The sequence below is a fragment of the Centroberyx affinis genome, unplaced genomic scaffold (genome assembly GCF_046629955.1).
Source record: "Centroberyx affinis isolate AG114_WGS23_722 - 3 ecotype Tasmania unplaced genomic scaffold, CSIRO-AGI_Caff_v1 ptg005249l_1, whole genome shotgun sequence".
NCBI classification, from domain to species: Eukaryota; Metazoa; Chordata; class Actinopteri; order Beryciformes; family Berycidae; genus Centroberyx; species Centroberyx affinis.
In genome coordinates this window covers 1-58,277 of record NW_027282613.1, presented here as the reverse complement: position 1 = coordinate 58,277, position 58,277 = coordinate 1, and the positions used below count along the sequence as shown (strand labels likewise).

Genomic DNA, 58,277 nt, shown 5'->3' with positions numbered 1-58,277 from the left:
GTCACTTTCAATTTCCACTCGCGGGGGAGAAAAATGAAAACAACTCATTTGCACAAATCTGAATAATTCGGTCACTCAAAAAAAAAAAAAAAAAGAGATGAAAACGTGGGGATGATGAGCGAGGGAAGAGAGGATAAAGAAAGAGGGAGGAAGACACTGTTGCACCCCCGCGCCCATAATGACGGCCGGCCTCTTAGTCGCCTCGCATAAAGGCTAATGATGAATCTGACGGAGGATATGAATCCAGATGTAGGAATAAAGCGCGCCTTTTTCTCTCCGCGGGGGCCCTCGCGCGGGAGGCTCCGTTGCCTCTAGTGAGCTTTTAAACTTATCATAAATGTATTAAGATTGCACCGGGCCATGAAACAGCTGTAGACAATTAATCTTCTGCAAATCTTATCCGAGGAATTGGTTTCTGCAAAGTAACATCTGCTGCGAGGGGCGATTATTCATGGGCAACGCACACCCGCCGCACTTTTATGCATAGGGCACGATCATTGCCAATGAAGTAAAAATTTATAGTTTTCCCTGTTCAGTAAAAATAACATTCAGCAGCATTAAAACATCATCCATCAACATTGTCCTGGGGCCCGGGGCCATCCCAGGCAGAGAAATTAAAAAGTATTCATTTTGCCTAGAAGTTGTAAAGTGTGCTGCTCCGCTGAACTGATTTTTTTTTTTTTTTTCTCTGCATAGCTGCTGAGAATGAAATTGGAGAAGCGGAGTTGCCGGTTGTGGCGTTTTGCTTTTGCTTTGGTTGGCGGAAGAGGAGAGATGAACCTCCCCCCCCCCCCCCCCCCCCCCCCCAGAGACCGTGATCAGAAAGCGCCATGATGGATGACATTCAACATGGACTTGCCAAATATGAACTTGGAATAAAATCAAGCAATGTAATTTTCTTTGAAAGTTGCTTGTGTGATTGGATGTCATCACATATTTTAGCACGGGGCGAACTTGTGCACTTGAGTGATATTAAAAAAAACAACACATAATGCTTCACTGTAGCTATATTGATCCATGATTATGTAGTTTGCAAAAGCAATTACATATACATATATATAGAGCAGCTATAGTTGCACTAAACAGCAATAAAGCAATATGAAATGGATATTACCATGACAAAGTGTAATGGTAAACCTAACATAATGCAGTATAATAATGCTATAAACTGTGCAACAATTGTCAATATTTACCAATCACAATCAGAGATTTCCATACTGCACTGCAGGAATGACATAACTCGTATTGTAATATGAATGGCCCAACTGGAGATTGATAGAGATCCTCTTCTTCATTCCCCAACTGTCGCAATCTCACAGATGGCAATATCATTTACAATATAGGCTGTCAGCTGGAGCCAGGCCAGATGCAATCTTAATAGGAATTTGATCATCTGTAACTTTGGCTGCCTGTCAGTTATTTTGTTTTTTAAACAAAAGCAAAGTAAACAATATTCCTGCAATCAATCCTTATAGATATTGCCCTTTTTCTTTTCATAAAGTCAAAGGGAAATATCAGTGGAGGATACAATAAAGTATGGAAAATACAGAATGCCCAGGGGGAATAGATTGAGTAACTTTTGTACACATATGTAAAATACAAAAAAAAATCTTTGTGCACTAAGAAAGACACAAATAGAGAGGCAGACAGATAGATATAGAGCAGAATGCAGTTAATGATTAGTATTGGGTTTCTGTATCAGTGGGGTATGCTTCTATTCCGACACGGGACGTCCCTCCCTGCCCTGTAGAGGGGTGCGGAGCGCCCCGTCAGAACGGGCCACCTGACCCGGCCCGCGCATTACGCTCTCCGCGCGGGAGAATGATGTTTAAACCTGAACATGTATTGTTCAACCTGACATGCTCAATTTATCATTAGTTGTGAGGGGAGAACGGATGAGTACACTTTCAATTTAGTTCCGCTGCTTTCTTCATTCATCACGCCTTTCTCATCATCCATCATTTCCCCCCCCACAGCAGCTTAGATTCATACCAAAAAAAAAAAAAAAAAAAAAAAACACACTTTCATAAGTTTGACGCAATTAATCTTCATGCTAAGATAATTCCATATTAATGAAGCGAGACATTTCTTTTGATTATTTCATTTGATGAACTCGGAGAAGATGACGACGATCTCTCTCTCTCTCCCCGTCGCCCCCGCTGAGCATGAAGGCGAGGAAGACTTTCTGAATGTGTTTTTTTTTTTTCTTTCTTTTTGTGTTGTCCCTCTGTATAGGCTTATGTACATTTTTTTTATTTATTTATTTTTTTTTCCCGGAGAGCGAGCGCGCGCGCGGCGACGGCAATGCCTTTCTGTCTTCATACAACAAGCCCCAGAGAAATTGGAAAAAGTTGCGGCGATAGATAGGAGGTGACCTGGAAACAAAAGCAATCAAGGGGGGAGGAAGATGCCGGGGGTTGGGGGGTAGGGGGGGGGGGGGGCATCAAGGTGGAATTCTGCTGCTCTGTCAATAAAAGGAGAAATACCTTCTGAGGCACAGGGGGGGGCCGAGGGGGTCAAAGAGGAGTCTGCAATTTCACACCTTCATGTACCTCGCCGAAGGACATTTTTCATGTAACTCAGTAAAAAAAAAAAAAAAAAACCCAATGAATCGCTTGGTGATTTCTAAGAAAAAGAAGATATCCATTGATGATGATGATGATGATAAAAAAAAATGATGACACTCCAAATAAATGTCAGAAGGAAAAAGGGGGTTTGAGGGGGGGTTTGTCTCCCCTGTCCAATCACTGCATGAGTACATAATTATTTCCTAAACTAAATAAACTGGAATTTAACCACAAATCAATCAGCTCTCCACTTGAAGAACTTCAGACTCAATTGTAGCTCAATCAAAGCAGGGGGGGGAAAAAATCAATTCCGACCAATTATAGCCCGTTTCATTAGTGTATGCAAATCGGTGCAATGCTCTGAAAAGGCTTGGTCTTTTATTTCCCCCTCCTGGCCAGACTGACTCTCTCTCTCTCTCTCTCTCACACACACACACACACACACACACAACATAGGCTACACACACACACCATGGAGGATAGATGCAATTTTCAAACGGAAAGAAAACTTTGCTCAACTTTCCCATATCTTATAGGTTTCGTACGGCTTGTTGTCATGTTGCGTGTTTGTGTGTGTGACAGGCTCGGTGGAACCTGTGGTCAGGCTGATTTTGGCCCTCCCCCCCCCGGCTTTACCGTGACCGGGGGGGGGCCCAGCTTCACGCTCAACCCTGTGACTGCTGCCACGGTCCGGCATGGCCCGGCCCACATCAAGCAGAGACACAGCGGACAGAAAGGAAGGAAAAAGCATGCTTGTCTCTATCTATTATTTATCTACCCAACGCTGATCCTGTTATCCCTTCTGTTTATCCTTTGTGCGGATACACTATCCAATTAGACCATTTTCTTTTGGTGTTACAGTGATGTTAAATCATCACAGAATAGGTATAGTGGATGTAATTTACCAAGCGACAAACTAAAACATTGACATGGAAAGTGCAAAAGTCTTAGGCACAAGTTTCTAAATATGCAAAAAGTTTACTGACACACTAAGGCAGAAAACACACATCTAAGACAAAATTTATATAAAAAATCTAAGACTTTTGCACAGTACTGTATATCACAATTCCAAATATTTAAGATGCAAATGAGACACTACAGGCCCCATTAAAAGCATTTAACACACACACACGCCTCATTTGTTAGATAAGATTTTTTCCAGCCTCCTTCAACATTACATCCACACAGAAATACTGACAAATGAAGTCTAGTGTGTATTAGATGGCATGTGAGTAGCCTTTGCTAACTTGGCCTTATTTTGACTGGTCCGTCTGATGAGACTGAGTCAGACTGATGAGTTTCTGAAAGGTATAGGGGTTAAGATCATCTCACCCAGGACACTCAATCCTAAACTCTTGTAATGATTTTGATGCTGGGCTACATCTAGTTTTTTGGTAATTCCTCTGAACATATACAATATGCCGGTATTGATTATCCTCTCTGTATCTCAGCATCACACACATGACAGCAGGAGGCCTCTCTCCAGTGCAGAATAGATGGGAGAACAGTGCATTTAAAGACATTACGCTCTAACTAATGGCAACTCTTAGACAGAGCCTCAGTCATTTACCCTCCTGACTGGTCAAACTGCTATAGTTCCCAGCAAAACGTGATTTAAAATGATGTCCTGCGCGGACTACATTCTCTGGGCCGAATGATTCAATTTGGAAATGTATTCATATTTACTTAGTGTACCTGCATCGCATTTGTATAGATCACCCCCAGAGTAAAACTCAAATCGAGCAAATCGAATCAACATATTGAAGACGTAGTCGCACGGAGTCTACAGTCATCCGGACCTAGCAGGGGTCACTCCAATGCCTTTTATGATGTCCCCTTTGAAATCTATCTGAATCACATCAAATTGGATATAAAGATGTGCAGACACATACATCACAGTAAATGGTGTGGCGGAGCATCGCGCGCCAAGAATCCCACCTCAACAATCGGGTTATAAAATCGGCTTTGGATCCTATTAATAATTCACAATCTTGTTAGGGGGAGAACAAACATTTCTGTTCAAGCAATTTAAGTCGCGGGATTGTTATTATAGCCGGAGAGGGGGGTGGGGTGGGGGGGGGGGTGGGTGCCGGCGAGATGGCCTCGGTGTGAGAGAGACGGAGAGCCTGTGAAATTTAAGCCCCCCGCTCCGGCTCCGCTGTGTGCGGAAGAATAACTCAATGCTATTTCACAGTCTCTGCTTTCTTTATTAAAGCACCGTCACAGTAAACATGTCTTTGCCGACGCTCGTCTGCGCAAGCGTTATAGCCGGGGGGGGGGGGGGGGACCGTGCGATTCCTTTTTCTCTCTCCACATCTCTCTCTCTCTCTCTCTCTCTCTTTTCCTCTCCCACTTCTATTACAGGACAAGCATAATGGGTTATTACTAAGGACAGACTCTGCCCTCAAAGTGCCCCGGCAGTCAGGTGGATATTTCCAAAGCATTTCTATCGGCGGTGCTGTTAATGAAATGAAACGTGGCATAGAGCGAGGCGTTCATTTAGACCCATGTGCAAATGTGATAGGGAATATCTGTCTTGAACAAAGTTGCATTAGGCTACAAGTGGCATATCCAATAAATAACCCCAGTATTAATATGCTATAAGCTGCTCTCTACCTGATGGTATTGCTGTACTATTTATAACATAGTACAGTAAAAATAACACTGAAATAAGGTGATGTGATTATAGCTATGTGGAGATGGCAATTATGAAACCAGTTATAAAATGTTTTCCATAATTACAGACCCACACAGGTAAAAGAGCAGCTTAACACATGTGACCTTCTGTTAAAAAAAAAATACATTTAAACACTTATACATTTAAAATCCTTATGTGTGGTAATACCAATAATTTGTATTGAGCTGATAATAATTAAGGCAATATACATGTATTCCATAGCAACCAGCAATGGGTGGCTCATTTTCTATATCAACATAGTTTGGGCTTGTGGATATATCACTAAAGTCAAATACATTTTCATTATGATTCAAGCTATTTCATATGCAGATCATTTTACATTACATTGGCCCCCAGCTGTATGTAAACTTCTGATAACAGATATGTATGTTGATGTCCTGAGTCTTGAGTAATGGAATAGGCGGATAAAGGGATTCAAATGATTGTTGTGTTAGCAAACACTGCCTCCCAGTGGTAGAGATACGCTCCTACAGCAACACAGGGCGACAGGAATGTAGCTGGAATGCAGCTAAAAACAAAATCCTTAACATTAAGACTTTTTTTGGTAACACTTTATAATAACCATCATTAATAAATGGTAAATTGATAGTTAATTAAACTTTAGTTAATAGTTATTTTACTGTTAACAAACAATGAAATAATCATTAATAATGTTTACAATATACAATATATAATTAATAAACAAATGATTTTATATTACACAAACTAATGATAAAATAACATAAATTATAGCATTACTAATAATTAGTAAACATTATTAATGATCATTTCATTGTTTGTTAACAGTAAAATAACTATGAACTAAAGTTTAATTAACTATCAATTTACCATTTATTAATGATGGTTATTATAAAGTGTTACCCTTTTTTTTTTTGGAGAGGGAGCATCTCATTCAAGCTTTGAGGCTGAGCGCTGGTTTTAGACTTAAAATGTCCGATCCAGCATATAAGGTGAAAACAGGTAAAAGGTACAAAGTGAAGCTTCTTGGTCAAAGGAAACCCTTACATGGACCAAGTTAAAAAGGCAAGTATAAAATGTATCATCAATACATATTACCTTGAGATATGTATGAGCTGAGCAGTCTCCTCCACCCTGGTGAGGTGAATCAGCATCATGTGACCTACCTCTTTCCAACTTGGAGTTTATCCAATTCACATGAGATGACAAACATGATAGAAAGGTGTCAGCGTCACAGAGATTGTCCAGAGTTTATCAGAGGGATTGTCCGACATTATTCCTCCTCTGCGCCTTGCGGGGAGCTGCTGCCGTCTTGTCCCACGATCATGCTGCTGTACATCTTCTGCTGCTCCTCTTTAAACGAGTCCTTCACCTTCCCTCTCTTCAGCGCGCCGTCCCTGCCAAGACACAGACACATTCAGAACGCTGACGAGTTGTGCTGTGAATTTAAATATATATATATGTATATATGTATGAATGAACTGTGAGTGATATGAGCATTTAGTAGATTGTCCCTCCTTACCAGGCCAGGTCCAGTAGGCCTCCCTGGTGGGCGATAGCAGATTTCACTCTGTTGGCAAAATGGGCCGCATCCTCCCCATTCTGCTCGAAACAGACATAAAGACAGTGAATATGTTACAGATTCACCTGGAATTAAAGATCTCCATCTTAACAATTCATTTAGTCTATTATCAAGTCCTAAAATCGTAATTTTCTTAAAACAAGTGAAAAAATCTGTCACTGGGGTGAGATCATTTCACTTTTTTCCATTGCAGTTTCACTTGTTTCAGGAATTTTCTAGAAATGAGTGTCAGTATGTTGAAACAAGTCAGAATAAGGCAGATCACTGCACTGCTATCAAGAACATGACACTTGATTCTACAAAATTCTTGAAACAGGTTGATTTGCATTGGAAACAAGTGGAATGATCTAACACCAGAGGCAGATTGTTTCACTTATTTTAAGAAAATTGGATTTTTAGGACTCAATATTAGACTGAACGACTTGTTAAGATTGAGATTTTTTGCAGTGTGTAAGTCAGAGTCTGTGTAACAGAATACTTTCAACATGGTAATTTGAATCTGGTTGTAATATGAAGTCTCTAAAGTTACTGTGACAGAAATGGATGGTTAATAAACCTCTGACAGGATCTGGATGGCAGCATAATATTTTATGTTATATTAACGGAATATCTTACATACAGGTCTAAGTGTAGAGTGGATGATTTCTATAGGATACAGACACTTTTTTGTTTTAACATCATGCTCAGTGATGTAGAAGTAAATAAAAAGGTTAAATCATAGTAAATGAAAACTATGACTTCCAGTCTACAGCGATGCTAACAAGTCACCTAATGTAAGACCAAGTCAAGTCTTAAGTCTTTGGTCACAAATCTGAGTCAAGTCTCAGATGGTCGGCTTAAACCACAAAATGGTTACTTCTAAGAAATAGACAGCCAGCTGATTACATTACCTCTTCTTTAGCTATTAGTATATCGGGCAAGGGTTAAATAAAATGACAATGTGACCTATATGATAGCATAGATAGGAACCACAAGTCTACCTAATTACTTAATACATTATACTGCAATAGGAAAAAACACAATGCAAGCTCAGCTGTTAAAGTTTTAAAGTCTTTGTAAGAACCGAGCATCAAGTCACTATGAGTCCAGTCTGAAGTCACTTTACATGCAACTTAAATGCAACTTGAGGGTTGCCAGTTGGTGATCAGCATAAGGCAAATAACCACCAATATGAACACAAATCAGTTATACTTATGTTTTTGTTGTTTTTTTTACCTTAAAAAACTATCTTCATATAATTTACATCTGTTTCATACTACTATGATGTAGGCTATACTATGAATAAGCTTCATAAAGATTTATGTCTAGTCTATTCCTACAGATAGAAAGGTTGGCAAACTAGCTGGAGCTCCCACAATCCCCCCCTCTTCCATACCTTGGAGATTCTCACCATATTTGACATGAATAAATTCCACATATGTATATTTGTTTTTAGATTTTATAATAATTTACTTCCAATTTCTTTTAATAACTTATATATATTAACCCTCACATCCACTCGTATGGTAATAGATCTACTGATCTTCTTCACAGTCATTTTCATAGAACCAGTAGTCAGTAACCAGTAGTGAATGCTTTTAAAACTATCTAATACTGCTTTTCTTGAAAGAGGACAGTATAAGGTGTTATAGAATGCACTCCCTCTCTCTATATCCCTTTCATTCCTTATAGTGTTATACAGTAGTATAGACCTATTTATATTAGTACATGCACTAGTACACTGTGCATTAGTACAATGCACAGTACTATTGATAATTTTTGTATAATTTTATGTAATGTCAGATGATATATTATTGATTGTTTATTTGTTTTCATGTTATGTATTGTGTGCTGTATATACAGTATGTGTGTATATATGTGATGTGTTTGTATATACAGGTGTATGGCATATGTATGTGAATTTTTATGATGTATTTATATAGGGTGTTTTTTACTATAAGCCCTTAAGGTTTTTTTTATACCATCTGTGCATACCACGTGTTCATATTTTCTCTTTTCCAAATTGCACAAATAAACAAATAAAAAAATCAACTGTATGAAGTGAAATATCTTGTATGGTATTGTCGTGTTGTGTGTAGAATGCAAAAAGGAAAAGCATCATAACTATATTTTGCAGACCTGTCTGGTCATGGGGGGGAGGTACCACACGTTGACGACAATGGCCCAGCTGCTCATCATCCTCAGCAGGTAGCTGACCATGTTGTATTTGGTACTGTTCCAGAAAGCGTCTCCAAAACGAGGGTCATACTGGGACAGACAAGATGACACTCCAGTTATTACAGGCAATTTCTTGAAGGTGAAGAGATAAAGACGGGAGAGACAATATCCATACAGAGCATCACCAAGACCTTTACTTATGAAATAACATTTTAGAGCATGTAGTCAGCTGCATTCTCGAAATATTGAGCAATACACATCAGGCGACATTTTCTCACATAATCGATCACTGCGGAATCAATACATGAATTCATTCTCTGGGCAGTACCTTGATGGCCACTGGGTATATGGTCCCTCCGATTTCAAAGCTTCCTTTATTAAACATCATGACGGACGTATTGTTGATGCAGGTTCCTGTTAGAAGAAGAGTCACAGACAAACAGAAATGATCCTAACTATCATAACACCGCCATCATCCTCAAATATTCTTCTTCATGGCATAGTAGGAACCAACCTTCAGGAAAAATCAGGATGGGAAGTTTGTTCTTCGCTGCAACGTGATCCCTCAGCCTGTGGAAGAGAAGGGAATAGTTTTTCCATTAGTCATACTGTAGGGATGAGAACTTTTTTAATATAATAACAATAATATAGTAATTTTGTACTTGCTGTAAGGAGGGCAGAAGGTGCATGTGTGTGTGTCTGCATTAATCTGACATAGGTTATAAATATATGGCATATTATCCTTGAAATAAAGAGAATATAATCTACCTAATGTCGGTACAGCAAGCATACATTTGGTGCTAAAAACATCTGTGTCTGTCATATAGACTAGCATCACTGACAGAGAGGCTGTGTTATGTGTATTATATGTACTGCTTGGCCACTAATTGAACCGCCTCTTGAGAAAATGAAATGTTCCAGACCCTTGTACTTAAATCTTCAGGTAATTTGTTTCAGTGCAAGCAATGCTAAACTCTGGATTCTACAGCGAGGCCTATTTCAATCCTCTTAGCCATCCCCCATTGGCCCTTAGGGAATCCCCAATGAAACTAGATGTATTTTCCACGTCATAAAGCATCAGGCCAACACACGGATGCTCTATAGGTTCACTACAGTGCACAGTGCATTCAAGGGGACAGCTGAGAGTGAATGATCAAATGCGATTCAGCCATTTTTTTTTAAAGCAATACTCCACTTAGTTTTAACATGGGGATTATTCAGCACTTGGCCACCATGAAAATCAGAATATAAACTAATCACCAGGATCAGATGCAGCTGGACAAGTTTGTAGTGTTAGGATTTTTACTTCCCATTCATTTGAGTGAGACCAGAAAATAGACTGAAAACTGACCTTTAACACGCTGGTGTCTCAACTCAATTTCTTCCTGTTTCTTTGTACTCTACTCCCTCACATTGGGAGAGTATTTTCAGGTAATATTTTACTCAAAGTGCATGGTGATGCATTACAGATTATAAACCCAATAGAAGCACAGATAAACTTTGCTTGCAATGTAATCATGAGACAAACATCTGAAAATTACATTCAGTTTAGTATGTCAATATACTTCATGAAGTATTCAACTTCCTACGCTTTTTGCACATTGGGTTTATTATATGATCATAATTATCCTGCACTCACAACATGCTTATATACCATTTAATTTAACCATTTAGATGTTTTAGTTCGCATAACATACCATACCATGAGACAGGTGGTATATGACAGCTTCAACATGAAAACAGTAAAAGAAAGTGAGTAAAATCGTATTCACCGAATGCCCCAAAACACCTCCATAATCCACTTAAACCCTCTTTGAAGTGGTTGCTAGTTACAGGTACCGCAAAATTTCTAACTCTTGTGTCTCTTTTTTTTCTTCTGCAGGTGATAGTAAACACAGAAAGAATAGAAAATGGTGTAGGTCAGAATGAGTAAGAATTGCAAAGAATGAAACAAAATAAAAACTATTGTAAAAGGAGAAGGTCACAGAAAAAACACATGAATTTCACATGTGGAAAAAATCCCATGCGAAACACATGACATCACATGGGCAATATGTGGAACACATGTGGTTTGCACATGGGGAATGTGTGGTTTTGGAACATGTGTTTTTTCTGTAACAGGATCCTCGCTGACTTGATAGGATGAAAATACAGTGCGAATAAACTCAAATGAAAAATCTAAAATAAAAAAATCTAAAAAGCATTTTCAAATGAATAGATATTGATTCATAGAATAATAGATATTGGATATTGTTTAGAGTCCCAACACAGATTACAGTGCTGCTCAGAAGCAAGAAAATGATTTAACATAATTTAACATAATCCCAGCAATTTTGACCCTAGTTTTACCCTAATTTTCCACCATACCGATCAATTCTGACCAAAATCTTGTAAATCGCTTCAATTTAGAGCTAATTACTGTCCTACGGGGCCAACGGACACTCCAAAAATCAACCCCAAAGCAGCCAAAGCATGTCTTTTCAACACATTGACACTCACTGAATAAGTTTATCTATCACCTGATAATTTTCAATATTTATTTTGCACTACTTCACAGTGTGGTGCCTGGAGAAAGGCAGCTGCAGCCGGTACAGAGTAAACAAGGAAGTGCTAAAGCAGCAGCCAAGGTAGCATCAAAACTGTATGAGAAAGACAGGACTTTACCAACATGTTTCATTACATTACAACACAATCAATGTGTTGAAAAGACATGCTTTGGGTGCTTTTGGGGCTGATTTTAGAGCGTCCATTGGCCCTGTAGGACTGTACTGGGGAGCTGCACACCCAGGCAGGCAAGACATACAGTAAGTAGCTTCTATAGTGAAGCAGTGGGCGAGATTTTGGTCAGAATCAATCGGTATGATGGAAAATGATGGGATAACAGGGTCCAGGCTGAAAATGGCTGGAGTTATTATTAAGGTGTAAAAGGGGCAAAAACTGCCTGTAGGCTGCCAGCTGTAGTAGTCAAAAGTCAAAAGCTATTAAAATATGAATGCACAATGTTAGAATTTAGTGTGTGAGTCAAATCATAAATAAAATGAATAGAGAAATTCCATGAAAAGGCAATTCCAGAAAAGAACAATTTCTTGCAGAATTGTCCCTACTGTTCCTGCTCTAACCGACACCCGAGAGTGCTGCTGTGCAAACCTGTGTCTACACCCTGTGCTGTTATTATTGGTCTCCTTTCCTGCGCGCTAGATGACTGGCTCACCTACTGGTAACAGCTTGGCGGTCTCTCATCTCTGATCTCTCGAACCACACATGGGGGCAAGACCTCAACATCGACCTCTGAATGATCCCCATCAGGCCTCTGTGAACTTGACCCACCTGAGGACGGCATGGGGCAAAGAGCATAGACATTCCCTTGCCTCTTTAGAAACAATAGCTGCTGGGTGAAATATCAAATATCAGTGACACGCCGACCTGCCGTGACGATGATACCCACCATCGCGTAGCATCCATCGTTGGCCAGAATGACAACGTCAATCGGTGTGGTGTGGTTCGCAACGCATATTCCTCCTTTTTGTGGTCGGTTCTCTCTAGAATAATAAGAGGACCAACTGTGTTAATGCCTGGTGATAACTAAAGGCCTGATAAAGAGTGAGAAGTAATGTGAAATAGCACTTGAGCACATCCAGCTGGAACTGACTTGTTGTGGTATTGGATGGTCGCTGAGAGTCCTCTGGCACAGATCCTGTAGCACATCAGATGGACCAGCTCGCTCAGCCAGTTCTTCACACTGTTAATGCAGACACACAAATAAAAGCTAGAATCGTGGAAAATCAGACAAAATGATACCGAAGATGCGAAACCTTCTTAAATGTTTCCTTGTTATTGTACCTGCTGTCAGGCAGAAATCCAACCAGGGTCGTTCCAATCACAAGCCATGTCAGGCCAATGATTGCCAGGGTGATCCTGCAAGAGAAGAAGAGAGACCGCAGTGGAAAAGCCTCGTCTGCAACTCATGTGAATACACAACAAACCGGCACGCGCTCTCTGCCTCTTGCAAAACCACAAAGATATTGAGCAGCGGGTAGACTCTTGCCACATTCACCGTTCCCCCCGAGGAGGTCAAAGGTCGAGCTGGCTCACACTGACCTGAGAGGGAAGAGGACACAGTAGCGCACGAAGACGCCCAGGCCCCAGATGACGGTGAGCCGGAGGCTGATGTAGCGGAAGTTCTGGTTGGTGCGGGTGAGGAGGTTCCAGGAGGCCAGCTCCTCGGAGGAGAAGCACTGGGTCACCCGGTCGTCCACGATGCACTCCACGCCCTTCTTGTAGAAGTAGAAGACGTCGCTCAGGCAGAACTCTCCCCCGGCCAGCGAGCCGCGCCGGGAGCGCCGCAGCTCCCCCATCTCCTCCTCCATGGAGCTCCCCTCTCTCTCGATGATCCCTGTGCAGGTTTCACAACAAAGACAGTGTAGCAGCAAACTACTGAGGTATCCTGCTCTATTACCAGTGATTTAGTGGGAAATACTAAGGCTGGGTATTGGCAAGGACCTCACGATACGATACGTATCACGATACATGGGTCACGATACGATTGTATCACGATACATTGCGATACATATTGCGATACATTGCAATACTCTACATAATTTACTGAAAATTAAAAAATAGAGCTGTAAATACAACTTGCTGTGTACCACCTGGGTAGTCTAATATGTACATCGCATTATATTGATAACTCAGCGGACAAATTGAGTCAAAACTATTTAATTCAAAGGGATTTGAGGGAAATTTAAGGACATTTTAAATCCGTTTAATACATGAATAATTTTTTTAATATATCGATACGGGGGGCTGGAAAATTGATACACTATCATGGAAAAAAATATTGCAATACTCAGCTGTATCGATTTTTTTGCACAGCCCCTAGTAAATACAAAGACCCTATCTTCATGTATCTGATACTACGATGTATACTGTGAATTTCATAAAGATTTGTGAGTGTAAAAAGGTGGTAAACTCTACTGGATAAATACAGAAGTGTGTTTACCCTCCACTACACCCCTGTCTTTTACCTCTTGGACCCTTCCACATGTTTACAGTCTTTATCCACACCTCCAAGAGAGATCCATAGCAGTGTGTACACAAGCATTTACCTTGCCTCATTATATATAACTGGAGTCTGGCTATACCACGTTCTTGGCAAAGGACGCAGGACAGCACATATTCTGCAATCTTTGCTGAATAAATTGCTAAATCATGTTGCGTAACATCCTCCATGTGACTCATTTACTAATACAACAAACTGTCTTGGTGTGTTTTAAAGAGGAATAAATTCATAGGGATAAAACAGCACCAGGATAAATAGCTGCTCTGTAAATATGACTAACTGTTGAAAAGTTATTTATCAATAACTCCAAAAGTTGCTCAACTTTCCGCATCTGTTTATTAGCCATACACAGTTATATATGTTTTCTCTGCCACGAGAAGCCTAAAACCCTTCTAAAGCTCAAGCTGAAAACCAGATTAAAACAATCTGCAGCAGTCGCACAACACGCATCACGCCTAAGCAGAAACGAGTCATATTCCATAGCCGCTACCACGAGGATCACGAGGGCGGTGACCTCTCGCAAAACGTTGAACTCTGCAGCACATTTTTACACAGAGCAGCAGCTGCTGCCAGTGGGGCTGAGGACACAGAGACAGTGTTTCACAGTATATTGGATGTGGGCTGAGCACAAGCTGGTTATTTGGCTGGAGTTATGCAATGTGCGGTTGCTTTATCAGCGTCAGACGGGGGCCTGTGTGTGTGTTTCCTTATCGCCGCACAGCACCCCGACATCAGACGCAAGGACTGACCAATCCGGAGCCCCCACACTCACATGGAGTCACATGAGCAGGGTCAGGCCCGTCTGCAGCTGAATCGAATCCCTCATACCACAGGACACAATGTACTGAGGGGGGGAAACAAGGAACTACAGATGGCTCTTTCTAAGTTAGCGTTTCAACATTTCCCCCAGTGTCTACTGTCTTTACTGGAGCTCACATTAAGGACATATCTAGTGTTGAAACTTATAAAAAAGGAACAAATACAAGAAAGTAAATTGGAAAGTTGAGTATTCATTTGTTGTGAAGCACTCAGGCTCTTCAATAACAAAGCATTAACTCCCTCACAGTGAGCATATAGGTGCTTACCATAGGGCAGGGGGACAGGCACACTGGGCTGCTCCTTGCGTCCCCTCTGGATTCGTAGTGTGGCCCACTAGCAAGAACACAAAGTTATTTTCAGATGACCTCTGACACAATGCCCGCTGCACGTTGCCCAACTGTACATGAATATTAACTGAGGAGTGAACAGGGCAACCACAACTACAGATGGTTCATTTCATCACTGCGGGGACACAGTGATGAAATTTGCATCTGGATCTTTTTTTTGCTTAAATGACAAAGCTCTTCCCTGTCAGACTACATTAGATAAAACAACAGACCCTTTGCCTAAAGAGCAAAACAAGAAAAGCCCTGTGCATTTAAATTACCTCCAGAATTTGGACCAAGATCTTAATATAGACCCCGGTGACTCCCAGGGAGAAGCCAAACATTGCAGGTAGCATGATGAGGCCCAGCACCACAGAGATCCACAGCTGGAACAGCAGCACCGCTACACCCCACAGGTCCTCCATCACTCTCTGCCCCGGCACCCACTGGGCTCATGGCACCACCTACAACACAGGACAACAGCAGTTACAGCTTCTTTTCTTTTTTACTGAGTGTTAATGAAGAAATTCACCCTACGAATAGTGTAATCTTAGAAATGTAAGCTAATGAATACATGACAGTAATATAAGCAGCAAAAAACAAACATAAAGTGTTCAAATATATACCTTAAAGACGTTAAAATAGTCAGCGCGTGCTCCCCCCCAGTCTTAAAGACCCTCGCACGAAGAAGCTGAGTAGTGTCTCAAAACAAAATGCAATCATAAGCCAGCGGGTTGAAAACACGCCCCCGCCGCCGGTGTCACGTCCCAAAGCGAGGCTGCGCAGAAAAAGCGCAGCGCGTGCATGCGGTTATAGCGCGCTTCAGTAATGGCTCCAGTGTGATAAATCTCTGTGGTCAACAAACATGGCGGAGCCAACCGTTCGCATGTCTGGGATTGTTCTGGCTTCATTAATGTTTCAGCATGTTAACAGTGATTCAGACGTGGTGAGGAAGGTTTTCTTTACGTTTAAAGCAATACACGCATAAGGTTAAGCAGTTGTCCTCGGGCACCAATTGGATGTATTGTTTCTGGTTGAGGAAAGCTAGCTAGCAGCGGTGGAAGCGTCCTCGCTGTTCGTTGTTTATTTGACAACTTTTAAGCAAAGTTATGGCTTAGCGTGACAGTTAGGATTTTAACCTCTGAATCGAACCACTTTTATGAGTTTAAGTCAAAAGCACACAACACTGTCACTACGTTAATTTCCATAACTTTTTAAGATAACAGCAAGTTAGCACCGACAAGTCGCGCTCTGCTGTATGGAGAGAACGACACCCAAACTAAAAACCAGCAAATTTAATGTTGCATTGCTTATTCAAGAATACACATAGCCCGTAAAGCTCCACTAAATATATTTTACTCATCACTTGGGTCTACTTTTAAATTCGGCATACTTATTTCAATCAAATTTCAACTTATAGACTTGGTTCACTGTTACCGCCCACCACGGTGTATTTGGGTAGATGGAAGAACAGAATAACATTACATTGCCAGATTTTTTAAAGGAGTTCGGCGTGATTTTATGGAGGGAAATCTGTCAGTCAATAATCACAAATACATGAAATAAAATAAATATACACGAGAAAACATAAATGAATACTAGGACATATATTTAGATTGTTGAATGCAAAAAAACATAAACACAAATAACCTTACTGTGTAAACTATATGTAAATGTATCATCATCAAAAACATGTATTTGTATTTGTGAATACAAGTTTTGTTTTCATAAAAAAAATATAAAAAATTCAAGAGGTTTTCACTTACATTACAATGATTTCCCTCCACACGACTTTGTCAAGGCTGTAATGTAGCTATTATTTATTTGTATTTATTTATGTTTTAAGTCTGACAGCAGTCAGTGTTGAACCCATAAATCATGGAAAAAGACCACACAGCAAAAGCCATTGCTGGTCAAAAACTGGTTCTAATGTTAATATATTCTTATCAGAAAATATGAATCATTATAATGATAGGACTAGTAATGCATTGAAATGTTTTTATCATTGTTGCTGGGGAAAGAAAACTGTTTTTCAAGTGGGTGATAACATCTACCCTAGAACATGAATATAACTAAGCATGTCCATCTTCTGACTTTGCAGGAAGGTCTCATTCTCGGGGAGTTCAAATTTGAAGAGCATGTTACCATCAATGACTCTCAAGTTGATCACATTGACATTGAGGAAATATATAGTAAGTTATTCTTAATCTTGTTCACACACACACACACACACACAGTTACATCCTGTTGCCACATAATACAGCTTGGTTTCTTTTCCAGATATCCAAAAACACATAACCTGCCACAAACTGAATAAGTAAGTACTGCATGGAAGATTAAAAATTCATATTGTGACTCAGGAGAGTCGTTTGCATTCTAGGAATCATCACACATGTTCAAAACACAATTTCAGCTTAATTTAGATCAATCATTAATACCACAAATTATTCTTTGTTCTCCCTGTAGCTTTTATAATGGAGTAGGAGAGGTAAACCAGGATATAATAAAGGAAATCTTGGCAGACAATAAGCAGGTAAGTCAGTGGAACCTACCAAACTAATAACAGATTTAAAAAGTTCACTGTAGATTCTAAATTTTGTATTTATAAAACCATGTCTCCAATTCAAAACTTTATCTAATCTTTATCTAACTTTATCTATTGTTTTCTGTTCAACTCTGGAGGAGAGTGTGATTGGTTGGTACAGGCAACGCAGGAACACAGATCAGCAAATGACGTTAAGGGAGAAGGTCGTCCACGAGAACCTGAAGAGGGCGCTGTCCAATCCTCACATGATCTTTCTGCTGCTGACGCCCAGCAAGTTCACATCAACGGGCTCCACTCACAGGACGGAGTACGCCGCCTTCATATCGCACAGCAGGTCAGGATGTGGGACTCATATTTTCCACAGCCATAGGAAGAGATGAGGATTGAAGGAACACACTGAGTTTGGTCCGTTGGTCAGTGTACCTGTTAAAGGATGAAAACATAGACACCTAAATTATCTATTATTATTAAATATTATTATTATTTGGTGTGTTCACTAGGCTTGGGCGATATCCAATATTTTGCCTAATATCGCGATACTGTCCCGCCAAAATATTGCGATATACAATATTATTGTGTTGGTTTTTTATTGTTTTTTGTTTTTTTTCCCCCCAGTTTCTTTTCCCAGGTTTTCGGGGATATTTTATTGTATTTCTTCCAAATTACATCAAATTTCTAGGTTATTATAATAATAATTATTATTATTATAAACAGCCTAGAAATAGGGCTAGGCGATATGGTTGAAATCAATATCACGACAATCATAAGGATTTTTCTCGATATCAGTATATATCACGATATGGTTCATGTATGCAAAATCACGTTAAATAATCAAATTAATGTTCATCTCATTGAACCGAATGGTGATGTTAGGTGTGATGTCAAACAAAACAGAAATATTCAAATAATATTCCTACCATACCTCATTTTATCAGAGTTTTTATGTAAAATTTGCTTGTCATCATCAATTCAGACAGCAGAAATGTGTGTCACGATATCAAAAAATATCTTCATATCATCACAATATGATTCCACTGAAAGACGATAAACGATAATATTGAATTATCGCCCAGCCCTACCTAGAAATTCAATCTTAGTATTCAAGCATTGGAAGAAACAATGGCCATTTGGTATAATTTTCTCATTCCTGCCATTTCCAGAAAAATGGGCTGATTATGGAAACGGGAACCAACTTGAATTAAAATGACAAAATTTTCACTTCAAGTATGATTATTGTTGTGGTTTTTATCGTACCACTAGTAGATTATAGGTTTATAAGTTTAAAAGCTTTTACAATTGTGATCTAAGCAACACATGGTGCCATGGCTGGTAAGGGTCAAGGACCTTTTGTGTTTGTGTGAGTGTGTGTGTGTTGGTGGGGGGCATATTCGATATCGCATATTGCTGCAGTGTCAACACTCTATATTGCATATACAGTAATGTATAAATAGTATACTGCAATCCATTTACAATATCAGTGTTCTCCATCATATAAACAGACACTAGCAAAGATCAGCATTCATGTGCTTTCTTTGCCCTGATATTGATGAGAATCCTGTGTTTCTTGTTCTGAGCAGACGGTTCGTTAACGTTCCTGTCTCGGTCAACAACCTGGGCTTGCTGGAGCAGCTGGCTTACTGGAAGGTCTCCGCACCGTGTTCAGCAGCGGGCTACAACCTCACCATGAAGAAACACGGGTACGCTGCTGCAGTCATGGGAGGATCCATGTTTCTATTCGTGCGTTTGCTCCTATAACTGACAATTTCTGTTTTTTTTCTACTCTGTTCTAGGTCTAAATTTTTCAACTCAAACGGCTCGCTGAGAGAAGTCAATGAAGTCGACAACATGAACGATTCTTTACAGTCTGAACTGCAGGTGAGGAATTAGAGGAAAGTGTCCCGGGTTGTCCCAGGCTCGGCAGCTGTTCCTCACCGCCGTCCCGTTTACTCGCTCCTCTTGTTTCTCCACGCAGAAGGCCTGCAGGGACGTGGAGGAGAGCGAGCGGCTGGTCGAGAGGCTGCTGGCAGACGTTTCCGCTCTCAGGAAGATAGTCGGCGAGAAGAGACGGCACAAACTGGGAGAAGGTATGTACTGTCCTCTTGTGTAGGATTTCCCCCTAAATATATCCCTGAACGAATGAATGAAATTTCCACGTTTCCCCCCCCTGAGCGTGTCAACTCTCTCCCCCGCAGACACGGACGCAGCCTTCCCGCCCGAGCCCAAGAAGAACCTGCTGCTCCACGAGGCCCTCGAGGCCCTGTTCGCTCGCTCGCCTCTCTTCCAGACCCGGACTTTGACCCTCCAGGCCGCCCCCGTGCCGGAGACCTCCTGCGGCGCCGACCCCGGCGCCGCGAGATCGTCCGATCCAGAGGAGGGAGCGCAGCCGGGCAGAAGCTTCTCCCGTAAAAGGTCGGGCAAAACGCAGCCGAGCGGGGATAAGAAACGGCAAAAATGCTGACCTTGCAACATTTAGTCTAGGTGTAATCATTTAGTTTTTATATAAATTATTTTTTGGGGGCATTGAAAGTGGAGAGAAACACAGGAAAGACTGGAGAGAGAGACGGGGGTATTAAATACAATGTGTAAAAATTGTATCATTCAATTGCTGAGAGGTTTACATTTTTGAATAAGCAAAATAAAGCCTATACACATTTTATGAAGTGGTTTATGCGTTATCATCGATAGCCCATTCAATTCAGTTCAGTTTTCATTGATACTGTCGGAGTACGAATGAGGTGGATGAACACAACACACTCTACACAAAAATGGACACATACACACACTACCAGTTTCACTTCACATGTGATTTCATTTGATTTTATTCCCCTGACCTGAACTATTTTACCTCTTTGAGTTGTTCATCTACTTTTTTTATTCAGGTATTTTTTATCTTTGATTTTCATGATGATGTTTTTGGTTCTTTTGTGGTTTTTATAATCTCATCTGCATTTTTTTTCTCTCTGCATGTGCACATATTTAAAACTATCTCAAGTGATTTCAAGGGCATTGGGAGGCGCGTTGATGAAGAGTGAGCATGTGCTAAAACAGCGGCTCAACTCAGAAGTGGGACAGGGACAAAATAAACATGAGTAAAATGTACAACCTATCTAATATTGATTTTTTTTTTTTTTTTTTTTTTCCCTCTTTATGGGCCAGCTGCCATTGCTCTCACACCACAAACAATCCTAAAAGAAGTTTGTTGGAAAGACTGACAAGATGGATGGTCAATCTTTTTTTAGATGTGGATTCTAAATAAATTTGACAGTATTTGCTTGATCTTTGCTCTCCATTATTATAAAAATTACAACTTGCTCCTAAGGCCAAAGAAATGCACAATTTTAACAGTAATCAAACTCAGAATTTAGAAACTTTAATGAACACATTAATACAGATTCAACACAAATGACAGAGTATGTATAACATTGATGCACTAATCCAAATGTCTGATACCACAGATGTTGGGATCCTTCATAAACTGCGGCTGCTTGTGGGTCACTGGCATGAAACCTGGGTGGGAAGATGGAAACAGTGTTATTAGAACTATATAAAGACTATCCGAAAGCAATTAAATAAAAGCAGCATCTGCACATTTTAGGACTGTTCAAAGATATCCAGGTACCAATTGGTTTTTGTGCAACATTCCCTGTTATGATGCCGATTAAAGACATATTCAGTTTATATTCAAGATACAGCTCAGTTTGTTGGTATTCTAATTTTCACCCAAATAGACAGCTTGGCAATTGTCACCAGTGGTGTAAATGTCCAGATGTCACTGTGAGGCCAATAGATGTTAGAAGTGATTTAGGGTGGATTTTTCATTTAAGTAATGCACACATATGCACCTTCATTTATATCAGCACTGAGTCTATTCTTCCTCAATTTTAGCAGGGCCATTTAATTGTATCAAGTTATTGTGTCACCTAGTTTCTGAGCTGGTTGTCCATTGAGATTGTGAAAGAAGTAAAAAATTCAGAAGGTCTGAAATGCTGTCATGATAAAGATAAATTAGAGCTGGGCGATAATTCAATATTCGTTTATCGTCTTTCAGTGGAATCATATCCTGATGATATGAAGATATTTTAATATCGTGACACACATTTCTGCTGTCTACATTGATGATGACAAGCACATTTTACTTAAAAAACTCTGATAAAATGAGGTATGGTAGGAATATTATTTGAATATTTCTGTTTTGTTTGACATCACACCTAACATCACCATTCGGTTCAATGAGATGAACATTAATTTGATTATTTAACATGATTTTGCATACATGAACCATATCGTGATATATATTGATATCGAGAAAAATCCTTATGATTATCATGATATTAATTTCAACCATATCGCCCAGCCCTAAGATAAATGTATGGAAGGGACTACCATATTTATAAATTATGATCACAGAGTTCAGCCTATTAACATTTCCAATGACCGACTGTCTTCCTTCAGTGAGTCTCTTGGTCCTTACTGCACTATTGTTGTGTAAATACTTTATTAAAACGGTCAAATACTTATACATACACACCTTATACACCATATTCTACAGCTATAAACATTTGTAAATTTAAACAATTTAAGTAACCACTTGGTATGGCACCCACTCTATTGGAAAGATAATAGACTTACCCATCGAGTGAGCTTTCTTAATAGCTTTGGAGACTTCCCTCTGTTTTCTACCACACAAGCCTGGGAAACAAAACACAGGAACAATCTGCATCAATCTGCTTATGCACAAAATGTTGCAAACTGCTGACCAGACAAATCCTGTTCCCACTCCTCACCTGTGATGTGCCGGCCATAGATCCTGCCTGTGTGAGGGGACACGAACTGGGACAGCAACTGTAAGCAAAACAGAGTAAACACACTGTAACTACTTATCATCTGATAGTGACATACAGTTTTAAAGTCAGCTTTAGTGTTACACTCACCTGAGTATTTTTGAAATCCACTGTGACTGATGCACTGCAGAGAATGCATCCCTTATGTGGTTCCTTGAATGGATTATCCATCTTCACAGGCTTATGGATGAAGAAAACATTATTGGGCTCTGTGCTTCCGGTAATTTCAACATTAATGTAACAAGCGTTTGTGTATGAAATGCTTACCATGTCATCTTGGTTGGTTGGTTGGGTTACGTTTGAGGTGGCTGATAGACTCCTTAAACCTGTAATGCAGACCAGTGCATGTTTCATAATAAGCTCACTGAATTTGAATGCTAGCTAGCGTTAGCAACATCCTCTGTAGCTACGAATGACACAGAAATTCACTTTAGCATAAATCTAGCTATAATGAACCAATACCTTGTAAACTCTATCACATGTTTAAAGTCATGTTAAAGCATAATTGCAGTCTTACTTGTATTTCCATACTGCGAAACAACACGTTTTAGTGTTTGCACTCCTCTCAGAGCAAGCATTTTGACCTGACAGAGTACAGGATGTTGTCCGACACAAATCCCGGTGTTTCACTGGGGTTTAACACTACAAGTTCCTATCACTCGTAGTTGTTTGTTCATTGGTAAAGAATTATAAATAAAATGAATTTAAAAATGTATATGTAAATACATATTCAATGTGCGATTCATTAGCTATTAAATGACGATGTAAATGTAAATTTAATATTTAGCTCTAATATTAGTCGGACAGAATTAGACGTTACCATCTACAAAGATGAGAAGTCGAAAAGACAAAAATCCTCTCCAGCCAATGAAAAACGGTTGTCCTCTACAACGGTAGATCTCGCGCGTGCGCACACATACAATAAAACAATAGATTGACAATTTATATTTGATACAGCAACATATCACAATCTACATCAAGTATGTGGCTACTCATCAGGAAGTCTGTTTTAAATTTGACCTTAGTTCGTTTTTAGGCAAACTCGAACAAACTCGAAACAACAGCTTAGCGAAGTTTGTTTCAGTCAACGCTAAGTTATTTTCTGCTATCAGTAGTTTATCATACACTACTCTTATCCTGGCACAAAGAAAACAACCAAGCCTGTAACAAAGCTATTGGACACTTTGACACTCTTTACTGACTCCCAGTCAAAACAGAACAGACCGTTCTACTTAACCGGTAAACCGAAGACGGAAGTGATAGCAGGTTCTTCTCTTGCTCACGTTACATTAGCAGATGTTTACAATTTTCAAATGTGATTTACACCGAGCATGTCTAGTCGGTCTATGGTCTAGCCTTGCACTTAGTTGCAAGCTAGTCTTAACGTTACGTAGCTATTTATATTATATTATATTACTAATTTTGTTTGGCTGTGACCTCAGGCTTGTATTCACTAACATAACTATTTATTTCTATTGTTCGCTTTGACTGTTTCAGCTTGACAGCTCCAATTTGGAGTTATTGTGTCCAACTGCCGTCAAGGTAGTAAGCTAACGAATCTAGTTTAACATTACTTGTTTGGTGCACTTAAGCAGTGCTTTTTTATTAGCATAGATACTTATAATTTCGTAGCGATGTGTGGTCGTCTATAGCCCTTATTCAGGTCCCAAAACCGTTGCAGCACCACTGTCATTGCCTTAACGTTAGCCTGCTAACTCACAGTTTCTGTATGGTTTGTGGATGAAGCATCAAGTAGCTGAGATGTGGTAGCTTGGCCTGGACAATGATGAATGCTGAAAAGCAAGAAATTAAAGTACGAAGAGTGTCGTCAAGGAAGAGGTCTAGGGACAGTCTTAAAAGTCACTTGACACCTGCCAAAAAAAGAGGAAGTACATCATTAGGGCAATGTCCTGACAGCACAGAAAACGGGGTGTTCACCGGTGCCATGGCTGATATAAAAGCTACTGAGGTATGTTATGTTGCCAGTATTGATCAGAGGACTTTTGTCTTAATTGCAGAACTGCCAGTTAAGTAACTCTCCTGCTTTTCTGTGCAGTACTGCAGTGACAATGAAGACTTGTTTGGGGACTACGACAGCATCCTGGGTGACAGCTCTTTCCTGGCTAAACTGGACTGTGCAGAGCAAGATGAAAGGCGGCACGGCCTTCACTGTGCAGCCAACACCGGCCCTGCGGATCAGCCGGATGCCGACTTCACCTCGTTGCGGTCGTCAAAAGACAGCCTCTTGAAACAGGCTTGCGATGACGTTCTTACTGACTCCATCCTAGACGACTTCAGAGAGGAATCCCTGAAGGACTTGCCAGCCACGCAGCGTGAATTTCAAGAAGAGGTTCTCGAAGGTGCAAAGAGGGACAAACGGCGAGAAGGGGATAAAACTTCTACTCCTTTTAGAAACACAGTTGAAGAGGAAACCGAACGGGCCTTCGGAAATAGAACGGCCAGTTCTCCTAAAGCAAAGAGACGCGTGACCGATCAGCTGAAGAGAGCTCTGCTGTGTAACGCAGCAGCTCCCTCCAGTGTCTCGCGTACTGCGGTGCTGAAAGAGGCTGTGGTCAGTGAGGAGATCAGCTTTGCCATGCAGGCCATGGAGACTGTATCTGCAGAGACAACAGACCTCGGGCCTTTCTTTGGGCTTCCCACCAAAGTGAAAGACCTGATATGCAAACTTAAAGGAATCAAGAACTTATACGGTGATGTAGTGTACTGAGAACTCACAACCAGATTCTGTTTTAGTAATGAAGCCAGCATATTTGATATAGGCTAGACCAGAGTTATATCTGATGATCATTGTATTCCATTTTTCAGATTGGCAAGAGACCTGTCTGAACCTGGACTGTGTTCAGGAGAGGAGGAATCTGATCTACTCCCTTCCCACCAGTGGAGGGAAGACACTTGTTGCAGAGATCCTCATCCTCAGAGAGCTGCTGTGCAGGAAGAAAGACTCTCTTTTCATCTTGCCATACGTCGCATTGGTGCAAGAGAAGGTGCCGGGGCTTAAGGATAACCGGGCCATGCAAAACAAACCGTTTATTAGTTTGTTAATTTCAGTTCTCCTATATTTGCAGGTGCGTGGCTTGGCAAGCTTTGGCCTGGAGCTGGACTTCATGGTGGAGGAGTACGCCGGCAGCAAGGGCAGATTCCCTCCGGTGAAGAGGAGAAATAGAAGGTCCCTCTACATTGCGACAATAGAAAAGGCCCACAGCCTGGTCAACTCTCTGATAGAGACCGACAGGCTGGATAACCTGGGACTGGTGGTCGTCGATGAGGTACGCAGACATACAGTTTGTTTTTTTTGCAGCTGGGGGGTTAATATTCTGAGAAAAAACTTAGAAATTCATATTTTTTTTCTCACAAATTTCTGACTTTAATCTCAGAATTTCTGGGGGGTTTTTCTTGCCAATTTCTGAGTTATTTTCTTGCACATTTCTGACTGATTTATGAGATTTTTCTTGCAAATTTCTGAGTTTTTTTTCTTGCCAATTTCTGAGTTATTTTCTTGCACATTTCTGACTGATTTATGAGATTTATGAGATTTTTCTTGCAAATTTCTGAGTTTTTTTTTCTTGCCAATTTCTGAGTTTTTTTTCTTGAAAATTTCTGAGTTTTTTTCTTGCACATTTCTGACTAATTTCTGAGATTTATGAGATTTTTCTTGCAAGAGTTTTTTTATTTTCTCGCAAATGTCTGACTTTAATCTCAGAATTTCAGAGTTTTTTCTCAGAATATTACCCCCTTCCCCCTGGCTGCAGTAAAAGCAATGGCCCTAATACTCTTCGGTACATTAGCTGTGGAAGTGAAGACAGTAGGAGGTTTAATGACGCAGCTTATCTTCCATGTACAGCTTCACATGCTGGGTGACGGCAGCCGAGGGGCTGTTATTGAAATGACACTGGCCAAAGTTCTGTACGCCAGCAGTAAGTGTCCCTTATTCTGATTGCTTTTTTACTTTTATCACAGTTGTTATTGATGTCTATTGCTGTTAATGATGCATATATATTCTTTTTCAGAGACAACTCAGATAATTGGAATGAGCGCTACTCTGGGAAACATAAAAGACCTTCAGACGTTTTTGAGAGCTGAAAATTACACTAACGACTTCAGGCCTGTATGTGATTTTAAACTCTACATTATAACTCTGTGGAATATTTGTAGTTTGTCATCAACCACTGATATTATATAGACCTGCACAAGAGCTGTCCTGGTGTTTCTGATCCAGCTACCACCAGCCAAATTATGTTGTTTTGTTTTTATTGTTGTTGTCCTTTTGTATTCTAAAAATCTGGTTGGCTGCTTAGTTTTAGTCCTTACCTGCCACTGTAGCTTGAAGACAAATGTATTTTTTTTTGCCCTTCCCAGGTGCAGCTGAGGGAATATGTGAAACTGAAGGACAGTATCTATGAGGTGGACCCAAAGGAAGAGGACTGTTTTAAGTTCTCACGTCCTCTCAACTTCAAGGTAATTCGAATAGTCACTCATTTACACATTTACTTGAATAATCACACAGTTTTACAGTCGTCAGGTTTACAGTTTATAGTCACTCAACCATCAGTTGTTTTTCAGCATGAGTACATGTCTGATGTCTGATCCCATAGTACTCCAGTTCGATGCAAAAGATAGACCCGGATCACATTATCGCCTTGGTGACCGAGGTCATACCGACCCACTCGTGCCTGGTCTTCTGTCCCACCAAGAAGAACTGTGAAAACGTGGCGGGGATGATCTGCAAATATCTGAAAGAGTAAGTGGAGCAGCCGGCTGGGTGTGGACAGTCCCTCCTCTAGCGGTGATTCAGTCTCACCCGTTTCGCTCTCACAGGGAGTTCCTCCTGCACAAGGAGGCGGAGAAGGCCGTCCTGCTCAGAGAGCTGAGGAACAGCGGGAACGGCTCCGTGTGCCCGGTGCTCCGGAAGACCGTGCCGTACGGTTTAGCCTATCACCACAGCGGGCTGACCGGCGAGGAGAGGAAGCTGGTGGAGGACGCCTACTCCGATGGGGTTCTCTGCCTCCTCGCTTGTACCTCCACCCTGGCTGCTGGGATCAACCTGCCTGCCCGCAGGTCAGTGGATGACATACTGACGGGTTTGGTTTTCACTAGAAGTTGGTGTCACAGATAAGAGAGGGGAAATGCTGATTACACTTGATCAGCTGGTTTATTTCAAGTTGTATACAGTGTTGTTTTGACTACAAACAAGCAGCAGGTTGCCATTTTCATTTAAATCTAAAATGTTTCAATGAAAGTTGAGATGTTTTGCCCTCCTGCTATTTTAAGATTTTGCTACTTTGGCAAATACTTGGCCGTAATCAGCACTCATATCCACAAATTAGCCTACAGCTTGTTTATAAAAGTTCTAATGAACCTCAGTTTTTTAGTTTGCCACTGAATCAGTATTAGGGCTGAACAATTAATCGAAATTTTATCGAAATCGCAATATGGCCCACTGCAATTTTCAAATCGCAGGAGGCGCAATATTTGTTAAAGGTGAAATGTGTGTCAAAATACCATGTTAAATGAAATATTGTGGTGCTGCAGAGATGTCCTGGCCTACACATCATATTCTACAGACTCAAGAAAACATCTTTGTTTGGTACAGATCCCCGCAAAAAATCACACCATAATCATTTGAATACGTTTTTCAATGAAAATGAGAATAATGATGTAAAAATTATCATTCCCTCTAATATCGCAAATCATATCGCAATTGCAATATCAGTTCAGAATCGTTCAGCCCTAATCAGTGTACCCCTCCTTCTCAAAATATAGAGTCATGATGTGTCTCACTTGCTGTATCTCATGCCATAAGAACAAATGCAACCTATTTCTGGGGTTGCCCCCCAATGTTCACACACCAGAGTGATTCTGCGTTCACCCTATGTGGCCACGGACTTCCTGAAGAGGAGCCAGTACAAGCAGATGGTGGGCAGGGCCGGTCGGGCGGGGATAGACACTATAGGAGAGAGCATCCTCATCCTGCAGGACAAGGACAAGACCATGGTAATAACACTCACAACATACCAGTAAATATGGTTTTATACATAATATGTTGCTGTTGCATTTTTCTTTATTCTGTGTTTTTCAGGCTAAAAAGCTGGTGTCTGCCCCGATGGAGATCTGTTACAGCAACCTTATGCATGACAATGGAAAGGGCGTTCTCAGTCTCATCCTATCTCTCATTGGATTAAATGTAAATACCTCTGCTATTAATTGCTTAGCATCCACCATGAAATCCAAGTTAGATACATCCTCTCATCGAAGCTGTTGCAGTCTTGATTGCTGAGAGTTTTGTCCCCATGTAGATCACCAGCTCATTAGAGCAGGTGAAGGACTTCATGTCTGCCACCCTCCTGCATGTCCAGGAGAGGCAGCTGTGTGTGGAAAGGAGCCTGGGGGAAACCGTACAGGAGTGTGTGGGACTCCTGAAAGAGAAGGGTCTGGTCGCCGTGTCTGCGGACGCGCGGGGTGAAATCCTGCAAGTCACCAGGCTGGGAAAAGCAACCTACAAAGGTACTGTAGGTCCCTCTCATGTCACCCGGGTTTGTTTTTCATGTGGATCGTTCAGTGCCACGTTCAGTCTGCTTTATCCATCCGGCCTCCCTCAGGCTCTGTGGACCTGACCTACAGTGACGAGCTGTATAAAGACCTTTCCAAAGGCCTGGAGAGTCTGATGCTGGACAGTTTCCTCCACTTGGTCTATCTGGTCACACCTTACGACCTGATTTCCCAGTGCAAGCCCGACTGGATGATATACTTCAGACAGGTACAGCATGACCATGAATGATTCGTTAAGTCGCTTTTCTCTCGGTAGACTCGTGTACATGAGCTTTGTTCTGCTGGTGTGTTTCAGTTCACCCTGTTGTCCACTTCGGAGCAGAAGATGTCCGCGGCGGTCGGCGTGCCGGAGAGTTTCGTTGCCAGAAAGGCTGCTGGGCAGACAGTGAAAAAGGTAAGAAACACAGGAAAACATCATCATGATTTTTTTCTCTTCTATCCAAACAGCCCAGCAGCTTGTACTTAAATATGATATTCAGTATCTAATTTGTCAGGAGTTAAGGGATTAGGACTGTTCCTAAACCTATAAGCGTTTAGGGATTTTGAGAAGTATTAAATTCAATAATTATCGTTGGATAATTACGTTGCCCACACACACACAAGTGTGGGAGGTAATCTGTAAGCATCACAAATGCCCTTTGTGCTATCATTAAAAATATGACGCAACTGATATCAAGTGTTTTCATGGAGTATGTTCTTTACCCCACTGTGCCACCAGCACACCTCATAAATGTCAAACTTGATGACACAGTACATGTTGTTCTGTCTTGCCTCTGTCTTAGAATATGAATCCGGTGGTGGTGAAGCGGTTGTACCTGGCCCTGGTGCTCTTCAACTTGCTGAAGGAAACGAACCTGTGGAGCGTGGCGGAGAAGTTCCAGCTCAGCCGAGGTTTCATCCAGACGCTGCTCAGCTCCTCCTCGGCCTTCTGCTCCTGCGTGCTGCACTTCACAGAGGTATCGCCCAAAACCCAGCCGTAAGATTGAATACCCCACGTCTTGCAGTGTAGTTGATTTGATTTGATTTGATTTTATTGGGAATTTAAAAGCACAACAACTCAAAATAGTATCCTGACACCAAATCCCAGAGGATAGCACTTAAAAGCATTACTAAAAACACTTATTTCCAAAGTGGTCCTCGATGGAAACAAACAAACACAATACATAAAGAAAACAAACAGGTCGATGGAAACAAACAAATTACAAGATACACCTACTATCCCCCCTTGCAACCCCACGCCCATGGTTTCACGCAGGATATCACTGAGGTTGGACCTCCGTTCTGTTAAGGATAATCAACAGCGATTTCACTTCTCTGCGATCAGGAACTGGAGGAGTTTTGGCCGTTCAAAGCTCTCCTGGCGGAGCTGACCCGGAGGCTGAGCTACTGTGTGACGGCTGAACTCATCCCTCTGATGGAGGTGGCCGGGGTCATGGAGGTCAGTACGCATTGTGGACCCCCCACTTTGTTCTAAGGGAATTTTCTGAGAACATTTTGTGAATAATTCCTATATGCTGGGAACCTCCTGGAACCCCGTTAAGAACCCCTGGTGGTCCCCGGCCCCAGTTTGGAAACCACCGGTCGAGAGTAACACACACAGGAAAATAGATATTCTGAAGATAAAATCAAATTTATGTTTACTACAACAACCTTTGTGTTTGTTTTTCCCCCAGTCCAGGGCAAAGCAGCTCTACAACGCCGGTTACAAGACGCTGGCTCACCTCGCCAATGCCGACCCGAGCGCTCTCGCCAAGAATGTCGAGAACCTCTACAAGAAACAAGCCAACCAAATAGTGGCTTCCGCAAAAGTAAATAGACTATCTTCCCGTCCTTTATCTGATGCTGCAGGTTTTCAGAGATGCAATCCAGAGCCCACGTTTAATGAATCATCCTGCTTTCTCAAGTACTTTGAACATCTTAGTAATTAATTTTCCCGTGCGCAGTAGTTGCATTCAAATTAACGTCTCAACTTTCTCCTGCTTTTGTCTATCAGATGATGTATCTCTCTCTTCCAGATGCTTCTGAATGAGAAGGCTGCAGCTCTCCAGGAAGAAGTGGATGACTTGCTAATGATGCCGCTAGATCTCCCCCAGCTATAAAACCGACATAACTCATTTGAGTTCATCTATTACAGAGAAGTTTTATTCTCCTTGTAAACTGCTTAAATATTTGCCATTGTTTTTTTTTTATTGTTTCACCCACTGGAAAGCCATATCTTATTAAATTATACACAAGATCAATTCCCCTTGATGTTTTTGTCACGATCAATTGAAATATGTTGATGCAGTCCAGAAATACAGGCCTGTAAACAAAATATTAGAGTGAGAACTTAACTACCAGACATAAGCCAGCAGTCAGATCTTGGCTCTACCAGACTTTTTCATAGATAACCAACCATCATTTTGAGGATCTGTTGTAACAAATGTAGCTGGGTAAAATAGCGAAAATGACTGGTGAATTTTAGAGTGAAAAGAGGCTGATGGAGGAAAAATGTTTGATACTAGGTATGGCAGAAATGGCAATTCTGAATTTAGAGTGGGCTTCACCTTTTCTTGATTTATCAGGAAAACAATTTATGCCAAATTTGTGCCTATTATATCAATGCTGTAACATGCAGACCAATCAGTGGGTATGTAAAAAAAATAATAATAATAATGTGTAGGCCTACATGGAGTGATTCTACAGTAAGTGGGTGGTATATTGACTGAATCCAAATCTTCAGTGTTCTTAATACTTCTTTGGCCACGTTCTTTTTTAGTTAGCTATATTTTCTACATTTTCTGTTTGATAAATGTGTCAGTCACTATCCTCTTTTCATGTAGGCTACACTTTTAAAACATTTTCACTTGATGTTGAGACCATTTCAATCCCCAGTATCCATGCCGAAGCTGCTACCCATACATCTACACAGGATGTTTCAAAATAAAGGGTGATTTTGCCTGTTTTCAAAAAGGATGGCAGTAGCTTGGTTGGTGTCTCCTGAAATCAAAAGTCAAAAAGTAACTCAAAAAGTCAAAAGTAACTGCTTTCATTGTGAAGTAGTTAGTAGTTTAGTTTTACAGTAGTTTGCTTCTTCAACACTATACAACTAGAGAGACTTATGAGACTTTTGTCCATCTAGTACATAGAGAGGGCTAAATAATGCTTAAAAAAATAAATAAATATGTGGTTATGTGAAAATTAACCAATAAATGTAGTTAAAAGTAATCATCAGTCCAGAGTGGGACAAACCACTTCAAAAGCCATGTCAGAGGACCATTCAGTTCCCATTTATATATAATATAACTATAAACTTAAAAAGGAGGCTATAAACTAGGCTATAATAAAACAATAAAATAATACACTGAAATAAGAGGGACATTAATCATTTGCATCAGTGTAGTATCTTTTCTGCAACAGTGGCGTCCTCAATGGAAATAATTATTAATTTAACCATCCTTAATATATGAAATAGCAATATAACTAATATTCTCATTGTTAATTCAGGTGTATTCATGTGTTCCTGAGCTGTTGTTTACGTCAGCACGCCACAGTGTGTGAAGCCAATGAAAGGCGCGCTGCTCAATCAAAGGCAGCTGCTGGAGAGAACAGGAGGAGTGTTCAGGAAGTCTCCTCCTCCGCCGTACTCACTCACCGTCCACCGCAAAACAGAGACAAACACAGGCATGACTCGTCGGTGTGTCGTTCCTCTGCTGCCATGAAGTCGGTCGTGTTCATCTTGGTGTTCGGCTTGTTTCGGCGTCACAGATTTGAGGTCGGAGCAGATAGGGGCTTCGGGAGAAATGAGACGGATTTGGCGGATGTGAGTTTGGATGTGGATTTGTCCGGAGTGCTCGGCACAGTGGACCAGCGCTATCTATCTGTGGCCATAGATGCCAGTCTGGTGGCAGAAGAAAAGTTTATGTACCTTTTGGGGTAGGTTACTGTTTGAATTACAAGGAACACTGTATTTGCTTTGAACAGTATCGGTAGCTGTTTTACTGACTGTTGACCAAGGGAGTCAGCTCACGAAATCCTAAGGTACCGAGAAAGTCCTGGCATAGTAACATTTCCCACCAAAGCTTCTTCAACACCCGTCTATATCCACTAAATTTCGGACTGATTTATATCCACTGAATCTCTGTTAATAATGATATGGCATGACATAGTGATAAATACCACAAGATTAAATTTGGACTCAGTTAGGCTAAGCTGTGGCATTCCATCTCCACTGTGTCCATTCCAAAGAATTCACTAAGGCCAGTGATTCTCAACCTTTTTCATATCAAGGACCCTAATGTAGTCCACATTAGGTGCCACAGACCCCCATTTGATGAGATTTTGTCTCTCAGACCCAAATCTGAAAATATTTGTATTGTTAGATATGATTTTGTCCAGAATTCCATCACTATCTGTATTGTAGGTAGAGAGATAACAGAGAAACTATGATCAAAACAGTCATTCTTCTACATTCTCTAACTGTGTTAACTTCTTGTAAATGAAGTAACGCTGAAGTTTAATGATTCATCAATTCGCTGGGGACCCCCTGGAACCTCCTCAAGGACCCCCTGGTGGTCCCCGGACCTCACGTTGAGAACCGCCGCCATAGGCTATGTTAAATATTTGTAAACATGAACCAGAGAGCAAAGGTTGCTGTGATCAGGAGGCTGGGCCTGCACTATAGACCTGGAATTAGAGATTAATGCTGTGGACAAAGCATAAAGACACTGAAAGCAAATTTCAATGTGGGTCTGTGCACATGAGCCTCATGATGGCAGGTATGAACCAGGAGTTGTGTGCCTGTCCTCATGGTCACAGTGTCTCCTATTCATTTTCAATAGAGCAGCTGTAGGATTAGTCTCTTCATGACCGCATTGCTTAGTCTCAGTTCTCTTGTTGCTTTGAAAAAAAGTTGATCTTTCGTCACAAGTTGAAACGGGACTTCTCAGATCACAGGAATGATGTGTCGTTTTGGTTTCATTTTCTTTTTTTTTTTCTTCTTTTTTTTTTGCGCTAGGTCTCCAAAGCTCAGGACATTGGCAAAAGCATTAGCGCCCGCATTTTTGAGATTCGGGGGGACCAGACAAGACTTCATGATCTTCACCCCTCAGAAGTCATTTGTCCAGTCACATGAGCATCATCCGCTGAGCTCTGCTGTCACCGCAGGTCAGGTCACATGTATTCTTGATGAGTGTTGATTTGGACCTATGCTGTTTCATCAAATTGCTTCACCTCATGAAAGCGTGCTTGGCTCTCACAGAGGCCTATTAGGCAAAGCTGATTATGTTGATGCTTGATGTCCTTTTTACTATTAGAAGACACCTGCGAGAAGCTTGAGTTGCCCTCGTTACTGGAGGAGAGGCTGAAGAGGGAATGGACTCAGCAGGAGGTGGTCCTGCTAAGAGAGGATCTGCAGAGGAAGTACAGGAGGGTGAAGTTCACAGGTAGGATGGGGTGGGTCTTCTGAGGTTCCAGACATGACAGAATGTACCGTCCTGTCCAGGGTGACTGTATCCTCTTCCTTTTGGCAGAGTACACCGTGGATCTGCTGCAGTCCTTCGCCAACTGCTCCGAGCTGGACCTGATCTTCGGTCTGAACGCTCTGCTCCGGACCGCTGACAACGCCTGGGACAGCAGCAACGCCCGCTCCCTGATGCAGTACTGCGAATCCAAACAGTACCGGATGTCCTGGGAGCTGGGGAACGGTAGAATTCCAAACTATAACTCAATCCCAGTGTATTAGTTGATTTGAATTGGAGCACACGCACAAGTATTTTCTCATAGACTATAAGAGTCTAGTTTCACTTCCTGGTGGTTCCAGACATTCACTGTATCATTTGGCACCGCATTAGGGAAGTCCCTTTTTATAAGCCAAACTTCAGAAAGCACATTATGATGATGATGATGATGATAAATGTGAGGTTGGCAATGTGTTTTCTTGTCAGAACCAAACAGCTATGAGAAGAAGGCAGGCGTGCGAGTGGACGGGTACCAGCTGGGTCAGGATTTTGTCCGCCTCCGGGAGATGATGGGAGAATCTAAACTGTACCGCAACGCCGGACTGTACGGCCCAGATGTCAGCCAGCCACGCGACCACAGACGAGACCTGCTGGAGGGGTAAAAGACGCACCTCGCACTCTGAAATAGAAGTTTAGAAGTTGTTAAAACTGTAGAAACAGTACTGTCAACTTTCATTTTGCAGATACTTCTGCTGAGTAGAGCACATGAAAGGTGCGTTTGAGCTGAATGAAGTGCGGATTCTGTAACTGAATACATGTGACCTGCATACCTTAGTTAATTTTATCAAGAGTCACTCGCTTGGCCGGTTTGCCTGGTTTATGGCTGTTTGCTGTTTTCCTACAAATCCAGATTTCATCAACAGGCGAATTCTACTATTCTGCAACAGCAGGTCTACATAATTGTACATAAATGTCCATTTTTTTTTAGACTGGATTGGAGCTGCAACGATTAATCGATTAGTTGTCTACTATTAAATTAATCGGCAACTATTTTGATATTCGATTCATCGGTTTGAGTAATTTTTTAAAGAAAAATAAGTCAAAATTCTCTGATTCCAGCTTCTTAAATGTGAATATTTTCTGGTTTCTTTCCTCCTCTATGACAGTAAACTGAATATCTTTGGGTTGTGGACAAAACAAGACGTTTGAGGACGTCATCTTGATCCACATTTTTCACCATTTTCTGACATTTTATAGACCAAACAACTAATTGATTAATCGAGAAAATAATCAACAGATTAATCGACAATGAAAATAATCGTTAGTTGCAGCCCTAGACTGGATAACAAACAAGTTTTGAGAGGAGAGCTTAGCAGACGAAGTAGATTTCCCCCTACAACCAAGTGCTAAATGTGCTTAACCACCACCATTTCCTTCCTGTAGGTTTCTGAAGAGTGGAGCCGAGGCAATTGACGCATGTACATGGCACCAGTAAGTTGACCTATAGTTTGACCTCAGGCTAGAGCATTACAGTGTCTGGCTGCTGTGTGACTGCAGGTAAAGCAAACATGAGATTAGTTTAGGAATGTCTGAGGTTTTCTCACTGGGCTCAAAAGAACTGTTTATACTGTAGCATGGTATAGTACATTCATGTCAAATAAGTTATGGTTTTGCCTTATTTTGAACCTCACAGAGTTTATTCCTGTGTCCTACTTCTCAGTTATTATGTGAATGGAAGAGACACGTCCTTAGAAGACTTTCTAGATCCTGAGGTGCTGGACACTCTGGCCTTAAAGACCAATGAAGTCCTGGAGGTAATGCGTTATAGTATCTTGGTGCTCGACGTATGATCATATGAGTGTGTTATGAGTATTAAAGTGGATCTTTGTTGCCCCCCCCCCCTCTTCTCAGACAGTTGAGCTGGCGTCTCCCGGGAAGAAAGTGTGGCTGGGCGAGACGAGCTCGGCCTACGGAGGCGGGGCTGTAGGACTGTCGGACACGTTTGTGGCAGGATTCATGTAGGTTTATGCCAGTATTTCATGAATGAACTTCATATTATCTTCATAACTTCAACTTCAACTTCACATGGATGACGGCCTCAGCTTTTTTGGAATATGTGCTTGATAGAATTAACTGATTATGCGGCAGGCGAGGTCTCATGACAAAACCTAAAGCGATGCTGCTCATTACTGACAACGAGGCTCACGTGTAGCAACAAAGAATGTTTACATGAGGCAGTTTTTATAAAAATTCTAAAGGCCAAACTGAACCAGAATGGTAACAAATCTCTGTAATTACTGCAATCAGTAACTGGATTAGAATGGAATTGCATAAAAGTACCAGTCTAATACATAAGATGGATGCATGAGTCATTAGACACATTTACAAAAGAGCCATTTGTTTGATGTACAGTATTGTATTCCAGCATTTTGTAATATGTTTCATTGTTCTGAATATGTGCTGTATCCAGGTGGCTGGATAAATTAGGACTTGGTGCCAGACTGGGCTTGGATGTTGTCATCAGGCAGGTATTCATTGGCTCTGGGAGTTACCACCTGGTCGATGACAACCTGGATCCTCTTCCTGTAAGCGTTCAGTTATATATAAAAAAAAAAAATACTACCTTATGACTTAATCCGGTGGTTCTCAACATGGGGTCCGGGGACCACCAGGGGTCCTTGAGGGGGTTCCAGGGGGTCCCTAGCAAACTGATGAATTGTTAAACTTCGGCATTATTTCATTTACAAGAAGTTTATACAGTTAGAGAATGTAGAAGAATGACTGTTTTGATCATAGTTTCACTGTTATCTCTCTACCTACAATACTGATAGTCATGGAATTCTGGATAAAATCATATCCAAGAATAAAAATATTCTTAGATTTGGGTCTGAGAGACAAAATCTCATCAGATTGGGGGTCTGTGGCCCTAATGTGGACTAAATTAGGGTCCTTGATATGAAAAAGGTTGAGAATCACTGCCTTAATCAATCTTTGCTTATTTAAATGTTGCCTTTTTGGAATATTTGACCTTTTATATGACCTATATGGCCTTTTGTGCTATGCATTTCTTTGGTAGGACTACTGGTTGTCTGTTCTGTACAAGAGACTTGTCGGACCCGAGGTTTTGCGAATCGAAGCGTTTTCCAATTCTGCCCAGAGGAAAAGAGTGAGGGTGTATCTGCACTGCACCAACAAGAAAAGGTATTCCCGTATGAAGATTCTAATGTGTATGAAGTTGTATCTGCCCTTGACATCATAGTAATCTTTCTCCTCACTGCACCCAGCACAAGTTACAGAAGTGGAGCGGTCACACTGATAGCCATGAACCTGAGCAAGAGTCCAGCCAGGGTGTCTGTGCCGGCCCACATAGCCAACAGCACTGCGGAGGCTTTTGTGCTCCGGTCCGACCAGCCGGGGGAGGACGGGCTCTACTCCAGGTACCAGTCACACTGCTTTCCTTCAGTATAGACATGCATCTTAACATACATTCTTTCTCCATATTTGATGTGAAAAGTGAAGTTTTTATCAGTACTTTCGATGAAAAAGGGGTTCCAAGGCATTTTATTTTCTTCATGCAGGTTGGTGTGCTAGTTGGTTTTAATGTTCCTTTGAACTAGCCATGCAATAAATAATATATTATATACACTGCCCATGAAAAGTTTGGACACACCACATTTTTCTTTATTTTTCACTATTTCCCACATTTTAGAATAACAGTAAAGCCATCAAAACTATGAAATGACACAAATGGAATTATGCAGTGACCAAAAAAATGTTAAACAAATCAAAACTATCTTCTATTTTAGATTCTTTAAAGTAGCCGCCCTTTGCCTTGATGGAAAGGCAAAGGCTTTGGAAAGAAATTCATACATAGGATCAACTTCACTATTTATATTTGTTTGAGCATTTAAGCAGAAGCCTTTAGATCAAAATGGCTTTAAGAGAATGAAAAACACAGAACATTCAGTCAGGTGGGTCCAAACTTTTGGGCACAAACGGCTATGAGAGCTGACAGTGTGTTGTGACAACGCAGGTCTGTGAGCCTCAATGGAGAAGTGCTGGCGATGGTGGATGACAAAACTCTCCCGGAGCTTAAAGGAGCCCGCCTGCCGCCAGGGGAACATCTCCAGCTGCCCGGGTACTCTTTGGCCTTCTTCGTCCTGACAGAGGCCCGGGCCTCCGCCTGCCGCTGACCTCAGCAGAGGAAGACATGAACATTTCACTCCTCACTGCCATGAAGGAAACCTGCCATTTACTACTGATGCCAATGAACGTTACACTGAGAGCTGCTCACCAGACCGTAAATGACTTTGCCTACGAAGGTAAATCGACTTGGTGCTCCGTTTTTTCTTCAGAAGAATTCAATTTATACTTTATATTAAGGATGCTGGAGTGTCTTATTTATGGGAAATATTGTAAACTACGCAGTTCCTTTTTTATGTTTTTTCTAATGTTGAACCCTTTGTGAAACACTGTATGGGGACTATCTTTGTCTTTACAGAGAAAAAAATTGATGAATGAGAGTTTTGTCATTTTTTTCCTTTATTTGAAGCCAGAGAAAGGCAGCATTGAAGCTTAATCTTTCACAACAAACCGACTACAGCATTCACATTTACAAGGACACAGGCGTCAACGGTGTTTCACGATCTACTGTTCTTCCTGTTCCTCCCCGTGTGTGATGATGTAACACAGAGATTTGTAATCCAAGTTGCCCGCAGGGTCGATGTTGGACGATTTGAACATCTGCTTGACCTGAAATTGGACAGATTCATAAAAAAAAAAAGTGAGGGGGAAAAAAACCGCTTATTTCAGTATGAACACACCTGATCAGTTAGTTAAACTCTTTACCTCCTCGGATGTGAACTTGTCTGCTTGCGTCATCAGTAATTTCTGTAATCTGAAGGAAAATTGGTATAGTCAGAAGTGTTCATTTTCAACAACTCGTCCCAATTCAAACAATTCGACAACTTACTCGTCTTTGTGTACGAAGCCTTTGGCGTCCGGGTCAAACATTTTGAAAGCGTTCAGGATGGTATCTTCAGGATCCGTGCCTGCACACACACACACACACACACCAAAGACGGTACATGTGACGGGACAGCTTCCTCAGTATCTGTTATGGGACGTTTTTTTTTTTTTTTTTTTTTTTTTTAAAGCACGAGAACTTATTTGGGCCTCACCGTGCAGCTTCTCTCCGAACAGGTTGAGGAACATGGTGAAGTTGATGGGGCCGGTGGCTTCTTTCAGCATGTCTTCCAGCTCCTTGTCCTTCACATTAAGCTTACCTGAGAAAAGAGATTTGTTTAGAAAAATGCGTACAGTAAATAAGGGTAAAAGTGCAGTAAGACATGTAACGTGTCTGTTGTAGAACTACAAACCCAAAGATGCGTATGTGTCTTTGAGATCTTCTTTATCGATGAATCCATCCCGGTTTTGGTCGATGAGTGTGAAGGCCTGACAAGAAGGAATCAGGCCTGTAACTACAGTTCAACAGTTCAATCAATGGTAACGCTGTATTTTCTGGGTCCACAATTTCCTAATAATTTCCTAGAAAGGAACTGTTAATTTCTTGGGAAGTTTCCTGGAAAAGAACCATGAAATGATGTAGGAGTTGTATAGAAAATGTAAGCAGTCTGGTGAGTCGATAAGATACTGTACATTTCTGAAAGAGTTTTCTGGAAAGAACTGCAAAATATAAACTATTTATTGGAAAAATAATAGGCAGAGGTCAGTAATCAGAAGTCATTATTCATATAATTATATAATATCGTTTTTTGTTGAATTCCTTCCTCTAATTTCTAATTTTCTATATAGCTACTACATCATTTTATGGTTCTGTTTTGGAAACTCCAGAAGAAATTGGAGGAATTTCCCACCTACCGCTGAACTCTTTCTCTAGTTCCCCTATAATTAGAACATAATGCCATGGTTCTTTCCAGGAAACTTCCTAAGAAATTAACACTTCCTTTCTAATAAATGTTTAGGAAATTGCGGTCCCGGAAAATAAAGCGTCACCCAATGAATCTGTTGTAAATATGACGTTGCAAACGTGACTTTTACCTCTTTGAACTCCTGTATCTGGGTTTGTTCGAACATGGAGAAAACATTGGAAGAGGCTCTCTGGGCCCTTTTGGCGCCTCCCTCCTTCCTCTTTGTCTTTCTACTTGCCTAAACGGAGAGATCACGGTTATTCTATTCAACCGTTACAGATTACAGATACATTGTAAACTCAAGACTCAAGAAAAAAATAAGAAGGGAATCATTTGAACACATACCATCTCTCTCTTTCTCCCCGTCGGATGCTGCTGCTTCAGTGCGTCTAATGATTTGGGAGGAGAGCGTTTAAATACAGCAGCTGTCTGGGATGGAGAGAGGGGTGTGTGATGTGATGATGGGCAGATTGAAGCGGGGTCTGGGGGGACGAGGCCCCGATCTAACTGGGACCCCCCTCCCGGCCTTGCGAAGTTCTCCATACATGGGCAAGACGTTGGGCGAAACCCTCGGTTCTCCAGAGGCCCGACAACTGCTGCCTCTGATCAAAACCTTTTAAAGTGTTACTATTTATTTCACAGCGGGGGGGGCGGGTGGGGAGAGCTGCTCTTAGACTTAGAGCTGTTTTTTTTTACATTACATTACATTTAATTCATCCATTAAGCTCAGTTGTGAAATAAGAGACAAGTTCAGTTTAGTTGGTTTAGGTAAGACTCCTTGGGGAATTGTAAGAGTAGTAAAAAATAGTTTCAGTTATTTGGCTATCCACACCCTTTGGGAAGATTCATTTTTATTTACAACCAGGAAAATGCTTGAGATACACATCTACTTACATCAGGATAGTTTGAGATTAACATATTCTTTTATTTATAGTTATTGCATTATATATTATTTTAGCACAAGAAAACACATGGTGTTTTTTTCCATTTCATATCTCACAAGGTAGATGCTTAATTCAAAACTTGTGATTCATCACAAAGGTTAGGATCAGCATAGAAATTCTTATTGGAAATATGCCTATTAATATTGATGTTAAAGGGATGGTGGTTGCTTTCTTACTATATTTGATTTAGTTATATTTTCTTCTTTACTTTATTTTAAAAAGGCAGTCCCACTGAGATATAAAAAAAATAATAAAAAATAACTTAACACCTTTTCAAGACAGACCTGGCCAAGAAAGCGGCACGATCACACATTTAGTTTGCAGGCAAGCAAGGTGTGAAAAAGTACAAGCAAAATACAATCACACCAAATTTAACAGCTAAGTGAAATGCGCTATAATAAGTGTGAGAGTACAAAAAGCAGTAGAGCAATTGTTGACCATCGGGACCAGTAGCCAACCCAAAATAAGATCTTTCATCATCATATTCAAGAGACACCAGCTCTTTAGTTTCTGAGCATTTTGCACTGACATTGAAGCAGAGGGAGCAGACTACATGAAAGCCCTTTCGCCAAGTTCAGTCCTGACCTTTGACCTGTGACTGTCGACAGTCATCTCCACCATGTTTTCTGGAGATATAAAACCCCAAAACCAGGATGTTTGTCATGAAAAGGAAGGCAATTATCTTAAAATGAAACCTCAATGTTCAAAATAACTTGAGGTCATACTGTGTGCACTGGTGTCCTGTTGTTTCAGTGTGTTGCTGTCACTGGTGTTACTGTCACTGGTGTTGCTGTTCATTGCCCAGATGATTTGCACCAAAGCTGTATTATTTTACAAGCACTTCTTGAATCTACCCAGGTGTTATAAGCTAATTGTTATTCAGTTTTGGTGGTTCTCTGTCCATTATTATTACTTAGTTAGGCTGTCTAACCTGTCTGTCTTAGGTTATCTGTACAATTCAAAATGAGAAATAACACTGAAAAGTCTGGCTTTTAAGTTTCAACTAACATGACAATAGAGGAAGTACTACTACCTCTGAAAAATCTCTATACAATATGAAGTGTGATGTCTTTTGAGAGTTTTGAGAAGAAAAAAGAAAAGATAATTTCAGTTATCCACATTCCACCATGTTACAGTCATTTCTGTCACACGGGCTCATGGTGCGGTCAGACGGGTGTCCACGTGGCGGTGCTGCAGTCACGCTGGTCGGCCCCACGTTTTGTGTCTTACACCATCCGTTCAGACATTAATGTGATGTTTAATGATGAGCGGTTTGATATAGAGGTTTGCTAACTTTTCACGGGTTTTCACGGTGAGTTTCCATCCCATTAAAGCCCGTCTCCTCTTAAAGAGCTTGTTCGGTGGATTCTGTGACAGTCAGACCCGGAACGTGCCGCTCAGCTGTACGGAGAGGATGTGACGCCAAACTCGATTCAAAAATCTGACAATGTACAAATCATTTGGAGCTACTCTTCAATTCGGCACACAGATAATCACCACTCTGTATCACTAAAGTTAAAACTTTTATAACCAGTTCACACTACCACCTACTAGCCTACCGTATATTTTGGTGGAAGATGATTCTATAAGGTGAAATTTTATTAAATTGATTGGTGAATTTTATGTATGCCGAACTCAAGGTTGGATCCTTGGTGTGCAGAAAATGTCTTATGTAATGTTTTACATGGCATGTGCTTTTGCTGAGAGGCAAGGCAACTTTAAACTGCCAAATTTGAGAATGGAGTTTGGCGCGTTGAGAGAACGGCATGTACTGGACACAAATGCTCATTTCACTACCCACACAGATGTCAAAACAAGTTTTCAGTTTACTCTGAAAAGACTTCCAAGACAATTGTTATATTAATCATCTTAATCATCATCATCATCATCATCATCATTATTATTATTATTATAGTATATTATCATTATTATTTGACATTATTTGTCATTTCAATATTTTTATTTTATACATTTTATTTTAATTTAGCATAGCCTATAATTTGAATCTCGTTCTGACCCCCCCTCCCACGCACACACCCACACACACGCCCACACCTTCTAGAGTGTCAGCAAACAAGTGAATGACCCGCGCAGGAGGCTGTGAATGCGTCGCATTAATATTACATTAATACTACACTACCCACAGCTCCACGCGTTGGACATATACAGCCATGTTGTAGGAAATCCGCTTGTGGTGGATTATTGTAATCCGACAGAGGGTCTGGACGACACATCGGATCACGACAAAAACCAAAGCCCAGCGGCCTGTAACAGATGCACCTCGTCCAAGAATAAAGGGATAAAATTAAGATATGATCTGACGTACTCTTTGGGACATCTGAAGGAGCCATTGGCAGCGCCTGGGGATCGTTTCCTGGACTAGTCGATTCATCATTTGACAGAAATTGACAGCAGCTTGGCATCACTGCACCGTAGGGCAGAGAAGGCAGGAAAAGCTTTAATTTGTTGGTTAAAGAGATCTCCCCCCCTTTCCCTTCCCCGTCAGGTTTAACTCCAGTCTAGATCGGCTTCACTGCTCCAGCCTGGTTGCCCTGTCGCAGGAGTGAAGCGCTGCTGCTCCGAGGTGCTAAAACACAACTAGCTAGCACGGCTAGCTCACTTTAGCTGGCTAGCTAGCTAGTAAGGAATTTATCAAGTTTAGTTAGGAATTTAGCAAATTTTCCGACGCACAACCCAGAGGGAGGAGGATGTCGGCGAAAGACCAAAACAAACTCTCTACCGTTGAACGACCCATCAAAGGTATTTATTGTGTGCTTTTATTTCTTTAAAGCTAATGTTTTTTTCTTCTGGTTGCAGGAAGTTAACGGTAGCTGCTGTTGGAGCTAGTTTGCTAATATGAGCAGGGTAGCTTAACTCGCCGCTGGACGAAAAGCCAGCTCTGTTAACAGTTAATTTACTCAGGTTTTTACCAAGCCCGATGGATCATGATGCTTACTACTCCCTCTCCCCATCAAGGGAAAGCGGTAGCTAGCCAGGTTATGTAAGTTAATCAATCCAGTAGCTAATAAGCTAGCTGTGTAGCTTAGCTCTCTACAGTGCCAGATGTCAGCAATGTATTTGACATCCACATTCAGTTCAGGTTCACTAAACAAGTTAGTACGACGCCCGGACACCTGGTCTTTATTTTTTTAAATAAATACTGTACTGTTACGATATAGGAATGTGTTTTAATACGGTAACGTTAAGTGGTGAAACAATTTATGACTGTCCATGGAGTGGATATAAATGCACTGCTGCAGTGTTTGTGAACTTGACTGAATGCAGGAGGTGTGTGTCTCCTTTTCTTTCTTGGGCGCGAGCAATGGACCGTGCTGTGTGATTGATGGGGGGGTTTCAGTAGTTAGCTAGCTAGCAGGTTAGTTAAGTGTGTGTCTGTGGGTTGGGGGTACGTATGATAGGCTCAGTGGGTTAGGGAGGCTTAGGAGTGTAAAGCTGCAGGAGAGCATGAGATCATTAAACCTGCCCTCCTAAGGCTGCCAGCCAGCCACGGAGCCCATCTCACACACACACACGCACGACCCACGCACCCACCCACTATTGACTATGGTTTGGCTCTATGTGTTGGTTACCTCTAGTTTCCGGGTAGCCTAGTTCTATCTCATTATCTGCTCACCTGTCAGACTTGTCTCACACAGGAAACGAGCCTACAGGTTTCTGTCATGTGGGCCTCCAGCCTACCTTGGCCAGTCCCTTCTGCTCACTGACGCCAATAGATCACATTTGCAGCCTGTCCTCTGTGTATGTATGTGAATGCGTGCGCAAGACATAATGGCAATCAGATGTTTTTCATAAGAAGTGAAGTTAATGGAATTGGTGACATGTGATCAGCCTTGTGTTGTTTTTCCCCGAGCCCATATACTCACAGTCCATCAGCGCTGCCTGTGCTGACTGGCACTGCACCAGCTGGGGGCATCCTACTGTTCCCACAGCAGCCCCTGACTCTTCAGCTCCTGCCACTGTGGACAGTGGTCTGTGGTCCTGCCCTCCGGTCTTTAGAGACCAATGGATCTCAGATCTGGTCTTGATGCTTTGACCTTTTGGCTTAGTTACCGATGGTAATCGAATCAGTCCGGCCATTTGCATTGCCTGGCATGTGTAATGATTCTGTCCTCATTCATGATTGATGGACCTGGACCTTGCGATGGAGCTCTACTGTGGCACCAGGTTTAGTGTCCTGTCGTGGGCCCTATGGTGGAGCTCTGCTCGGGGCCCTGTCCTGCGTCTTGTGATAAGACTCTGCCTTGGGCTCCTATTTGTCTGGCCAAGAGTGATGTCTGTAATAACAAAGAAAGCAGGCAATAAGAGATGCCATTGATAAAGCCGTCACACTAATAGCATGGTAACTAGCACTAACAGTAACTGCATTACTGCCCAGCCACAGCATTTGAAGGCAGGTTTGGAATGTTACTGCCATCACCGCCATAGCGGCTGTTTTCCTTTGATATACTCTGTTTTCACCTTTTTCTAGATAAACGTTACCACAAGGTGAACCTTACCATGTCATTTTCAAATAATAATTAATCGTAGTCATAGATGTTGTTTTGTTCTCCCATCTTTGTATCTGCCACACTCCACTGAGACTCCTTTATGAATTACACCATTAACGCAATGCGCTGATAACTTGCCTCCATTGCTCTTGGAGAGAAGTGGAGCAGTCAGTAGTCTGAGCCCAAATAGATTAAAGAGTTTGATAGTTTTCAATTAAAGTCTTGGTTTCAGCAAGCTTAATCATGATGTCTACAGAAAATGCAGACAAAAGTTAACCGTAGCCTATTTTATTTGTTTGAAAATTTTATAGGTGATTTTATTTACAAGAGCTTATAGCTGCTGTGTAGTGAGTCATAGCCAGGTTAGAGCTTCAGGCCATAGTGTAATTATTGTTATGTTGTGTTTTGGTCCCATTTTGGCCCCGTTTGAATAGGGATGCATGTTTAAAATAATTTTCCATTTCCACATTCACTCACATGAATGAAAATGATAAGGCAGAATAGGCAAAATGATAGTTCTGGCAGGGGACAATCTTGCTGCAGTCAGCACCTTGGACAGCTGGCCCCAAAATTTCACTTGTCCTACAGATGAACTTACTTGTCCAAACTGTTTGCTACATCATACATGAACTTTACGCCTGCAGTACCACTATCAACAGTGTTAACTGGCGGTCAAACGCAAGATCACTTTTACCCTCACTTGTGAAAAAACCCAAGATACCCAAGCTCCTCCACTTGGAGCAGCTACTCTCTCCACTCCTGAATGGGAGTGGCCACCTTTTTTCAGGAGAGAACCGTTGCCTTGCCACACTTCAAAGATAAGTGAGTTTGAGCAACATGACTACCCAACAAAGAACGTATAACATGGGAGAGAAAGATTAAAAAATAATTACAATTATTTGACATATTCAACAATGTTGAAAAAATCATTTTATAGAATTATCCATTGTCAATTCATCACAAGATTCATGCTACCAAGCCTGCTTCTTCTCTTACTTTTTGTCTGTATTTTGAAAATTGCGCATACATTTCTCAGTTTGACAAATCCTCAAGGAAGCCTTCAAAACAAAGATTTGAGTACAACAAAGTGTGGAAATGTATTAGTAATGTAGATAATCGACTTGGCTTACTAAGAGAGTCCAACAAACTTGCTCAATCTGTGTCAAGTCAGCCACAATAAAAAAAAAACAAACATAGGACTTGAGTCAAAATATTCTAAATTAAACCCATATTAACGAACATACATTGCAATGTTTTGTTTGAGTAAAACGTTTCAAAATTAAATTCTAGAATGTATGTAAGGATAATGTTCTTTTAAAAAAAATAAAAATAATAATCCATAGCTATTCCACACTGGTTCCTAAAGGTTATAGAATCAGAGCTCCAGTACCAAAAGTGACACATTTCATGCTTTTATTTTGAAGGCGAAAGGTCCTTACTTGTGGTGTTATTTTATATTTATCTCTGGCTGACTTGATACTTCCGTCCAGTAAAACACCCCGGTGGTGAAGATGGCAGAGTGTCTTCACAGTTGGTGTAAATTGGTTAGTCTAGCACAGCGTTAGCATCGGTGCTTGTAGCCTGAGATAACTGTTCATGTCAGTTCTGTCAGTTGGTGTGAAGATGATGACGAGATGGCAATGTTTAGCTTTCTTATGAGCCTTAACGTTTCGGTGTCCTCACGCCTGACGTGTGTCACCACATAGTCATAACGTTAAGTTTCAACTTACGTTAGTTAACCATTCAGACAGCGGAGAAACGCTTAGATGCTAGCGCTTGGGCTGCCAGGCAGCCAGTCAGGAACCTGTTTGAGGAGTCATTGTTTTACTTTGATCTGATTCGCTCATGGTCAGAGAGAGCGTACGGTGGCCAGCAGGACAAAGTTTGTCCACTGGCAAAGACCAACGACTATAACCAAGGGATTTAACAGTTATCTCCAAAAGCTGCTGTAACCCTTATTGATTTATCCACCAAAGACAAATTTTACTGACATTTGGCGCTTGGTGGATGTTAATTTTGGACCTTGGTTGCAGCCCTAGTTTAGGCATAGGCTGAATACATTGCAAACTTTGCAACAGAAGAGTGTTTGAGCATAGTTGTGATGGAAACAAAGTTTTCCTCAGCCACTGGCAGGAGCATTGCATCACTTTGACAACGTGCCTAAATGCCTCGCCCTATAGGTATTGGCCCCTGAATGACTGGTTCGATTATCTTGTCCCATCAAAATCACCGGCCGTGTCGATAGTCCGCTTGGTTTCTTCTGTACAGGAACCCAATTGGTGACACACCGTGCTGCGGATGAACCAGTTCAGGGGCGCTGACATGATTGGCTGAATCTGCGCGACCTGGTTTGGTTTCAGAGTTGTACACTAACTAGATCACTGGGCCAGGAGAGTGTGTATGGACGCCGGCACGTGCCTTCTGAAATACTTTCAGTCTGCGGATATGGAGGTAGAGAGCGGAGGGAATTATGTACTCGAGTGTGTGTGTGTGTGTGTGTGTATCTGCGTGACAGCGGGTGAGATTGTGAGATTAGTGAAGCCCCAGTTGAGTGATAAAAGCGAGGTGCAGCACTGACCAATGTGACACACCTGATTCATTTGTCGGTAGAAACAGATTTTTGGTTTTCTCCCCACAAATCGCCCCATTTGTCTTTCCTCTTACGCCTCTCCGTCTCTTCTCTCTATCCGTCTACCTCTCTCTCGAGCCATGCCACTGCAGTGCAACACTAATCTTGGCCTACAGTCAATCATAGCCTGTTAAACAAACCTTTTGATTTACAGTTTTCATCATTTCTTTCAGCAATAGCAAGCAGTCCTGAGCACACATTTGCTTAAATGTGTACAGAAACACACGGCACAAGCGCTTTCTTTAGATAGATCTACCGAATCCAAATGAAATGAGGGCGTTTTGGGGAATTAAGCTGTGCGGCATTTCCTCCAGGGACTGGTTCATACTGCCAAACTATTACCCTTTGTCTTCATTTCTAGCCTTGACATGCCATCATGGTCTTTGTGGGGAATTTCTTCTACTGAACTGATAGCATAATTCTGAAGGCATGAAGTCGGCCTCAGTGTAAATCAGGAATATCACCTACTGCCTTTTCAAATGTAGCATCTAGAAAAGAGCTTTTGATGGACTATTGTTGGCTTTTCTTACTAAAATATAAGGGATTCTGTAAAATAGATGATTTAGAAAATGTGACTTTGCTCATATTTGTGGGAAAGTAACAGTGGAGAATGTTTTAAATGTCAGTTTTGCTACTTTCAATGTCTGATATACACTATAGTGATTTAATATAGGCTACATATCTAGCTCATGCTCATGAAAGCTTTTACATTTGCTCTTCTAAACACCCGGTGTTGGTGGCTCTTTCCTGGAAAAAAACCATGTAGTGCACAGGAGGTGATGCGCTTTACCTTTCCACTTTGTTTGGAATAAACAGAGGAATATAATGGGTAGTTAGCATGAGTCACCGTGACCAAACGGACAAAGAAAAGAGCACCACCTACAGAAGCTCAAACTATACCCAACAGAAAATCAGAGGAAAAAGACACTGCGGTACACGACTCACTGTTTGATTGACAGGTGATCAGTGGGAAGTGCAGTGCAGAAACACCACAGCAATGAGCACTTAGCAACAAAGATGGAGACAAAGTTTGAAAAAATTATACCATACATATTCATTATCAACAATAGACAAGCTGGACTCAGACACACATAGTAATACTATAGGGATATTACAGTGATTTTTCACTGTTTTTTTCAGGCTGTCTTTTTTTCTCTGGGCTTGATTGCTCTGTAGCCTAGTTTGCTATCTGTCTTATCTGTGCCTATAAATGAATTCATAGCCTTAAGTAACCGTTTATTGTGCCAGGGCTTCAGTTTCCTCATCGAAGCCGCAGACTGAAACGAAAAATGTGACTTGACTGACACGCCCTCTCAACTCGCCAAGCTAGTCACAGCTTACCAAGAATTACGTGCTTGTTTTTTTGGGTTTTTTTTTTACACCCACCATGATGCATAGAACTCCTGCTTGAGGAACTGCTTCGCCAAGTTTGAACTCTCCACCGTTCGGTTCAAGTCTGATCATGCAGTACTTGCACCATTCCTTATCTGAGCCTGAGTCAGTGATGTTTCTGTCAAGACCGAGCAGGTCGATCTTGGCAGTGTTCAACTGATGTTTAAGAAGACCTTGTGTGATGGTTGCAGTCATGCCTGGTTATAGTCCATGTCAGTACCGTCACTGGTCACAGTTGTTTGGCACATTTGAATAGGGATAGGAATAGGCAAGTCATTTCCCAAATCCACATTCATTCATGTTGACGAACAAAGAATTAGTGTTCATGAGGCATGAATGGGCCTATGTTAGAAAACAGCAAATTTCAGTGGTGCTGAAAAAAGGTTTGTGTATTTTTGTTCAAACTTGAGTCAAAATGTTTCAGTGTCAACATTTAACTGACACTAATGGGCATACTAGAGCAGGGGCAACAAGAGGCACTTGAGCTGCTTAATGTCCTGCCATAATCACCATGATATATTAAACTTTAATTACTACATTAGCAAATATCTCTATGTCAACATACTTGTCTTCACATAACACATAGATGGTATTAATATAACTCTCAAAGCATTAAGGAGCAGGTTAAGGTGCAGTAGTGCATGTGCACTATGGTGGCGGGACAGAAAAATGCACAATGTTGGCCATGCAAGTTATTTAAATGCTAGTTATGGCAGGGAAATGTTGCTGCAGACAGCACCACCCTCTCTCGCCTCTCCAAGTACTGGCTGATATAACAAAGCCACTATTATGTATTGCAACCATTTTTGTAATTTAATAGGTCAACAAAACGTAACCCTAACCAAACCCTAATCAAAGAAGTCCTGTTTGCTGTAGTTTGCTAGAAATCTCACTGTCAGCAACCTTCACAGCATCAGATAGCTAGTACACAACAACAGTGGCTTGACTGGAAGCAGCTAGCTACATGGCTGACTTTCGTTAGCTGTCAGAACTGACTGATGTGTTACCAACATATCAGAATGCCTGTCATTCTGTAATACCAGTAAAACCAGTAATTCACTATTTCTATAGCACATGTCTGCAGTCAGAGAGAAACACACCAAGCAGTACATCCCAGTTCATGTCCATGTCCACATGTAATGAAAAGGGTTTCTAGTATCTATACATCATGTTTTAGGGCTAAGTGGCATGTCCGTGTCATCACAGCACTCATACGTTTGCTTCTTCTGATACATCATAGGTCTTGACTGCCTATGTGTTGTTTTAACAGCGCCTTGAAATGCTAGCAAGGTGAGTCATATCTTTTCCAGTAAAAAACAGCATAAAGAGCCAGTGTGTTGTTAATTTCACTTTTCCCAGTGCAGGGATTCCCCTGCCAAACACGTGATTCTTCCCCGTACTCCGCTGTCGCCTACGACTCACTCTGTTAGCGAGACAAAATTTTCTGCTTCACTTGATAGATAATGCTCGAGGCGATCCTCGCCGCCAGGGTACGATTCAAGTTCAGTTCAGCATGATCGACTTGATTACCCTACGAAGAACATGGAGACAAATGGGGAGTTCCCATGTCAGATTGCTGGAAAAAATGGTTTAGTCATAGGTTCAATACGTTGCAAGCAGTTGCAATGGGAAACAGTCTCTGTGTATAATTGTGAAGGAAACCAGTTTTGTTTTTCCAACACTTTCCCCAGCGGTAATACGCCAGTAACGTCACTCTGTTAGCATGCTAAGAGACATTCTGCACCATCACAGCTTTATTTGACCTCAGTTACTAAGCAGTCAGTACAACAGATTCAACAGTATTTCCATGTGCAGAGAAATCTGCTTCATGTTTTTCATAAGATCAGCTCTGACGATTGGACAATTTTGAAACCACTAATGTAGAGTGAAAATGTTTTGTTTTTTGTTAGTCTGCCAGTGTGTGTGTGGAGGTGTTGAGAAGCTATGTGTGTTTAACCCTTCTCCGTCTCTTTTCTCTCTGTCTGTCTTGTGTGTGTTTGTGTGTGCAGCGGTGCCATATCCTCCCGGTACACGCCTGACGGTCAGAGACCTGTATGTAGATGGGAGGCCCAGTGTGGAGCTGTTAAAGGGCCATCTGGTGAAGGAGGGCCGGCTGGAGGAGGAGGCCGCTCTACGAATCATCAACGAGGGAGCGAGCATCCTCCGCCAGGAGAAATGTATGCTGGAGGTGGAAGCCCCCATCACAGGTAAGCCTGACCTCTGACACTTGATCCAGGGCTGTACGATTCTGGATAAAAATACAATCCCTATTTTCTTGCTTAGAACAAAGATCATGATTCTATCTCACGATTCTTAGGGAAAACAATTTTTAATAGACAGACAGAAACGCAACAAAAAATGTGACAGTGACTGATATGGGACTGTCACATCAACTGTCAGTCAGTCAGTCATCACTTCGTCAGATGGCCACTCGAGGGCGTCTTTGGCTGTGAGATGCAGTGTTTCTCATACAGAGGCTCATGTATGGCTCTGCCACAAAATCAAAAGTTGGTCAATGTATAGAAATGGATCTAAATCGATCTCTTTTTTTTTGTCTGTTTATTGGTATTTTAGTTAACAAACAGTAAGCAGTGTATACAAATTATATAAAATATTACAAAAACAGTACAGAATTTGCATACACAGACACACATAAAAATAAGACACGTACAGAACATATACAGTTTACAGTATAAATATCAATCAAGCTGCTTTCTAAATCGATCTCTAATGCGCCTGACGTCATGTCAAGTTTGTCATGTGGAGATGTACAGACAGCAGACCAGCAGCATTGAACTCAATCCACTGAGTCTCCCGGTGTCAAAAGTGAAAGTTAATATTCCACACTCTGCTTTAAACTCGCCTGTGTTAGAAACAGGATTTGTAAACAGCAACATGTCTTCTGCTGCCCTACAAACTTTAACGGTAGGTAACGGTATTACCTTGTGGTTTTTAAGTAACGTTAGTGGAATTAGGTAAAGTTAATTTACTAATAACAGTGTCGTAATACTTCAATGCATTGAATTGAATTGAACACACACGCCATGGGCCAGTTCGAGATATGTGCTTGTTTTTTTACAGACAAAATAGCCATCCACTTGCGTCTCTCGTCTTCTCTCATTTAGCACACAACCTTTGAACAAGTGTTTTCCTCTGTGTGTCTGCTGTTCTCTGTTCTGTCTCTGCATGTGCACATTTCGTCACATGGCGTAACACAGTGTTGTCATTTGTTGATGCAACTTGGGGAGAAAATAGGAGCGCTTGGTTTGATGCAACAGATACCCCTAGTGAACATGCGGCAGAATCGTAATCATTTAGGAATGAGACCGCATAGAGCTATAAATCACGATTTTAGTACGGTTAATCGTGCGGCCCTAACTTGATCCCATTGTAGCAGGAGTGGATTTCTCTAAACCGCCTCCAGCATGGAGATCACTTTAACTTCAGCAAGTTAAGACAAAGACGACCCGTGTGTGCCAGGGCTTTCTGGAAACTCAGCCAATTTCACTGATCTACCCTGTCTCAGATGTAGCAATCTATTTCTATAGCTGCCCTCCCTGACATGTGGCGTAGCTTAGGTATCCAGCCCTCCTCCACCCTCATCCCCGCTGCCTATTTTTGTCTCGGCCTACACTGTCTGCGTGCCTTATTGTTTCCCCACTGGTACCCTTTTCTTCTTATGTTTCTCTCATTCCTTCGAACCTTTGGAACTCTCGCTGTCTTGCTAAGCGTGAAATACTTGATATGTACTTATAGGATCAAACTTTGGGAAAATAACCTGTGCGTGTCTCTCTAGTGTGCGGAGACGTCCATGGCCAGTTCTTTGACCTGATGAAGCTGTTTGAGGTGGGCGGATCCCCCAGCACTACCCGCTACTTGTTCCTCGGGGACTATGTAGATCGAGGGTACTTCAGCATTGAGGTAGGTGTGGCTTAACACGCACGCGTTTGTGTCTCTGCGTCTGCCGTTTCATCTGACATTTGGAGCGGCGGCCTGGTACTTTTTGGTCTTGGGTCGCGTGGCTTAGGAGAACGTCTTTAAATAGAAGGTAGTATGAAATGAAAGGCACACTAACATACAAATCTGTGTCTGTGTCTTGCCCTCCTAGCTGCTACACTGACCCCCCCCCCCCCACCCCACCGCCACCACCTCTAACAGACACATGCACATGCACAAACACACACTCACAAGTGTACATGCACACAAAAGCCTTGGATGTCGCCTCTAGGCTCTGTCTGTGTCCCATTTCCCAACCAATGTGAGGGAAGCACTGAAGCTGCCACTGTGTTTTTCTGCAAGTGAGTCTAACTTAGTCTAGCTATGGCTGGCATGACATTTTTATTGGCTGCTGTCATGTTTCCTTGTTAGGGTCAGTGGATATCCTGGCAGCAGCGACTCCACCACAGAGAAGCACATTATCCACTTTCGAAGACTTTGTCAGGATTAGGGTTAACTGCTCATTCAGGATATTCCATAATCCCGTCGCTAGATTTTGGAATATCAGAACGGTCCATTGAACTACATTAATTTAGAGCTAATTTATCCTCAGAGAGCCACAGCACCAATTTAGACTACTTAACTGTGTTGCCCAGCTCTGAATGTTACACCGAACTTCATTTTCCAGTTCAGGATACTCCATAGAACTACTTTAGTAGTACTTTAGTAAACTTACATGTCTTACAAGTGTTCCCTTTTAAGGTTTCATGTAAGGATTCACTGTAAGATTCTGTGTCTTGACACCCTTGGCATGTCTCCCTGCAGTGCGTACTGTACCTGTGGACTCTGAAGATCAACCATCCCAACACTCTCTTCCTCCTCAGAGGCAACCATGAGTGCCGGCATCTCACAGAGTACTTCACCTTCAAACAGGAGTGTAAGTTACTCTGGTCTAGCCTTAAATCCCTTTGTTGTTGTCATAATTTATCTTGGCAAGTCCTTGCCATAGGCAAACTTCTTATCTCATTATATCAGTCGGTTCTGTTTGGGAGTGGTAGGTGCAACAGTGTGTATTTTAAAAGGCTTTGTTGCAACAGGCTTGTGAATTTACCAGACTTGTGTGTGTGTGTGTGTGTCCAGGTAAAATAAAGTACTCGGAGCGTGTATATGATGCTTGTATGGAAGCATTTGACTGCTTGCCCCTGGCTGCGCTCCTCAACCAGCAGTTCCTCTGTGTGCATGGAGGTCTGAGCCCCGAAATCACCTGCCTGGATGACATACGGAAGGTAACGCTCTAATTCTCAACCCTAGTCTGGCTCTCTTTAAGGAGTTAGTCTGGACTAAGATCTAACACATAAGTCTATTTAAATGGGTTACCCTGTGTGTAATTTGGTCAAACTCTGACGGTGGTTCTGCTGTGTGTAGCTGGACCGGTTTAAGGAACCACCGGCATTTGGGCCCATGTGTGATCTGCTGTGGTCGGACCCAGGAGAGGACTACGGCTCGGAAAAGACCCAAGAACACTTCTGCCACAACAGTGTCAGAGGCTGCTCTTATTTCTACAGGTACTGTAGAATATTCATGGCTCTCATTGCTGTTGTAAATTTTGGGGAAAAAAAGCCTTAAAAGTAGTGGTCAACTGCTTTCATAAGCAATTGGTCATCTGTGGATGTGACCATTGGTTATGGCTGAATATGCTCTTATTCAGTGTTCTCTGCACTGTCTCAATATTTGTGTTGATTTTGCAATGTTGGCACTGCATGGAAGTCATGGAGAGGTGAAGGCTGCCACCTCAAAAGCACCTAATTGAAACCTTCATCCTGCATTAGTTTGTTTTAGTAGCATGACATTTCAGTGATTTGTTTAGAAATCACACAAAATGTCAACAATTCTATCACCATTCCAGAAAATCTATTAGTAATTCTAGCAGGTGTTCTGGTGCTGTTCCCTCTGGCACTGCGTCCTACTCATTCACTGGTCGATACACAGACAACCTGCCTGCTCCTCACACTCAGAGACTGTGAGGCTTGTTTCGTTGCGTTGCAGTTCTTCATTTCCACCCTGTGACTAGAAGTTTTTGAAACTGAATCTGTAGTTCTAGGATCAAGAATAAAATCCCAGACCTCCTGTGTAAAAGCCTCAACCTTAATTGATCTCTAATTTTAGCACGTTTTGCCTCTCTTGTACTTGAGTTTAAGCAGCCTTCTTAACTGTCATGACAACCAAGGTGACTGGGAAGAGACAGCAGTGCTGCAGGAGCATCTATTCACCAGGACGGAAACACAAGGCTCACCTGTCAGTCTGGAGGGCTGGAGAACATTTTGGAAAAAATTGTCAATTGAAATTGACATTTTAAATATTACAGATATTTAACAGTTAAAACTGTCTATCTCCCTCATGAATATCCATGAATAGCAACTGAAATGACTATCTAACATGCTGCAATTGAAGCTCCTAGATTTTAGAGAATGGCTTTTACAGGTTACAAAAGAGAAGAATATCTTTCCCCAGGCCAGCCTTTGACCTCCCCCAATCCTAGTGACAATATCTAATTCTGGCAACAACATCTTAGTTTCTCTTCCAGTACATACAGTATGCACTAATGCAGTTTTTGGTACCTAGCAAATGTTAAATTAGCAATAGTATCGATTTGATTTAAATTTAACTCAAAAAGACAATGAGTAACAACTATGGAGGAATTATTCAGACTAAATTAAATAAATTAATTGTGAAATGTCAAATATATTTATATCAGAATAATTAGTTTAAAGTTGCAGTAAGCGATTATTATTGTTGCAAGGTGTAGCACGTACAATCAAATAAATATATCTGTCCACTCCATCAAATTTGAATTTTACTGAAACTCTCCAGGTTTGCTGGTTACACCATCAACAGTGTCATAGGGGAGGCTGATATCTTTGTAAATGCCTCAGAGAAGCTCTCAACCTTCTCTAAGAAATCAAACCATGACCAGTTGCTTCCATTTTGTTTGCTGAAGCTGTCTGCTATCTCCTGCTATATCATATAAAATCTCTAAGTAAACATTTGTCCTGGGTGCAGCCATTTTGAGGTAGGCACGATTCAAGCTCAACCGCCACTCAAAAGTCAGAACCGGTTAGAACCCGCCCATTGGCTTTGATGGATGAAGTTGACAGATATATCTATTCCATTGCACACACCACATCTTGTGACACTGAAATAAGTAAATGTATTAATAGATGAATGGACAAATAAATATTATATATGAAATTGTTTTAAATTATTTCTCCATGTAGAACAAGCTGATTTGAGTCCTTGAATTGAATTGGCAAAACCCTAAAAGTCATGGAAAGGTGTTTGAATTTGATGTGTGAGTAGGCGCAGGAACCTCCAACACTTCTCTCAGCTTCATCTTTGTTCTCATGTCTCAGCACAAAGAGGCTGTCACCAAACTATTTTATTAGTTAGTTTTTTATTACACTGGCTCTGGTAAAAGCAAAAACTCTTCATGGGATAATAAAACGGCTAAATGCTTGTTCTGTCTTGACCAACTTTGATGTTTGTTCACCACTAACGGCACATTGTTCTTCTGTTTATCAGTTACCCAGCAGTATGTGACTTCCTGATGAACAATAATCTGTTGTCTGTAATACGAGCACATGAAGCCCAAGATGCAGGGTGAGTAGGGATGCTGGCAGCGCCGCCGACGCACGTTTTCTACCATCTATGAATCCGTCCTGCTGGAGCAACCGGGCATTTTGATTGGCTAATAACCTCTGTCTCTCTCTCTCTCAGGTATCGAATGTACAGGAAAAGTCAAACGACAGGCTTCCCTTCTTTAATTACAATCTTCTCTGCTCCTAACTACCTGGACGTGTACAATAACAAAGGTAAGAGAAGTGTGCCGTGTAGGACAGAAACCCTGTGGTTGGAAACCTTACAAGAATCAGGAACTGTATGAACACGGGGTTTATGAATTCTAAGGGTTAATGTGTGTGTGTGTGTGTGTGTGTGTGGTGATCTCTCCTCAGCGGCGGTGCTGAAGTACGAGAATAATGTGATGAACATCCGGCAGTTCAACTGCTCTCCTCACCCCTACTGGCTGCCCAACTTCATGGACGTCTTCACCTGGTCCCTGCCCTTCGTTGGAGAGAAAGGTTAGTTCTAGTTGAAGCGCATCATGGACTGAGGATGGATCTGAGGCCAACATGTGGTGCAGCTACTACATTCTGTCCACATCAGCTGTAAACCAGAAGAGGGTATCTAATAGTGCCAAAAGGGAATTTTCATTTTCAGTTGCACAGGTGACGGCTCTTACGACGACTCTAATCAAAACATATTAAGCTGCGGTTGCCTGGCGAGTTGTCAGAAAACAGGTTGTGCTTTCGGCCCAGCTGGTGTG

The 58,277-nt window shown here is 41.5% G+C and overlaps 7 protein-coding genes across 12 annotated transcripts; 4 read left to right on the top strand and 3 right to left on the bottom strand.

The window, feature by feature from the left end:
• Positions 1-4,646: 4,646 nt before the first annotated feature.
• gpat3 (glycerol-3-phosphate acyltransferase 3) lies at positions 4,647-15,845 on the bottom strand. 2 transcript variants are annotated; one of them, XM_071546390.1, is made up of 13 exons: positions 15,793-15,845; positions 15,448-15,630; positions 15,107-15,173; positions 13,061-13,355; positions 12,803-12,877; positions 12,612-12,701; positions 12,408-12,501; positions 12,174-12,289; positions 9,477-9,532; positions 9,291-9,376; positions 8,924-9,052; positions 6,746-6,825; positions 4,647-6,620 (listed from the first exon to the last, which is right to left on the bottom strand). In XM_071546390.1, the coding sequence occupies exons 2-13, from the start codon at positions 15,589-15,591 to the stop codon at positions 6,497-6,499; spliced, it is 1,356 nt and encodes a 451-aa protein (XP_071402491.1). In that variant the 5' UTR covers positions 15,592-15,630; positions 15,793-15,845; the 3' UTR covers positions 4,647-6,496. The 2 variants fall into 2 exon arrangements, with proteins under 2 accessions (XP_071402491.1, XP_071402492.1); XM_071546391.1 differs by lacking the exons at positions 15,107-15,173; positions 15,448-15,630; positions 15,793-15,845 and adding an exon at positions 13,987-14,035.
• Positions 15,846-15,997: 152 nt separating this feature from the next.
• abraxas1 (abraxas 1, BRCA1 A complex subunit) lies at positions 15,998-21,051 on the top strand. The gene is made up of 9 exons (XM_071546392.1): positions 15,998-16,112; positions 17,268-17,358; positions 17,447-17,483; positions 17,633-17,699; positions 17,849-18,045; positions 19,289-19,408; positions 19,502-19,586; positions 19,684-19,795; positions 19,904-21,051. The coding sequence occupies exons 1-9, from the start codon at positions 16,032-16,034 to the stop codon at positions 20,167-20,169; spliced, it is 1,056 nt and encodes a 351-aa protein (XP_071402493.1). The 5' UTR covers positions 15,998-16,031; the 3' UTR covers positions 20,170-21,051.
• A 9-nt stretch (positions 21,052-21,060) lies between these two features.
• mrps18c (mitochondrial ribosomal protein S18C) lies at positions 21,061-23,168 on the bottom strand. The gene is made up of 6 exons (XM_071546393.1): positions 23,070-23,168; positions 22,820-22,878; positions 22,643-22,732; positions 22,496-22,553; positions 22,341-22,400; positions 21,061-21,218 (listed from the first exon to the last, which is right to left on the bottom strand). The coding sequence occupies exons 1-6, from the start codon at positions 23,128-23,130 to the stop codon at positions 21,142-21,144; spliced, it is 405 nt and encodes a 134-aa protein (XP_071402494.1). The 5' UTR covers positions 23,131-23,168; the 3' UTR covers positions 21,061-21,141.
• Positions 23,169-24,011: 843 nt separating this feature from the next.
• helq (helicase, POLQ like) lies at positions 24,012-31,343 on the top strand. 3 transcript variants are annotated; one of them, XM_071546396.1, is made up of 19 exons: positions 24,012-24,530; positions 24,609-24,714; positions 24,790-25,263; positions 25,379-25,557; positions 25,639-25,839; positions 26,415-26,487; positions 26,581-26,678; positions 26,930-27,028; positions 27,166-27,311; positions 27,389-27,628; positions 28,423-28,564; positions 28,650-28,754; positions 28,867-29,074; positions 29,170-29,327; positions 29,415-29,513; positions 29,902-30,075; positions 30,444-30,557; positions 30,793-30,927; positions 31,135-31,343. In XM_071546396.1, the coding sequence occupies exons 1-19, from the start codon at positions 24,336-24,338 to the stop codon at positions 31,216-31,218; spliced, it is 3,030 nt and encodes a 1,009-aa protein (XP_071402497.1). In that variant the 5' UTR covers positions 24,012-24,335; the 3' UTR covers positions 31,219-31,343. The 3 variants fall into 3 exon arrangements, with proteins under 3 accessions (XP_071402497.1, XP_071402496.1, XP_071402495.1); XM_071546395.1 differs by having other exon boundaries at positions 24,012-24,521; positions 24,609-25,263; XM_071546394.1 differs by having other exon boundaries at positions 24,012-24,521; positions 24,609-25,263; positions 25,379-25,839.
• Positions 31,344-32,755: 1,412 nt separating this feature from the next.
• hpse (heparanase) lies at positions 32,756-39,036 on the top strand. Of its 2 annotated transcripts, none has more exons than XM_071546398.1 (12): positions 32,756-33,034; positions 34,116-34,264; positions 34,417-34,542; positions 34,630-34,803; positions 35,044-35,215; positions 36,001-36,048; positions 36,278-36,371; positions 36,469-36,575; positions 37,028-37,142; positions 37,634-37,758; positions 37,842-37,994; positions 38,591-39,036. In XM_071546398.1, exons 1-12 carry the CDS (start codon positions 32,817-32,819, stop codon positions 38,748-38,750), a joined length of 1,641 nt encoding a protein of 546 aa, XP_071402499.1. In that variant the 5' UTR covers positions 32,756-32,816; the 3' UTR covers positions 38,751-39,036. The 2 variants fall into 2 exon arrangements, with proteins under 2 accessions (XP_071402499.1, XP_071402498.1); XM_071546397.1 differs by having other exon boundaries at positions 34,414-34,542; positions 38,591-39,035.
• Positions 39,037-39,169: 133 nt separating this feature from the next.
• LOC139667022 (myosin light chain 5-like) lies at positions 39,170-43,851 on the bottom strand. 2 transcript variants are annotated; one of them, XM_071546399.1, is made up of 8 exons: positions 43,758-43,851; positions 40,833-40,916; positions 40,618-40,725; positions 39,936-40,011; positions 39,738-39,842; positions 39,530-39,608; positions 39,406-39,454; positions 39,170-39,309 (listed from the first exon to the last, which is right to left on the bottom strand). In XM_071546399.1, the coding sequence occupies exons 1-8, from the start codon at positions 43,824-43,826 to the stop codon at positions 39,205-39,207; spliced, it is 675 nt and encodes a 224-aa protein (XP_071402500.1). In that variant the 5' UTR covers positions 43,827-43,851; the 3' UTR covers positions 39,170-39,204. The 2 variants fall into 2 exon arrangements, with proteins under 2 accessions (XP_071402500.1, XP_071402501.1); XM_071546400.1 differs by lacking the exons at positions 40,833-40,916; positions 43,758-43,851 and adding an exon at positions 42,583-42,590 and having other exon boundaries at positions 40,618-40,720.
• On the top strand, positions 43,598-58,032 carry LOC139667015 (serine/threonine-protein phosphatase 2B catalytic subunit gamma isoform-like; the record flags this gene model as incomplete). The annotated part of the gene is made up of 9 exons (XM_071546389.1): positions 43,598-44,191; positions 51,970-52,167; positions 53,757-53,881; positions 54,722-54,833; positions 55,037-55,182; positions 55,322-55,461; positions 57,476-57,553; positions 57,671-57,765; positions 57,907-58,032. Coding segments are annotated over exons 1-9 (1,072 nt in total), but the record flags the coding sequence as incomplete, so codon positions are not given.
• Positions 58,033-58,277: the final 245 nt, after the last annotated feature.

Coding starts and splice junctions, on each gene's coding strand:
- gpat3 (XM_071546390.1), bottom strand. CDS start 15,591: ATGGAGGACCTGTGGGGTGTAGCGGTGCTGCTGTTCCAGCTGTGGATC. Junction 12,290..12,407: donor ACGATGGATGCTACGCGATG/GTGGGTATCATC, acceptor TGCCGTCCTCAG/GTGGGTCAAGTTCACAGAGG. Junction 9,377..9,476: donor CATCCTGATTTTTCCTGAAG/GTTGGTTCCTAC, acceptor TTCTTCTAACAG/GAACCTGCATCAACAATACG.
- abraxas1 (XM_071546392.1), top strand. CDS start 16,032: ATGGCGGAGCCAACCGTTCGCATGTCTGGGATTGTTCTGGCTTCATTA. Junction 17,700..17,848: donor TCTTGGCAGACAATAAGCAG/GTAAGTCAGTGG, acceptor TCAACTCTGGAG/GAGAGTGTGATTGGTTGGTA. Junction 19,409..19,501: donor CTCACCATGAAGAAACACGG/GTACGCTGCTGC, acceptor ACTCTGTTCTAG/GTCTAAATTTTTCAACTCAA.
- mrps18c (XM_071546393.1), bottom strand. CDS start 23,130: ATGCTTGCTCTGAGAGGAGTGCAAACACTAAAACGTGTTGTTTCGCAG. Junction 22,554..22,642: donor TGGATTTCAAAAATACTCAG/GTGAGTGTAACA, acceptor TTTTGCTTACAG/TTGCTGTCCCAGTTCGTGTC. Junction 22,401..22,495: donor CTATGGCCGGCACATCACAG/GTGAGGAGTGGG, acceptor TTTGTTTCCCAG/GCTTGTGTGGTAGAAAACAG.
- helq (XM_071546394.1), top strand. CDS start 24,336: ATGATGAATGCTGAAAAGCAAGAAATTAAAGTACGAAGAGTGTCGTCA. Junction 27,629..28,422: donor ATCAACCTGCCTGCCCGCAG/GTCAGTGGATGA, acceptor TTCACACACCAG/AGTGATTCTGCGTTCACCCT. Junction 28,565..28,649: donor AGGACAAGGACAAGACCATG/GTAATAACACTC, acceptor TGTGTTTTTCAG/GCTAAAAAGCTGGTGTCTGC.
- hpse (XM_071546397.1), top strand. CDS start 32,817: ATGAAGTCGGTCGTGTTCATCTTGGTGTTCGGCTTGTTTCGGCGTCAC. Junction 36,372..36,468: donor AGACCAATGAAGTCCTGGAG/GTAATGCGTTAT, acceptor CCCTCTTCTCAG/ACAGTTGAGCTGGCGTCTCC. Junction 36,576..37,027: donor ACGTTTGTGGCAGGATTCAT/GTAGGTTTATGC, acceptor TGCTGTATCCAG/GTGGCTGGATAAATTAGGAC.
- LOC139667022 (XM_071546399.1), bottom strand. CDS start 43,826: ATGATGAATCGACTAGTCCAGGAAACGATCCCCAGGCGCTGCCAATGG. Junction 40,012..40,617: donor AGATACAGGAGTTCAAAGAG/GTAAAAGTCACG, acceptor CCTTCTTGTCAG/GCCTTCACACTCATCGACCA. Junction 39,843..39,935: donor AGACACATACGCATCTTTGG/GTTTGTAGTTCT, acceptor CTCTTTTCTCAG/GTAAGCTTAATGTGAAGGAC.